The sequence below is a fragment of the Marmota monax genome, unplaced genomic scaffold (genome assembly GCF_021218885.2).
Source record: "Marmota monax isolate L192 unplaced genomic scaffold, Marmota_monax_Labrador192_F-V1.1 WCK01_AAM20220418_F8-fsc00038, whole genome shotgun sequence".
Lineage (NCBI taxonomy): Eukaryota > Metazoa > Chordata > Mammalia > Rodentia > Sciuridae > Marmota > Marmota monax.
This window is the reverse complement of record NW_026692498.1, coordinates 15,019,014-15,091,102: the sequence shown is the minus strand read 5'-3', so window position 1 is coordinate 15,091,102 and position 72,089 is coordinate 15,019,014. Positions and strand designations below refer to the sequence as shown.

The window sequence follows — 72,089 nt, the reverse complement described above, 5'->3', positions numbered from 1 at the left end:
AGGCCTATCTTTTAGAAAGTCAGCCATTTCTTTAATTCTTAGCCCTAATGCTATCCATCTAAATCTTACTATGAAGATTAAGATTAAGCCAAAAAAATAGATGTATCCTTACAAACTAGCAACCTGGGTAACTAAAGTGATGAAATATGTCCAGTACAGCCTGACCTCTGATGTGTCATCCATGATAGCAACAGCTAATACTGACTGAGCCTCTTCCATGTATCTTGCACTGTGTACAAAGACCCATTCATTCATCCAAGAAGCATGTTTAGACATAGGATGTGCTTCCAGCTTCCAGGGACCCTATCACAGAAGCAGGCAATGCCCTTTCTCATGGTGTTTATAATAAGAATGCATAAAATGTCACAGTCAGTTTAAAAATGAAGAGAATTTCCACTAATGATAAAAGTTATTTAAAAAAAAAAACTAGGCCAGAGACTAATGGGTGGAGCAGGAATGTTATTATATAGAGTGGTCACAGCAGGCTTTTCTGAGCAGGAGACTGAATTGGAACTGAGTGTGAAATGATCAAATGCCAGAACTTCCCCCAAAACACCCAGGACAGCATGTCACACAGAAGGCACAGAATGTAATGGCCTGAATCAAGAATGAGTTTATCATGTGTGAATGATAAAAAGCCTTGAGTAAATGTCATATCCCCCATTTTATAGATGGGACAGTTGAAGCACATGAATTCCAAAATCCTTTCTCAAAGTTACTTTATAAATACATGTCACTGCTGGAAATGCTCTTTAACGTTATTTTGACTTCCTGGATAGACTCATTGTGTATATTATCCATATAAAAATGTATTCATTGGGAAGTTTTCTAACTTTCTTGTCTAAATCATTCCATCCTTCATTCCCACTCACTAATGCTAAAATGAGATAGCTTTGTATTCTTGGGCATTCGTTAAGTGTTTATGCAAATACAAGTAAATACAATTTTATATTCTTACCCTCCTTCCTTCTCCAAATGCAATAAACTATACTGCATTTTCCTTATTTCACTCTTTCTATGACAGTACCATAGAGCATCTCCTTTTGCCCTATAATACTCTCTTGGAGAGATGAACAGAAGTTTATGTACTTATTTCTTTATTGGTGGAAATATAGGTTATTCCTAGGTCTTTGCTTATACAAACAATGAATAACCTTGTATATACTCCATCATGCATATGTGAGATCACTGGGTCAGAGAAATTGATGAAAGTTGCTTTGCTGTCTTTCATTAAGGTAGCAAATTTTACTCTCACTAGTAGTTCATGGAGCATTTTCCCAAAAGCTCATCAGAAAAGGACTTTGTAAACTTCTGGATTTTTGCCCATCTGAGAGATAAAAAATGGCATCTCTGTGTGGATCTTAATTTTTGGCAACTCTCTTTATGTTAAGAAAATGATTCTTTTGTCTAGAATACAAGTTGCAATGTGTTTTTTTTTTCACTTTGACATTTGTCTTTTGATTTTACTTATGATGTGGCCGTCATTTTATTGTTTCTTGTTTCACTGTTTTGTGTTGCCATGTGGATGAATTTATTTTGCATTTTTGTTGTTGTTGATGTTCTTCAAGGTGATCAAATTTATCAACCCTTCTTTTATTGCATGTAGATGGTTCTGTCAGCCACAAAGGCTTTCCAAGATAATAAAAAAAATTCACCCTTGCATTCTTCAAGCCATGTTTGGGGTTTTGAGATATATATATATATATATATAGATATATATAGATATATATAGATATATAGAGAGAGAGAGAGAGAGAGAGAGAGAGAGAGATAATTCTACTATCTTTAGTTTATATTTGTGTATGCCAATGAGATGTACATATAATTTACAGGAACTTGGATTTGAATCCACATCTATGCTCTCTGACTATACCCTAATGTCAGATTGTAGTCTCAAGAGAAAATCTACCCAAATTCTAAAATATACATATCTAACCTGTTTGAAAGCAGTCTGGTGACACAAAGTGTCACAGGTTCTTGCTATTACAAGAACTTCACTCTTCTGACTCCTATTCCAAAACTCTTCCAATATGTTTTATCATGTCTGATCCTAATTTTCAATAAATTGTCTTTCACATATTAGATCATATTTTTCAAATCAGGATGGTTGGAAGATGATTTCCATCGATTTCTGTTTCCTCCCAGTCTTACAAAACAAAGAGATTAGATCTACAAAATTGCTCAGGGCAGTAAGTTCTCCATTGGTCTCAGTGTAGGCTGATAAAGAAAAGGTGACTCTTCTGTGACTATAACTAGAGCTTCCATGAGAATTATTACTTCTTGGGGTTTCACTGTAAGAATAAATAGATGGTTCCATAGTTGGAATGAAAAGACCAGAAGGTTTCAACAACCTCTCCTCTCCATTCCCACCACCCCCATCCTTTCAAGCCCTCATTACCTCTCACCTTGAACCATTGCACAAACCTCCTGATTGTTCTCTCTGCCCTCCACTATCTTGCCCCATTTGTCAGCTTTCAAGTAAACTCTTCTAGAAACATCCTCCTTAAAATAGTCTGATGCTCTCCTACCAAATAAAATTATAAAAACAGGAAAAAGAAAAAAATATCTAAGAATATTAAGATCCAATTACCTGAACATGACATGTACAGCCTCTTGCATGCCATGTCACTCTTATGATTCTCATTTTATTTCTAAATTCATGTTTTCATCCATGCAATTGTTATAGTTAAAGCTTCGTCCCAGGGTTTCATAAACTGACTTCCAGACCACTCACGTATAATCGAATCAAGCCTTTATTGAACCACACCAGTGGCGGCTGACCAGAACATAAAGCTGTTCCCCTGATCAGCCCTGAACAATTGCAAGGGCGCTCCTTATAAGCCTGAAAACCGCAAAAGGGATGTTCGGGGGGTCTAGCCAATGCAAGCAAGCCAGGTTACAGAAGCAGGAGAGTGCAGTCAAGCTGTGGGAAGCCAAACCAATCACAGTTAGCCCAGTCACCCCAGTTACAGAAACAGAGCTCCGTTACCCTAGTTACAGAAACAATGCCCTATTAGGTAGTTCAGTGTTCTTAAAGGTTTCTATAGCAAAAGGAAATGAACATGTTGCCCCAGTCATGACCCTTCTACTTGGCATGGTTGTTTTACAGGATGAAGTCATAAAACAAAATGGAGTCACGTTTGCTTCTACTATCACACTATCATCCAGAAAACTTGAGCATTCACCATTTCTACAAGATGGTCTGTATTTTTACAAATGAAGGTCTTTGCTCATCTTTTACCTCTGCCCACTGGTTCTTCCCCAACTTCTCTTGTTGGAAATCTCCCTCTTTCATGGTCTAATTCAATATCGTCTCCTTTAAAAGTCTTTCTTGATCATATCAAGCAAGTGAGAATCCTTCCAATGTTGACTCTGTACATACTTTATGACAAGTTTAAGATGCTGTCCTGTGGCATCATTTATGGAAATCATGTTGTTTCCATTGTTGATAGTAAGCTCTCTGAGGGCAGAACTAATCTACTCTATATAGCCTAAAGGACCTGATGACACTCCTGGACACAATGAGTGTTCAGTACATCTTTGATGTACAGCTGAGAGATCCTTAGTATTCAATTCCTGTTTAGAACTAGCCTATAAAGAATAGATCAGGAATTGAAGAGAGATCCTTTTATGCAATATTCAAAGGCTCTGCCCAAACAGAGGAGAGAAGACGGATGCTCATTAGGATGCAGTGTGATAATAAACATTCGATAAAACTAGTCATACCTGAATGACGCTGTGCCAAAATAGAAAGAGCTTCAGCTAGGAAGCCAATAGCAAATATGTCAGAATCCCAGTCACTTTCCAGTGTGCGACTGAGCAGGCTGCTGTCCGTTCTCAATCTCACCTGTAAAATAAGGCCATGTGTCAGCTGTGAAGACCACTGGAAAAATTGTCATTAACATTTTGGAACATTGTAGTTATGCAGTAAAAAGTAAAACAACCATAAAAATCAGAAAATCGACAGGAGAACCACCTATACATTACTGTGCATTACCCTTGCAGAGACACAAAACTACCTCTTACAGCAAACACCTCTTAGAAAAGGGGGATTGAGTCATTATCTTGTCAACTGAAGGATTCATTAGGGCCTTTCTGCCTGGGTGAGAATTTGTTTTGCAGGCTCTGCAATTATCATCAGATCTAAAGATGATGATGCAAATGACATGAGAGTGTAAACAGCACCTAAAAAAAAAAAAAAGCATGCACCTGGAATGAATGATCTTAGGACACTTCTAATTAGGAAAGGAGAGAATAATCAGCAACGACCCTGAAAGGAGACAGAAGCCCTGGCATTGCTAAGAGGAGACAGGATCTTGGGGTTTAACTTAACTGTGATTTTTTCCCATACACCTTCATTCCTGAGAACATGACAGAGCAGGATGTGAACATACTGGGTCTTGTTTAGCCATTGATCCATTCATTCACTCTGTAATCGAGTGCTGAGCACTAGTTAATGCCAGGCCTGAGACATGCAGAAATAAAGAGGACATGGTCCTGCCCTCACACCACTCATGTTCCAATAGAGGAAAGATACAACAGCACCAAAAATGTCAACAAGGTCTGCCCTGGTACTATCACACCGTGCCCCAGGAATAGATGGGAACACAAAGGACTCCCGTTCTATCAAGAATGAGCATGATTTTTCTCACTCATATGAGAAATCTAGCAAAGCTAGATTTGAGAGAAGAGTGGTTTTTACCAGAGACTGAGGGAATAGGAAGCGGGAAGGATGGAAAAAGGTTGATCAATGGTACTACACTACAGATAGGAGTAAGTTCTGGTGGGTGATTGCACAGTAGGGTAGCTATGGATGATAATAATGATGTAGGTTTTTTATTTTAAAAAGCTAGAAAAGAGGATTTTTGAATATTTTCACCATCAACGAATGATAAATACTTGGGGATATAAATATGTTTAACCTGGTTTAAACATTATACAATGTATACATGTGCCCCATTAATATGGACAATTTTTACTTTCATGTATCAATTAATTTAATTTAAATTTTAAAATAGATAAAAATGAGCAAGGGGTTCCCTGGGAAGGCAGATGATGTGGGGCACACCAGGCCAAAGAAGCCATACGAGTGAGGACACCACAGGCTCTTGCTGACTGCATGCACGGTTTAGTTCCTAGAAAATGTGGGAGCACAGAAAATGCCAGTGGTTGACAGATGGCAGACTACTGGTGGGCAGAGACTGACCACATGGTCAGTCTCCCTTTCTTGTGTTCTTTCCAGGAATTCCAGTAGGATGCTTAGCACTTAATATATTTTCAGGAGATAAGTGCTTATTATTCAACCCCTGTTATTTGTAGACAATCTCCACATCCGGCAAGGCAAATTCAGAAGCATACTTTGTCTAATGATAGGAAAAAACTGAAGATGATCCAATAGCAGTCAGACCTCCCACAAGGCTGGATATTATGTGACAGGTTGCTTCTTAACTTGGCACCTTTAACTACTCTATCAATATTTCCTTTCCATTCAAATTGTAAAAAAAAAAATAATATGTATGATATATAATCATCTTATTAAGTCCTTCCATGCAATTTTGACATTTGAGTTTTGTGTTTGCATTTTGATGGAGAAAATTTGATACAAATAAGCAACTAGGGAAAGCTTTTGACTTCGAATGCAGTATTCTTGGGGAACCCCCAATTCTTCAAATTTGAGTGCAAGTTTATCTGCTGAGAGGGCAATATGGAGATTCAGAAAGGAGAAGTAACTTTGTTTTGCACCCAGGTATTCAATAATGGGAACTAGAACCCCAGGTGTTGGATCAATGTGTAAGTTACCACAGTTCAGCCACCACCTCTCTGAATAGGCAGTACCATGGCTTTCCAGATCCCTCTGTACAGATCCAAGTTTGGAACTCACTTTATACCTTACAATGGTGCAATTTGACTTCATGTACAGAGTTTCAGTTTCTGGTTTATCTTGGATTCATTCTCTGCCCCACCCCTCTGAGAAACAGGCAGAACAGGTAAGAATAAATGATTCCAACCGAGGATAATAAAAATTGTGTTTATTTTCTCTGATCCTCTTATAGAATCATTTTTTTATTTCCTACATATGAAAGGAATTTTTATTTATATGGTGAGGAGATGTGTCCCGTCCTGTTGTGCTGGGGCAGTAGGATAGGTTGCCAAGAGATAGAAAAAAGTACCAGAAATGATGTGCAAGACAGGAGGTTTATTCAAACATGCTATGGGGAAGGTTTCCAGTGGCAAGGAGCTGAACAAGTAGCATCTGCATCCCTCATGGTGCTTTGCCGGGAAGTCCAGTGGATGGCTGGTTGGATGAGCACTTACCCTCTCCACAGTGCTCTGTGCCAGTTATCCTGTGAGGGTACACAAGCAATGACAGCATTGTCTTACTGCATTCTACCGTATGACTTGCATTCCAAGGAACAGCTGCTCTGGCGTACGTGCAAGAAAGCAGCTTCTACAGATAACACTGGTGTGCCCTAGTTCCCAGTGCACATGCAATGGAGTCAGTGTCCTGTAGCTAATCCTTCTCATGATATTCTGGTCTGGACTCACTTTCATGGTCCCCTGGACTTGGCTAGAGTCCTGGGAATGGAAAGGTGGGTCTCAGGAACATAGTGTTTGATATCTCTTCCTATTTATTTTTCAAGGATCATATAAGATGGTAGTAAAAAACTTCTGACCTTAAAGAATATATTGCATTTTGTTTTGTTATTCTTAATTGAATAGAGGTAGTAATTGCTTTCTTGCTGGGAAATTTTAAAAGCAGAGCAAGCAAGCATTTTGTCTCATATTTTAACATATATTTGATAGTAAAAATTCACTGGATGAATAACAAATTGTTAACTTAATATCCACTTAATGCAATAAATAATTTAGAACCAGGTGATGAGTGAGCTACAGGGTGTGGGTATTTGTGGAACTATGAGAACCTGGCTGCTCAGCAGAATCAATTGAGGAACTTTTCAAAAAATGCAGACTCTGGAACCCCACCCTAAACTAATTGAATCAGAATTTCCACAGCCTAAAACCCAGAACTTGACATTCACAGAAGCTTTCCAGGTAACTCTTATGATAACATAGTTCACACAAGTGAGCGCTTGACACAAATTTCAGAGCAAAAGTACCTATATTAAAATAATAAAATCAACTGTGGCAGTCAATTATAATCTCACATGAGATATAAAGCTTTCCAAGGTCAAGGTAATAAGAACCATCTATCCCTTTCCTTCATCCAGCTATTTCCTCTGCTGGAGACACTACTTACTCATTCTCGAGCAAAAATATTCTTAAATGCTTACCATGCTACAGCTGGAGATATAACAGTGAATACAACATAAATGGTCTCTTTCTCATGGAGTCTGTAAATTTCAGCAACTAGAGTACTAAGCAGCTCTACCCAAGAAGTTTACCAGAATTTGTAAACTTTACTTTTTTCCTCCAGTATCTGTTCACTTTATTCACTTGCTATAAGCAAGACTTTGTGGTTGCCTAGTCCAAATAGTGGAATATAACTACTGCCAACCGTTCTTGAGATGACATCTCAAGATAGTAACCGCTTTCAAGATAGTGACCACTTTCAACAGAAACTGACAGGTTCAGCTTGGGTTGGGTGGTTCTCCTGGACCAGAGTCTGTGGCTCAGAGGAAAGAGGTTATGGGATCTGCTCCAGTGGAACCATATTCTTGGAGAATGTTTGAGATAATTCCACTAGAAATAAATGATACAGAGACAGTTTTGTACATTCAAACAGCATTTCTCTAGGACAGAGGTGCACTTTTAAGCATGAATATTATGCCATGCCATTCCGTTGGACTGCTCAAAGTTTTGTTCTGCTGAGTTTTGATTCTTATAAGACAATTGAGTTGTTTCATTCATTCTTTCATAGTTCACTCACAAAAAGAATTTCTTTAGGCATTGGCCTCATCTAGAACTCAGAGAGAAGAAGAAGGAGAAGGAGAAGAAAAGAAAGAGGAGGAGAAGGAGGAGGAGGAGGAGGAGGAAGAGAAGAATCAGAAGGAGGAGAAGAAGAAAGAAGAATAGCGTTGTTCCTCTTAGAAAGAGGCAATCATACACCGAATGTCATTTAATTCGACAGACCCATGTACCAAGTGCAAAGGATACGCACAGCAAATAGGGGAACTCACAGATTTCCCTACCAGTGTCCTCATGGCTTCAAAGCAGCTTTTAGGTTGGGTAGAATAAGGAGGCTTTCAGAAACGGTGAATCATAAAAAATAAAGTTAAGGGATGTATGGTAGAAGGAAGTTTCATGGTTCATGGTTGGAAGGCAAAATAATGACAGTGTATGGAAGATTGAGGGGTGGGGGGGAGATCACTCCAGTAGTCACTCCCAGCCCTACCTTTTATGAGCTATGCATACTTGGGCAAGTTACTGAAACTTTCTGTACTTGGCTCATAGGATTGTTGTGAGGATTAGCTTTTATAATTCATGTGAAGGGTTTAGGATAGTGTTGGCACATCATGGATGCTTGATACATGTTTTACTATTGCTATTATGGTCAACACCATTGTCATCATTATTTCAAAGAAATGTGCTACTCCTGAGTGTGTTCATAAAATTTTGCTTGTGAGAGGAGAGCACATGCTGTTTATCATTATACTATAGAGATCATCATTTGGATTTGACCCAGAGTACATGGTAATAGGTTCAGAAAAATCAGATGCTCTAGATTGCTTGCAAGGTGATGGTGGATCTCATAGGATTAGCAGCAGAAATTCTGGTGTAACCTTCTGTCCCAGGAAACCCTACCCCACAGAGCTGCAGGCCCAGGTGAGACACATGCCACTTCTGCATAATTCATACTCGGATCACCAGGTGCCAGTTTCCCTTTGGCAAAAGACTCATTAGATCCCAGGCCATTCACCTGGTCCCCACCATAGAGACTGCAAACCAGAATCCAGCCATTTACTTCCAGAAGAATGTTCCAAAGCATAAGCCAACACCACACCACAGAAGCAGCTCAATTTAGAACTATTTCCTAAATATTTTGAGAACTTTGTCTCAATGGATGAGATTTTGGTAGGAGTCACAGGATCCTTCCTATTCCTTCCTCTCCTTTCATATCTTTTTAACCAATTATCAAAAATAAGAATAATAGCAGCATGTTAGGAATGTGGATATGAAAGTCAGGAATCTGCTTTGAATGGGGATGAGGACATTCCTGCATGGTGGCAAAGCCAGATGAACAGAGACACATACAAAATGATAGGAACCAGCACATGCCCAAGGCTGGCACATAACCAGCATATGTTCCACTGATGTCAGTTTATTTATTACACTGAACCAAATGGTTACATTTGGTACCAAGATGCCACCTATATCCAACTAAACTTTATATTTTCCTGGGTAAAAAGAGCAGGATATCAGAACAGAATCTTGAACGAGGAACTCAATGGTATTGTCTCGCCTCTTACCACCACCTTTGGCTTAAACTACCTCATGGGCTTCCTAGCTGGTCTCTCCATTTACATTCTTCTCAAACTTCTTTCTCCATGGCACCCAGGATAAATAATTTTTGAACACTGGAATTGGTTCTTGTGCCTCAGCTATGTACAACCTCTCAAAGATGACCAGTTGTATCGCAAATAAAATCTCAACCCCATCAGGTTACCAGCATGGTTCTGCATCCATGGCCAGCATACTCTTTGCAGGACACCACCCCACTCTCCCCCAAAGCACCAGGCACAGAGGTCTTCATTTTCAGTTCTTCCTCAAGCCTTGTGTACCTCTGTGGCTCAGGCTTCTGAGGCAGGTCTCTTCCTTTAAGAATAATGAAAAAGGTATATAAATTTAAACTCCCTATTAAAACCTTATTAAATAGGAGTTATTTTTATTACTTGTGCTATGCCAAGAAAAAGCAAAGAAGCTATCATTTTTATTAATCATATGGTAAAAGTACATTTGCCTTCAAGCATTTTGAATTATTGAAGATAGCAGCAATACCTTTTCAATGAGTTCTCCTCTTTGGCTCACTGTTTTGTGTTGTTTTGTTTGTGTGATCAGATCTATGTGACAAAGAGCATTTAATGAGCTCTGGCCTGGTGATCTCTTCCTGCCCTAGTTTGCCTGCCTGACCTCTGCTCCCACGTGGGCCTCTGTCTCTGATTTTTGCAAAATACTCCCTAGGCAGTGAGCTTCCTGGACATCAGAGCTCATATCACATCTCCCTTGGCCACTACAACTTTACCAGCATCAATAAGTATTTATGGAACCACAGCTCCAAACTACAGGTGACCTATTAAGTACTTGAGATAAGATCTGCCCTCTAAGAATATTTTAGTTTAAATGTGTTGATGGGGGAGGAGATAAATACATAAGAAACAAGAGAAAAACTGTCCCTAGAAAATATTTACTCGATATCTACTACATGCAAAGCCCTGGAATAACTCAAGGTCAAAATCTTAACTGGGAGATACAAAATGTCACAGAAGCATGAGTCTTGGTGTCAGAAGACCTGTGCTTGTGTTTTCATGCTGACAGGATGTGAGGATTTAGACAATCCTCTTCACAGTCTGAATCTGTTTCTTCATCTAAAATGTCACTAGCACCTGCTTTCATGTGGGTTGTTAGGATTAAATGTATGTGAAAGAGTTTTACAAACTCCAAACAACTTGATGTGATCATGGCAACGAGAATGAGAATTCTGGAATGTTTGCTATGGGGCAAGAGTACCCTAAACATTTTAAATACATTATTTCAATGAATCTTCACTAATAGATCTATTAATTGCATCTATCGTAACCTCCACTTTATGGATGAGGATCAGAGAGAGGACAAATATTTCCCTATGTCACACAGCTGGTTCAATAATGAGATGAATTTGAATTTAGATCTATCTGGCTTCATAGTTAGCAATTTTACCTATCATGTTACATGACCAAACACCTTTATATTCAGGAAGCACTTTTTATTAAGAGCTCACTGACCCTGGGTTATAGACCCTATGTATAGCATGGCTCTAGAACTTACTATATGTGGGATATGTGGTAAGTTCCAGCCTCTGTGTGCCTTACCTGTCAGATGAAGGACTTCAATTCTAAGGTCTCTCACGTTCTTTCTTTAAGTTCATCTGACAGTCTATGGCTATGGTTCTTGTTATAACAGAAATTGTTCCTTGGGTAATCAATGGTCAAAGTCACCTTGGCTACATAACAGGGAAAGAAATACATAGAAGCAGTTCATAGATTTGGTGGGGGTTGAAGAAAAAGATGTTCAAGGGCTGTGGCAGTTGGAGAAGGTTTTGGAGAGAATAGACCTGAACAATCTCACCATGAAAGTTGTCCTTTATTATTTTTTTCCATAGTCCCCATATTTACAAAGATTTTATATTTATTTGATCTAACATGGCTACATGACCTAGCAAAAGACAGCAACTGCAATTCCTTCAAGAGAAAAGAAGACTCCTGTCAGCCCCAGTGAGATCAGGCAGATAGACAAAACCAGCTGCTGCCTGCTTACCACAGACCAGCACAGTCAGGGACATCATTTTGACCTCAGCTATGAATCAGCTAAAGTTACAGCCAAAAGTCCACGGGCTGCTCAGAGTTGAGACTTCTATCCTCAGTGGGAGAGTCACCCTCGACAGTCCTTGTCCCCACATTCTTGCCATCAAGGGAATGACCACAAGCCAAAAGACAAAATGACAAGAAATGCAATTAAAATATTGGTTAGAAAAAATAAAGTGAAATAAAATATAGGTTAGTTTTTATTGGGCAGCAAGAATGAGTGTTACAATGAGCCAAGCCCAGATGTGGTTTTATAGACAGAAATGGACTTGGGAAAGCAGAAACAGAGACAAGTGCAGATTGCTTGTTACAACTTGGTTTTCTCATAAAGGTTAAAGCAGAGATCTCCTTGTAAGCCTGGGTAGAGCTGGCTCATCTGAGGATTTGGCTTCTTACCTCTCATTCTCCTAATTTCTCAGAAGGTCAGGTAACAATTCCAGGTTTTGTCTTGGTGACATGGAACTTCAGCATGCATGACTCCATTTTGGTTTGGTCTCTTGGGCCAGGTGTAGAAGCTCAGTCTAAACCCAAGGCCTCCTATACATTTTATTTAACATGTAGAAGGCAGTGATTCTCAACTGGTGTAGGAGGGGGTTGTCCCCCAGTGAACGATTGGAAACATCTGGAGACAGACTGAATGTCACAGCTTTCCTGTGAGGGAGGAAGAAGATTGTCACTGACATCCAGTGAAGGAGCAGGAACTCAGTAAAAATCCTACCTGCTCAGGACAGCTTCTCCATGCTCCATCCCCAGCAGCTGCTAAGTGAAGAGGCCAGGCTAAGAAAGCAAGGGTTGAATGTTTTCTCTCTTATGCAGAAGCTAGAACTAAATAAGAGGGTAAAAATATGTGTGCATGGGTTGGGGGAGGTCTCCTGAAAATAGAAGAGAGATCAATGGGAGAGAGGAAGGGGATTAAAGGGAGGGAGAGAGATAGGAAAAAGGAGGAATAGTTGGAATAAAATGACCAAATTCTGCTAGGTACATATATATGAAGATACCACAGTGAATTTCCCCTTCATGTGTATCTATAAAAAATACATGAATCAATACAAGGAAGACCAGAAGATTAGAGGAAGGAGAATGGGGGAGGGTGGAGGGGAGGGAAAGGGTAAGCACTGGGAACTGAAGTGAAGCAAATTACATTCCATGCCTATATGAGTATGTCAAAATAAACCCTAATATTATGTTCTTACTATAATGCACTAATAAAAACATTACAGAGAAAGGTCATTTTTAAAAGGTCAACAGTACTGAGGTTGAGAAACCTTGATAGAAGGGAACAGCAATTATGACAAAGAGAAAAAGACAGCCAACTCACCCAGGACAGCTACAACAGAACCCGGGCATCTCTTCTTTCCTCCCTGCTCCAAACTAGAGGAGGCACAAAGAAGGAGTCCCTGGGCCAACTCTTGCAAGCCTTTGGGGTAGTATAGGGAAAGCTTGAAACTGAATAGAAGGTTGATGTTTTTAAAATAACCTTTTTATTTTTAAATAATTTCGGTTGTATACAGTATATGTGCCTTTAAGATTTTTTTTTCTATTTTTCACTGAGCATAATGCACTTAAGTGTTATACAAATTGCTACTTGTATGAATAATTCATTCCTTCTAACTGATGAGTAGTATTCCATTTTGTAAATATATAAATGTTCCACCATGTATTTAACCATTTACTTGTTGAAGGATGCTTGTTTTTGTTTTTGTTTTTCTAATTCTTGGCAATTATAAATAAAGTTGCCATGAGCTTTTGTGTACAGTTTTTGTGTGAAAAAAAGTTTTTTAAAATATTTGTTTAGTTGTAGTTGGACACAATTCCTCTATTTCATTTATTATTTTTATGTGATGCTGAGGATCGAACCCAGGACCCCTAACATGCAAGGCGAGTGCTCTACCTGTTAGCCACAACCCCAGCCCCATAAGTTTTAATTTCTCTCGGACAAATAACCAATTGCCAGGTCATTCATATGTTAAGGGTATAATTACCTTAATAAGAAAATGCCCAGCTATTTTTCCAGTGGATCTGTACCCTCTTTCATTCCCATCAACAATGCATGGAGAGATCCATTTATGAGGCTGGTGCTTCAAAATGGAAATTAATGTCTCTAAATAATCAAATGAGGCTTTTTAAAAGCAGGTAACCAACAAGTTCTTTTCAAATATTCTTTTAGATATTAATGGACCTTTATTTTATTGATTTACTTATATGTGGTGCTGAGAATTGAACCCAGTGCCTCACACATGCTAGGCAAATGCTCTACCACTGAGCCACAACTCCAGCCCCCAAATGAGGCTATTTTAACATCTAAAGTGACTTCATAGCTATAACACCTGACTTGACTGCAATTGTATAAATGGATTCCTCTGCCAACCAGGAAAAGAAGATTCTAAAGGTCATAAAAAGTAACAGTTATTAAAGAAAATAAAAACAAGTATTGCTGTACCTCAACAACAAGAAATTCCTCAATCAAACATATTACATAATTAAAATATCACTTTGTTTGAAAGGCAAATTTCTCTTTCTAGTTTTTATTTCTTAAGGACATAGGTCACTACCATTGAAGCTGCTGATCACTGCACAATAACTCAAGGCATCACCCCAAGATGTGCTAATTACAGCCAAGTGCAAAGACCCTGACATACTTAAGACCTACAAACAGCCTCTTAGGTATCCTTTTAAAATTATTATGTACTTTTTGAGTCATCTTTATTAATGCACCATTAGAAATATTACTCAGGAGGGCTGAAGATGTAGCTCAGTAGTAGAGCCCTTGCCTAGAAGTCCCAAGTTCAAACCCCACCACTAGAAAAAAAAAAGAAAGAAATGTTGCGCAGCAGATATATATCTCCCTATAAAACAAACATATGATCCCTCTTTATTTAAGATCTTCCCTGGTTCAGGCAATTTAACAGGATCAGCAGAAATAAATACACTAGTATCTGATAAACACCTACTAAAAGCTCAGCTTCAGGGAAGGGGTGTGGTAAATTCTAGAAAATAACCTAGTAGCAGATTATGACAATATGAATTAAGAGCCTTAGAAAGGTGCACTCTTTTGACTTTATAATCATTACGATTTTAATAAGAAAGAAAATGTAAACACCAAAAATAATTTACAATAGGTGTCAATAACTTCAAAAACAAACTATCTGGCCTAACACTTCCTATTCAAGCATTTGTTCTACAGAAGTAATGCAAATAAATATTTATCTAAAATAATTATATTATTGCATTATTAATAATGGAAACAATTTGAGCATCACCTAGCTAATAAGGGGAGTATTTCTTTCTTTACTTTTTTTTTCTTGGTACTAGGGAGTGAACCCAGGGATGCTTAACCACTGAGCCACATCCCTAGCCCTTCTTTATTTTTTATATAAAGACAAGGTCTTGCTGAATTGCTTAGGGGCTTGCTAAGTTGCTGAAGCTGACTTTGAACTTGTGATCCTCCTGCCTCAGCCTCCTGAGCCACTGGGATTATAGCAGGCTAATTGAGGTCTTTCTAAATAAAAGATAATTCATCCTTAGTGTGGAAAATTATGTAGTCCTTTAACATTTTGTTTTTTTTCAAAGAATATTTTACCTAGATTGTGGAGAGTAGTGATTTGAATCAATCATGGCCTCTGATTCTCTCAAGGTTACATTTGCATTGGGAGCTGCCTGTGTGAAGGTACACAGCCAAATGCTCCAGTTTCTATGGTGACATTAGCCTGAGAAGGCTCCGTATCAAAGTGCAGACCTGTTATCAGTGAAGGCCTTGAGTTCAGAACCTTCTCCCAGGGATAGTGAATTCTGAACAGAATAAGATGACCACTGTCTTGCCGGTCCTTTGTCCATCAGATTGCCTGCTTTGCTGAAAAATTCCCACAAATAACCTTTAGATGATGAAACCTATATAATAAACATACTGAGCTAGCTTGGAGTCAATAAAGCTTCACCAGGGCCCCAGCTTTTTCTCCCTATGTGTGTTTGTCTTTTCTTTATCCCCCATTACCCTTTGTCCAGTATCTCCAGAATTAATGACCACGGTAGAGAGAGATGAGAAGATCACAACAATAGAGAAAATGTTAGGAAAAAAAAAGGTGCTAGGTGGTTAAAAACAGGGTATGGAATAGCACATATGATGTAATTTGTGCAGTGTTATTTGAAAGACCAATATATGTACGTGAATGTTTGTGTGTGTGTGTGTGTATGTGCATGTATGTATAATGATCCTCCTCAAGGGAAGGGTCTATTGATGCGTGGTAGTCTTACAGGTCATTTTAAAACGTTCATTTTCTTTCAAATATTTTCTATAGAATCAGAGGAAAATGTATAACAGCAACTAACAGATTCCTTTCTCAAAAAGAGTGAGCCCAGAAGAGAAGATACAATTTACTCACAACAAAGACAGTATTAACATCGATGTTCATAGCAGCACAATTCACAATAGCAAGACTGTGGAACCAACCTAGATGCCCTTCAATAGATGAATGGATAAAAAAAATGTGGCATTTATACACAATGGAGTATTACTCTGCATTAAAAAAATGACAAAATCATAGAATTTACAGGGAAATGGATGGCATTAGAGCAGATTATGCTAAGTGAAGCTAGCCAATCCCTAAAAAACAAATGCCAAATGTCTTCTTTGATATAAGGAGAGTAACTAAGAACAGAGTAGGGTCGAAGAGCATGAGAAGAAGATTAACATTAAACAGGCATGAGAGGTGGGAGGGAAAGGGAGAGAGAAGGGAAATTGCATGGAAATGGAAGGAGACCCTCAGAGTTATACAAAAGTACATACAAGAGGAAGTGAGGGGAAAGGGAAAAATAATACAAGGGGGACAAATGAATGTCAGTAGAGGGGGCAGAGAGAGAAGAGGAGAGGGGAGGGGACGGGAGGGGAGGGGGGATAGTAGAGGATAGGAAAGGCAGCAGAACACAACAGACACTAGTATGGCAATATGTAAATCAATGGATGTGTAACTGATGTGATTCTGCAATCTGTATATGGGGTAAAAATGGGAGCTCATAACCCACTTGAATCAAAGTGTGAAATATGATATATCAAGAACTATGTAATGTTTTGAACAGCCAACAATAAAAAATTTTTTTAAAAAGACAGTATTAAACAGAATATGGGAATAAGGCATCTTCTGTCTCATTCTCTGTTCTTCCACATGCTTTCTTTTGGGAAATCACTTCTCCAGATCAACACAAATGTGATTCCAGGGAGCTGACCTCATGAGAGGGACTTGCAACTTTTGGGGGTCAGTTCACTAGTCAGGTCCATAAACCAGGCTGGTTAATCCAACATCTTTCTCTGAGCCACAGAATGAGAACCAATCTGGGTCCCTCTTTGGCATTGGTGCAAAAGAGAGGCTCTTATAAGAATTTAAATTTCAAGTTTGTAGCATATACTGGCTGCATCCAGCAGGGCTGTTAATTCAGAAATTGGCAAGGGACAATGTGGGATTGAGAAAAGAGGAAAAAAAACACAGAGAAAGCTGTGGTGCCAGAGGCCAGGTGGGACACTATGCTCTGATGCAGGAACAGTGACCCAGAGCTAGCTCAGCACATTTATTATATAGGTTTTATCATCAAAAACTTTTGTGGGAAAGTTTCTTCAAAGCAGGAGGAATAAAGGACTATATTAGGGTGATCTTGCTATGCTCAGAATTCTCAGATTCTCTAACCCCTGGAGCTAGTGCCTGAGCTCAAGATCCAGACTGATATAACTCCATGCCTTTGCATAGTGTTTCCTCAGGCTCAGTGTCACCATAGCAACTGGGCAATCTTGATCCTCACTTTTGCACAGGAAGTTCCCAGCACAAATACAGCCACAAGGCAGTCAGAGTTCATGATCCAAGTTGCTGCTCTCGACATATACCAAGGAAGTAATACGACTGAGAATCAAGCCAACATGGAAAAAACTGAGATGAATGTTGAGAGAGACAAGGACAAAATCTTGAAAAGTTATTTTTACCCCCTAGATCTAGCCATGCTAGAAGACATGTGTAGTCCTAGACTTTTCTATTTTATAGCTAATAAGTTCTTTTTTAATCCTAATTTTGAGACAAATAATTTCATGTTTTCTTTTATCATTCTGATTTGCGTTTTTTCTTTCAACTCTTAGTTACTGCTAATATACATTACATCTTTCAAGGGTGTAGGTCAAGTTTTTGAATCAGGAGAGAAAGAGGTCATTTTCTGCCCCTCAGAGAAGCAGTATTGTGAGCTGGGTCTTGGAGGAAGACAGAGAGTGAGCATCAGAACCGGAAGTAAGCCAGGGTTCATAGAGGTATACATGTGAGGTGCTTGGAAAAGACTGAAATAGAGAATTTGTGTTAGGAAACAGGAAATGAGGGAGTGAGTAAAATTTTTACCAGGTTAATGGGTTTAGAAACTTCATAAACAATGAAAGATCCACTAACTGCTTTTTTTATTTTAAATATCTTTTGGTAGTTACATATGGACAGAATACCTTTATTTTATTTGCTTACTTTTATGCAATGCTAAAGATCAAACCCAGTGCCTCACACATGCTAGGCAAGTGCTCTACCACTAAGCTAAAGCACCAGCCCTATACTAATGGCTTTTAATAAGGGCATGATCTGTTGAAGATCATCCTTCCAGGAGAATGACTTAGTAGAAGAGTCATATCTAATAAAAGAGTAAAACGAGGATTTCCCCTTCCCATCCTCCTTCACCCTTCTCTTGCACTGTGGTGCCTTCCACTGGTGAATCTCCTGGTCTTCAGTCTTGACTATATTGATTCATTCCACACATATAGTTTTTCATTAAAGCATTATAATTACACATAGTATTTGGGTTCATTTTGACAAAATCATACATGTAAGGAATTTGATTTCAGTCCACATCCTCCCCCTTTATCTCCTCCTCTTCCCCCTATTCTTCCTCCTCATATCTACTGATCTTCCTTTTACTCCTTTATTTAATGATTTTTTCCCATTGGTACTTTGTACATATAAATAAAGGTGAAATTACCTTTGGTACCTTTATGTATTGATAGAACATGATTTTGTTAACTTCATTCCATATTTCTTCCTCTTTCTTTTCCTTCCTTCCTTCCTCTCACTCTTCTTCTAGTTCACTGATCTTCCCTATATCTTTATAATATCTGATCCCCTCTCCACCTTCTTTCCCTTATTTTTCTCTAGCTTCCATATATGAGAAGAAAACATTTGACCCTTGATTTTCTGAGTCTGGCTTATTTCACGGAGCATGATTTTTTTAAAAGAGAGAGAGAGAGAGAGAGAGAGAGAGATGAGAGAGAGAATTTTAATATTTATTTTTTAGTTTTCGGCCGACACAACATCTTTGTTTGTATGTGGTGCTGAGGATCGAACCCGGGCCGCACACACGCCAGGCGAGCGTGCTACCTCTTGAACCACATCCCCAGCCCCTGAGCATGATTTTTTTCTGCATTTCATCTATTAATTAGCAAATGCCATTATCACATTCTTCTTTATGGCTAAGGAAAACTACATTTTCTTGATTGCTTCATCTGTTGACACGCATATGAGTTAATTCTGTAATTTGGCCATTGTGAATTGTGTGGTTATAAGCATTGAAATGGCTGTATTGTTATATAAGCTGATTTTAGATCTTTCGGATAAATACCCAGGAGTGGGATAGTTAGATCACCTGGTGGTTTAATTCCTAGTTTTTTGAGGAATCTCCATACTGCTTTCCAGACTGGTTGTACTAATTTCCAGCCCCACCAACCATGTATGAGTGTACCTTTTTCCACACATCCTTAACAGCATTTATTATTATTCACCTACACACATATTTTTTAAAAATATGTCTAATTGTAGCCCTGAGAAAACCAGGGTGTTTCTTGAGGTCTGCAACATGGATGCATCTCAGAATAAATATGTTGATTGAAAGAAACCAGACACCCCTCCTCCCAAAAACACATGATTTCACATACATGACATCTAGAAAATTGACAGAAAGCTATTCAGCGGTTGCCTGGGGATGAAGACAGGCCAAGAAGAAGGGTAAAAGAGTGAATTATTTTTTTAGCTCGATACCAATAGTTCTCTAAAACACACTTAATCTTTCTTGATCCAACCTCTTCCAAGTCTCTCAGCTGCTCTCTCACACATCTTTATTCTAAATTTCCTTAAAAAAAAAAAAAGAAAGAAAGGAAAAGCCGGACATGGTGGCACACATCTATAATCTCAGCAACTTGGGAGGCTGAGGCAGGTGGATTGTAAATTCAAAGCCAGCCTCAGCAGATTAGCAAGGCACTTAGCAACTCAGTGAGATCCTGTCTCTAAACAAAAAATATAAAAAATAGGGTTGGGGATGTGGTTCAATGGTTAAGCATCCTTGGGTTCAATCCCCTGTATATGAAAAAAAAAAGGAAAATGGAAAATTCCATACCATAATTGGAGCTCATTATAATGCACTGTCCTTATGTGAACATTTAATTTTAAATCCCCTGAAAATTTGACCTTCTTCTACCAGCCTAAGTGGGTACATTCTCCATTTTTCTAAATCATATTCAATCTAGCTCAGACCCCAAATGTTGACATGAATGTCTCAGACAGGTGCTTTTGATGCTCTGCCTTTCCTTGTGAGCTTCAGAACCTTGGAGAACCAGGAAAATTAAATGATGGAACGTGCCTCAGCCTCATTCTGTCATTCTGTGTTTGATCGTTCGACTGCACAGAACTCTTTTTAGCGGATAACATTGATTTATTCTTCCACTGTGTCAGGTATTACGTTAAACACACCTTTCTGCTTGTCACAGTAAACTCTGTAAGAAAGGTGCTCAATAATCCCATTTCCTACTCACTAACTGTGTGACATAAGGCTTGTCATTTGCTTCTCTGATCACCAGTTTTCTCTTATAAAGCAAGATGGTAAAACTAAGTGGCTTTTACTACTCTTCCATACCCCCCCCCCAAATTCATATTTGGGAGAATTAGGATTTTGGATTTTTAGGTCAGGAATGTTTTATTCATTTGTTTGTTTGTTTGTTCTGTGTTAATTTCTCTAGTCTTGCAACTTTCTTATAGGTTTGAATTTTTTAAAAATAGGGAAGTGATAAAAGTAAATCTAATCACTTGGTTCTTAAATGACTGTAACACATGGATTCTTAAAACTCTCTAGAAATACAAAAGTTCATCTCTCTTTAAAATGAAGAGGTGCAATGATCGTTGATTAATAAAGATCTCACCCTGGTCATCCACAGTGTTTTTTTAAAATTTAATGAACTCTTATATGCTCCCATTTTATCATAATTCTATTATCCATCATTTCTACAAAAGGTAAATTGTTTTGTAATAATTATAGGATGTATAATATGTATATTAACTCTGCTAAAAATAAGGTTAAATATACTCATATTCAAGATAGAAAATAAATATACTCCAATGTTTACTTTAAAACAGATTCCACAACCTCACTACTCTCAAACCATATGAATCAACAAAGTGGATTCCTACCTTCACACACAAACATCTGCCTCGATTTTGCCTGAAGATCAGATTACCCAGGCCAGGGCAACGGTCCCTTGTACACCAAGAAGTGTGTGTGGGTGTGTGTATGCACTCAAGGGTGCCTGTACACATCTGTACACATGGGCTCAAGGGAAATAACATCAAGACCTAATGGGCTGGTGTTGTAGTTTAGTGGTACAGCGCTCACCTAGCACTTGTGAGGTACTGGGTTCAATCCTCAACACCACATAAAAAATAAATAAAATAAAGGTATGGGGTCCAACTACAACTAGAAAAATTTTTAAAAAATCTTAAGACGTGTAGTGTTTATTTTCCATTCTTTTAAGAGACATAGAGAAAAGAGAGATATCATTATCCTATCAAAGTTTCCCAGAAAGGACAAAGAAGGAGGACAAGTGTGAGATGGCAAAAGGAAAAGTTTAGGAGAGGTGAAGAAGGAGGGAAGGGGAGGGGAGAAGGAGGAGCCAGCATCTGCTGTGGGGCCTGTTGCAGTGAGTCAGGTCACACTCTTATTTTCCCACAAGCTCCACCTTATGCATCTACATAGGTGGGTAGGAAAGGTAGGTAAATATCTCTAACATAACCATGACCCCTGAATTCTGGAGGATAAATGATATTATATAAATTTTATCAAATCAAGACTGCAAGCCAAAGGCCTCATAAAACCACAGGATAAACCTACAGCACCTCCCAAAATCAAGGTGAGCCGGAAGTAAAACCGCCACAAAGTTTGCAAGTAAAATCTCGCTAACCAATCACTTGAAGCCATCTGAAGCATAGCCCTTAGGACATGCATTTATTTTTCTTTCTTTTTGTAAATATTTAATTTTTAGTTGTAGTTGTCAATACCTTTATTTTAATTATTTATTGTTATGTGGTGCTGAGGATTGAACCCAGGGCCTCGCACATGCTAGGCGAGCGCTCTACCACTGAGCCACAACCCCAGCCCTGCATTTACTTTTCTTAAATATAAGACAGTCTTTAAATATTAAGTATGAGAGAATCATCCCTCCTGCTTTTAACCTATCTAGCCTCTAGCATATTTAATCTCTTTGGGCTTGATTTTTTTCTTTCCTTTAGGAGAAATAGTGCTAACACTTCTCACACACCACTATTTTGAGAATTGAGTAAAATAAAATAAGTAAATATGAGGAATGCCAGCAAATGCTTGTCAAGTACATCCTCTTTCTCACTGAGAGACCAGCTACAGGTCACTGTCAAACCTGAAATTAGGTATGAACCCCTACTCATTTGTTGGTGTATTATTTTCTAACTTAACTAATACTTGGTGAGGACCTAATCCTATTCTAGTTTCTACAAACTGAGTAATGAATGAAAAAAAAAACTGAAAAAAAAAAACCTTCCCTTTCTTCTAGCGTTTAATCCCTCCCTGTCTTCTGGCTTTCTTCATCTCGTCTTTGATCGGTTAAGCAGTCTCGGGTGTCCCAGGAAATAGACCTCCATTTGTATTTTCTCCGCATGAGATAAAGTCGCAGCTGAGACCAGGACAGGAAAGGGTACTATTGAGTCTCTGAGAAAACCAAGCAGAGCTGCCCCATTTGAATCTTGCCCATGGCAGTGCCCAGGCCAGCCAGTCACAGGCTGATAGGGGACCAGCTGAAGCAGTCCTTCCAGAATGTCTGCCTCAAAACAATGAGACTCTTTTGGCCCAAGGCACCAACAGCTAATTGCAGTGTTTTACAAACAAATTTTGTTGAAATGATAAAGCAGTGCTTCAGAACAATTGCCCTGAGAAAAATGGGTGTGCAGTTTGCACAGTGGCTCATACACTCAAAGCCAGGGTGTGCCCAAGTTAAAAGAACCCGTTTAGAAAGCAGATTGGCCAGTTATCATGATGACTGTGCTCATACACGTACATAATGTCAGACCTCAGGGAGCTCTGAGCACTTTTTAAATAGACATGTGGGTAGGTAGGGAATCAACGGAAGAACCGAATTCCCTTTTTCTCAAGCCAATTTTCTACATGGTTCTCTGGTTAAGAAGAATGGTTATATTCTTCTGTCTGCAACATAGTACATCCAGTTGAAACCGTTCCCATGGAGAACATGGAATATCTTGCCTTCATTTTAAAATTACAATTATCATAATAACAGGTTTCTTACATTAAAACCATTTTTCCACCTCCATTATTTCTTCTAAGTCTCAACAGCTCTTTAGAGATAGGCAGAGTGGGTATTATACTCAATTTGATGAAAACTAAAACTGAGGTTCTCTGAATGTGATATATGATGATGTACAGCTTTTAAGAAGGAAGTATGGATGAGGCTTGAACAACTCTATTAGTGCTAAGACCAGCCTCAAAGATCTTCTTCTCCATTAGCTATAGTGTTTGAATCTTTAAGACCCAAAAGTGGCATAGACTAGTAACAGAGTCAGCCACAGATCATCCTTTTAAATGGTTTTCATTTTTACCTAAAGGAGGAATACTCTGGTTTTAAGGACATCGCTACAGGATTATGCATAAGTTTGACTTGTTTTATTTGGGTGTGACATTACACTGCTGGAGAATGATCACTTATTGATTCAGAAAACAATGAGCCTAGAAAACAGCTCCAAAGTGGTACTGTAAGGATGGCCTTAGCTTAAGTAACTCCATTTTAAATAAACCTACAGTCCCACCAGGCACCAGCCTACAAAGCCCTCCAATATGTCAATCAGGCATAGTCTGATAAAGACAAGTCACTTTCTATAGCCCTGATAAGAGTCAGGGTAAAGTCACATGTTATTTGCCTTTGGCCTGATAAGAGGTGTGAGATCAGGACAGAAATCACCAAACCATGTGTCCTGACTCTATAACGTAAGATGTCACTAAGAACCATGGTAACAGCTGATAGGGGCCTAAAGGGTGAGCAGAAGCCCTGAAAATTTAGTATAAATTGCTGGGATTTCCCCAGAATGTGATTGTAGACGGCTGGTGTGAGTTCGGGGATAAAGAGTTGCTGTTTGAATCTACAAGCTGTGTGGTGGCTCGTGATTGTGTGCCCAGCCAGACTGCGGCATTTGTGCCCAGCCAGACTGCGGCAATAAATTATGGTACAAATGAACTGACATTAGGATCAGCTGACACTGATGCACACGCCGGAGAGCCTGATGACATCCCAACTCTTCTCTTCATCTGCCTGATCCTCTGCATTGTCCTCACCACTCTCAAACTCTATAGCAGCCTCCTGACGCTGGTGAGAAGAGCAACTTCTCCTTACGACCGTCTCCTCAACTCCACACCAGGAGAAGCCTCTGTGGCTTCCTGACCTGATCACTGTGGTCTGAGTGAGTGTGCGTCTGCACTCAAGGCCCTTGAGCTCAGCATGCGGGGAATGTCTATAATAAGTCTGTCATGATTAAGTGTGTTTGCAGGGCTTAGAGTTAACTTAGAATTGTGTCCTTTGAATTGATTATGTCTATTGCAGTGCCCAGCATTAAAGATTGTCATTTTCTTGATTAAGAGCCTATTGAGTGAACTGTATTAATCTGAGTGAATAAAACATTGAAAAAGGCAGACATTCTTTATGGACTTTCTTTATTTCTCTCCCTTGACTGCATAAGTTGCACCTTTTGCCCATCGCAACAGGTATGTGTGAAGTTCAGAAAGTCAGGCCCTGGTGAATGGGAGGATAAAAATCAGCCTGCTTCTACAATCTGTGATTTGTGCCTGATAATTTTTTCTCTGATGTATGTCTGTCACTTTTCCTACCACCTAAATGCTGATCTTCTCATTTCCTCTAGGAAAAGAGAAATATTGTAAGGATTCAGTACCCATCGTCACCAATTGCTCATGAAATGTTACTGTCTTTGAATGCTATGTTGACTCAGAGATAACACATGCTGGTAAGGACAAGGTAGCAAGGGGAACTCTCATGCTGCTGGTGGGAGTGTAAAGTAGTACAGACATTATGGAAAACAGTATGGGGGTCCTCAAAGACTAGAAATACAGCTACCCTATGATCCAACAATCTTACTGATACTGCCAGTTAATGATGATGAGCTCTGCTCCCCCACAAGTTGAAATGTAACATTAGAGAAGCACTCCGAGGCAAGCATATAAAGCAGGGTTTATTTAAAAGGGGTAACATAGACTTCTCCCTGGAGAGAGAAGGGGGCCATAGCTGGTATCCTGGCATCCCAAGAAGTGAGGGTGTCCTACCTTTTTATATGTCTTAGGCTTCCTTTGTTCTCCTGCTCTCTTCCTTTATCTCTCTTTCTCCTATCTACCTGACGAGGACCAGGAGATGCTCGGTGGGATGGCCAAAATATGGGAAGCAGATGGGCCAAAGGGCCAAGGTGGTGTGACCCGGGCAGGAAGGGGGTGTAATTAACAACTCTCTGTAGGGAGGGACAATCCTGAGTGCAGGTTATCTTAGCAACAGGTTGGAGCAGGGGCAGGTTATCTTGATAAGGGTGTCAGAAGAGCTCTGAAGGCATTAGCATTTCAATCCCTCTCCAGATTTCTGGACTCACCCAAATTAGCTTCCTTGATCTGACCTGACTCCATTTACCTATCTAAACTGACTGCCTGCCTAATTCTGGCTTCACTACTACTGGTTAGTAGTGAAAAGGGAAATGAAAACAAGTATGTCAAAGAGACATTTGGCCATTCATGTTCATTGTAGCACCATTCCTGAAAACCCCAAAGTGGCATTAACCAAAGTACTCATCAACAGAAAAATGGACTTTACAATGTGCTATATGTACATAATGAAGGATTATTCAGCCTTAAAAAAAAGAATATAATCCTGTCACTTGTGGCTTCATGGATGAAACTGAAGGATATTGTGTTGTCAAATGTCTCAAGCACAGATGACAAATACCACACATCCTCACTTCTACGCAGAAACTAAAACACACATCTCATTAAAGTAAAGAGTAGCATCGTGGTTACCGGGGCTGGGCGAGTCACGGAGAGGAAGGGTACAGAGAAGATGGTTAATAGGCACAAGGGTACAGTTAGGTAAGAGGAATAACCTCTTAATGTTTCATTGCACGGTAGGATAACTATAGTTGACATCAATTAGTTGTGTATCTCAAAATAGCTACTTGAGAGAATTTTTAATGGTGGCACACACACACACAAAAAAAATAAGTTTAATGAATACACCTATCATCCTGATTTGATCATTCTATATTGTATGCATGTATTGAAATATCACACCATGCCCTATAAATAAGTACAATTACTATGTCAATTAAAATATTTTTTTAAAAAGAATAATACCAGCAGCTAACATTTATAGAGAACTTTCAGGTATTTTCTGAAGCACTATACATAAATCAACATATTTACTTGTCACAAAGAAAAATACATGAAGTACCATATTTACTTGTTACAAAGGAAAATCTATGAGGCACAAGTATTATTAGCTTTATCATGTTTTTAAAATGAGACCTCAGAAAAACATAGAGGTTGAGGTGCTTGTCCAAGTTCCTAACATGGGAAGCATTGGTCCTTGATTTTGAACTCTGGCTATGTAGCTTTCTACAAAAAAAACTGAATGCATAGAGATGGGGGTGCATTTTCTTTATTCATTTTGTTTCTTGCCTGCAGCTTTTCTTACAAAGAAAAGAAAGTTTTGTCCATCTTTCATCTCTAGGTTATCTAGCATAGAAAGTAGAAAATACTGTTATTGGTAAATAAGGTTTTCAATGACCTTCTTTTCCATTAATTTAGTCAAGATTTACCAATAATGTCTCCAACATTATGGAGACAGTATTCCATAATGTCTCCAACCACTGCCAGGCTGAGCAGTGGTCACACCAGTATTCTGAAGGTTGAACTGGTTTGACGCAGAGATTCTGCTTGGAGTCTCCTAAATAATTGGCATGATAGAGTCGGAGTAACTCCCGTTCTGATTTCCTGTTGAGTGACAGGTCAAAAAGATTCAATTGTTTTTAAGATAGTAAAAGGGCCTGGAGTCACAGTGCCAGCCCACAGAAGTTCCTGCCCTTAGAAGCTGCTCAATACAGGTTAAAAGAATGGATTTGTAAATAAATGACTGGATGGCTCACCTTGCACTGGAAAAAATATTCCACCTTTTCATAAAACTCTTTGTGGGATTAATATCTCAGAATCTTATCTTTAAAAGAAGTTTTAGGTTAAACATATCTTTTGTAATCTTAACAATCTTGAGCGTTACATCTAAAGAAAGGCATTAACTTTTAAACCTCCATATTGGAGCATCATGAGGAAGACTTAGCTCTCAGTGTCAGAGACAGACCCCTCCATGTTTTGGGAAGATCTGAACAGCCCACATATACCCAGACACATTCTGACAGACTCACATCCATTCTGAAAAGGAGATTTAACAGGGGCCAAGGATACTGAGGACTTTAGCTAGGAAAACCTCATTACCAGTACTTTCTGAGCATTCTGGACATTTTGCACATGAAGAGTGAGTCAAGGCTGCCCTCACTATACTCAAGAATGAGAGAAATAAAGGTCTCTAGCTACCCCACACATATACCCAGGCCTCTCCCGCCAGTGTGTCTGCATGGTATGACACAGTAAAACCACATTATTTCAAGTTTACAGGAAATTCTAGAAAACTGCCCCAGCCAAACTCCTGAGATGCCCTCATCAAAGTGCCAAACATGTTGTTGTTCTCAAACTTCTATGAATTTATACATATAACTTACCTATACTGAACGGATGCATATTGGATATAGATTATTCCAATTCAGAAATCATGAAAACTACTGAGATTTTCTGTAAATATTATGGAATTTATGTTAATTCATTGCAATCTTGAAAATTGTGCTTATTCTTTCACTTTACAGGTGGGACACAAAAAGTGCAAAGAAGTAATTTCATTCATGTTCTTTAGCTAATAATTGATAGAGCTAAAATATAATTCCAGGGTCTGGGGTTGTAGCTCAGTAGTAGAACGCTCGCCTACCACGTGCAAGGCGCTGGGTTCGAGCCTCAGCACCACATAAAAATAAATAAATAAAATAAAGTTTTAAAAAACAAAATATAATTCCATATCCATCTGGCTTCAAAATCTATAATTTATCTTTCTTTCTTTAGTCCCCTACCATGAAGAGATGAATGCATAAAGGAAATGTGATATATATATATGACTTTGTTCTTTGTTTTGATGGAATAAAACTCCATCATATATATATGGAGTTTTATTCCATCAAAGCAAAGAACAAAGTCATACCATTTGCAGAAAAATGGATGGAACTGGAGAGCATCACATTAAGCAAAATATGCCAGACTGAGAAAGTCAAGGGTCGTATGTTTTCTCTCATATGTGGAATCTAGAAAGAAAAGGAAAAAAGAGATCTCATGAAAATAGAAGGGAGGAGAATAGAGTAGAGAAAAGAGACCAGGGGAAGGAAAGGGGAAGTTCTGGAGAATTAAACTGATCAAATTTTGTTAAGTTCATGTATGAATATATCAAATTAATCCTACCCTTATGTATTATTACTATGCACCAATTAAAAAAACTATTTTCTACATTATAAACATAACATACTTATTTGAATAAAATTTTGTCAGTACCACAAGAAATACAAAAGAACAAAATCTTCAATAGCACTATAATCCAAAGAAAACTAATGACAATATTTGGGAACATTTTCTTCCAATCATATCCCATTCAGTAAACAGTTTATTGACTAATTTTTCCTTTGTTGTACTGCAAGCATGAATCTGTTCCATTAAAAATTCTGTACAAACTTATTTTTAATATGTATATAATATTCATTCTATATACATAACTAATATAGTTCTTCTTCCTCATTGATGAACATTAAGGCCACTTCTGATTATTCAGAATTATAAATAATACTGAAATAAGTCCCTCTGTCCCTTATTATTAGAATAAATCACTCTGTACCCTGGAATTGCGTCTGTCTTATTTCTAAACCACCAGGTCAAGTCAGTTTTACAAATACAAAAACCCTTAAGTTTGAGAACAAGATGAAACAGCTTGGAATGTGCAATCAGAATACCTGAATTCACTCACCAGTTTAGCTCTCATTCACAGGGTGATTCTGGCATGATACCTGAGACTTCCAGAACCTTGTTTTCTTGTTTGAAAATGGGACACTAACACCACCTCCCTCAAGAGATTGATGTGGGATTAAAAGAGCTAAAACATGTGACAGGGACTTTGTAAACCATCATGTGCTTTAGCAAACATCCCTTGCTATTACCTTCAAATGGGCTGAAAGATTTAGGTAATTTTCAAAGGGAAATGAAAAGGAAGGAAAAAAACTGGTTTATGCAAATTGGGGGTTTTAGTGGTTGGGTTTTTGTTGTTATTTTAAATATGTATATATTATAAAATAAAACCTTTTTTAAAAGTTTTACACTATTATTTAAAAGTCCTTAGTTGAAATGACAGCTGTCAAAAGAACATTTCCCAAGTCCACCAAACATTGTGTCACCCTGGAGATTTTGAAAGCTTTTGCCCACATGTCGAGTTAACAAACCTAAATAAATGTCTGCATCCACAGGCACCTCAGAGAGCAGGAAAATCCAACCCACCCGGATACAGTGCAGGAGAATCACTGCTTAGAGTTTAGCCCCACCCCCTGGGGCGGGACTCAACATTCTGCCCGTCTGCCATTGGCTAAGGCTCTTTGCCCAGGGACATTTAAGGATGAATGAGGATGCTGCTCAGAGGCCAGCCAGCAGGGAGAAATGTGAAGAGAGAAAGGTAGCCTAGCCTCCCTCAGAGCAGAAAAGATTCAAAACAGACAAGAGTAAGGACCGGCTGGGAAGGGGCGCACCATCAGATTTGTGAAGGGGCAACTAGGCTGTGAAGTTTTCCGAGTAGGCATCATACCTCAATGGAATGAAAGGGAAGAAAAGCAGTCATTTTGTGGTTCAAGCAGAGGATTGGAGGGTTTAGGAGTACACCCAGATAATCCCAAGGATCTAATGGCCATGAAGGTTGAAGAAAAGCTTGAAGACAAAGGGAGCCTGGCAGGAAGGAGTCGAGTGCACCTAGACGGGATGCACCAGGCCAATGGGAAACCAATAGCCAATGGGAAAACGGATGGCTGTGGAAAGCAGGAAGCGAACGGCAAGAGCAATGGGCTCAGGGAAAGTCTCAACAGGTACACCTGGCAAGAGATCCAGAGGCACAATCAGGAGAACGACCAGTGGCTGGTAATCCATCGAAAAGTTTATAATGTTACTGACTGGGCCAAAAGGCATCCTGGTGGGCACCGGGTCCTCAACCACTATGCTGGGGAAGACGCCACGGTAAGAAACTCCAAGACTCCAAAGCCTCTCTCCCTCTCTCCTTCTCTCCCTCTTTCACTCTCTCCCTCTCTCTGCCTCCAAGTTGCTGGGTGATTGAGATCTTGGCTCTCTTCCTAAAAGCATTCAATTACGTGTTCAGGCTCTGCCACCGATCATCTCCTCCCAAACCAATTTTTCAGGATTCCTCTCTGACAAGAAATTGGAAGCAAATTAGGAATCAAGGTCTACCTGTCATCTGCTTCCAGTTTGGGATGAACTCATATGTACATACTGGATACTGTACTTGTTTATTCTGGATTTCATTTTGTCCTTAGGGTTGTGTTTTATTTTGTTTTTTTTTTTTTTGTTGTTGTTGTTGTTGCTATTTGGTTGGTTTTTGTTGTTGTTGTTGTTTGTTTGTTGCTTTGTTTTGAAGTGGAATCACTATATTATAAGAAGTTACAAATAAATGAGTGAAATCTAGAAAAAAAATATCTTCACCCAAGTAAATACTTCTAAGACTCCTATAATTGGAGTGTCTAAAAGAAAGAAAGCAGTTAATTTAGTGAGCATCAAAACGTTACCTGGATTTCTAGGTTTTGCAAAGCTCTACTGCATCCAGGAACTCATTTACTATGACAAAAATGATACAAACTACTTTATGGATGCATTAAAATGCACCAACTCACTTAAACCTCCCCATAAGGAAGGTGAATATTATTCCCATGTTACAGATGGGAAAGTTGATGTTCAAAGAGGTAAAAATGTGTTGCACAGCCAGCAACTGATAGTGCCAAATTTTGGAATGAGATAAGCTTAACCACAAAGTCTCGTACACTTGGTTCTTTAAAAAACAAATTTCCCTTTATTGATAAGGAGGTCTTCCAAACTCTTAAGTGCATTTAAGAATCCTTTTAAAATATTCTATAAGGTTGTTTGTTTTCTCTCAACTGCGAATCTTATTTTCCACCATTGTACAGATGAAGAAACAGAAGATTAGAGGGGAAAACCACTAATTCCAGGTCAGAAAACTCATATGACAGAACAGAAATTTAAACCTGGGATTTTTTATTTTATTACACCTGTTGATGTCACTAATTAGCATATAACTTCTCCAACTGGTTTCAAAACACACAACTGGAGATATCATTTTGCTAAGCACTAATCTGTACATGATATGTGCTACCTGACAACTTTGTAAAATATAGAATATCTCCATTTTTATATTACCAACCTCTATTTTCTTCAAATCTCAATTTTTCTCCAATTTCTCATCTCTGCTCTGTTCAAGTCTTGTTCTAATAGTCAAATATCTACAGTCAGATGAATGTCTTTCTGAACTTATCTTGCCATTCTACTCTGGTCAGATCTGATGACTTTTTAAACAAGGTTCAAACTTCTCCTTAAGAAAATTAGTATAAGCTTGTGACAAAGAAAGGGAGTATCATGTCCACTGGGAAGATACACACTGTGTAGACATCTAGAGTAGAGAATTGAAAAAAGTGAGATGGGAAAAAAAAGTGAGAATAACAGGAGAAAGATAAACAAATAAGTATTGAAACAAAGGCCACATACCCTTTTATAGCCCATCCCCACTGCCCACAATTCAGAGAAAATATGGACGAAGGTTTGCTAACACAAGTCACAGAATTAACTCAAAGGATGTGTTGGTAAGGACATGGGTTTCCAACCATGTTTAAATAATGGATAGCTTCACTGAGTTTGACGAAGCCCATGATGCATTTATAATTTACTAATGATCTTTATTCCCTTGGAGTCAGCAAATCATGATGCCTCTGCATCCAACTCTAGCCAAAGAAGAATTGATTAACATAATAGTAACCACCAGAACCTTAGGGACAAATCCTATAGCCCATTAGGATTTAAATATGCCAAGGAAGAAAATCATATGGTCAGTCGGCCATGTACCTTAGTCTTTAGGAAAATAAATCTAAAAATGTTCAGAGAAAAGATTTTCCAAGGGAAAATGGCTCCAGAATAGTTAACGATGCCAGCAGAGTCCCGACAATTTCAGCACTCACTGGCTATTCGGAGGGAAACTGGAATTAGTTATGTGAACCTGGGAAAGTTACTGAGCCTCAGTTTCATGGTCTGCAAAGTAAGAATGGCGCTCTCTATGTGGTTATAGTAAATGAATGTGTGTTCAGTGTGTAGCATAATATAAGACATTAGGTAAAAGTTGAGTAAACCATAGCTATGGTTATATTGTTATAATACTCAGCATCTATATTCTAAAATGGAATTATTATGTTTGTTTGCTATCAACTTGGTCTGCTGATTATGTTGTGTTTGAATTGATTTGGGAACAGAAAGGTATATGATGGAGAAGCAGCAAGTCAGAGGTACCTGTGGTCAGAAGTTCACTCTGTTACATATAAGGTGTCTGTAGGTTGTGCCTTGGCTGACAAGTGAGGCCCAGTGTGTGCCAGTCTTGGACCTATGGCTGCACTTCCCCAGATGGGGTACCTTTCTCTTATTTATACAGGAGATTTCCTTGGATAATGATACCCAAGTGGTCTGTTCCATGGATCATTAATCCATTCATTCATGCAGTCAGTTGTTCTAAAGTCCTTGTTAGGGGTCCAGTCTAATAGTTGAAAGCACAGGTTTGGAAAGAAATCAGGACTTGTTTGCATCTAAACTCCACGATTACTTGGAAGATCCTAAGGAGGTTGCTTAAGACTTTGGAGATTTGGTTTCTTTAATTAGAAAATGGGAATGATAACACCTTTATCTTAGTTTGTCTGTTCATTTGTTTATTTATTTATTTATTTTCTGTGGTGCTGGGGATTGAACTCAGGGCCTTGTGCATGTGAAGCATGCACTCTTCCAACTGAGCTGTATCTGCAGCCCTGTCTTATTTATTTTAAAGTCAGTGGAGATAAAATAAAGTGCTTCTTAGGGTTCTCAGATTAAATACTCAATAAATGGAAATTCCTTTATTTAATAATTACTTCATTCTTCCAAGAGGGATTCTAATATTCTCCAAGGAATGTTGCCGAAAAAAAAAGTCTATGAAACAAAATTGGCCCATAAGCTCCAATTATTGCACATGAGTTATCTGATTCCAGTTATATGATTTTAAATTAATGCCACAGTGCTAGAGTTTAGGCCTAGTTCTTTTCACTTATATAAGCCTACCCAGGAATATCCAGAAACCTTCTCTAAGTCCAACAAGGAGAATTTATTATAAGTATTACATATAACTGCAACATGGTGAGATATTTTGCAATCCGTAAAATGAAGATTACAAAGCATTTTGATGACAGGACCTACATATGAATAATGGGACAGCCATAAATTTTATATAAGACAACAGTACACACCAACCTCCATGAAAAACGTAAAAGCAGTCTTGTAATGGGTGCGGAGGCAGCTGGTTTGGAACAAAGAGAGCAGGTTTATTATCCTGAATTCTGGTCATCCCACTCCTCATCTCTGGACATCACACTCTAGAAGGGACACTGAGAAACTCCAGTTCTTTCTTGTGGGAGTCAAAAGTGAACTCAACAAGGAAAGGATGACTAAAGCTTAAAAAATATAAGGAAAAAGTTTGTTTCAATAATCTGGGTGACTCTTAAGTTGAAAAACATAGAGTTGCATGCAATTCCAAGGGAGAGAATTCCATGGGGTTTGGTATGAGCGGAGCCCATGGAAACGAGGCTGAGGCATGAGGGAAGTAAAGGTGAGCCCAGGGGAGGCGTGCAGACATAACTCATGTCGTGAGCAAGCATCCAAACAGCAGGGGCATGCCACACTAGCCACTTCCTTTCCTTAGCACAATTTTAGCCAAAAGTATGTGCTCAGTTAATGTCAGTGAACTATCCTTATGTGATGATGAGAAGAGGAGAAGGTGGAGAGAAGATGAAGCTAGAGGAGAGGTAGGGAAGAAAGAGACAGAAGGAGGGAGACAAAGAACCTTGACCGCCAACCTAAGGCATTTGTCTATTCCCCTCACTGCTTAGCACCTCCTTCCACTACCAACAGTGGTGCTTGGGCACAGCTTCCCTGCTCACACTTGTCAGAACAATAAATCAGACATCACTTCTAAGCTGTTAGTAAATGGAAAGTGAGAATCTGTGATTTCAACTTTCCTGGGCAGTCCAAATGTTATAATCTGATTCTCATTTGAATCATCTTGTAGTTATACACAGAGGTAAGAGGAGAGAGAGAAAAGGAAGTCCAAATTCTAATGGATGGAAATGGGCCATGAGAAGATGCTGTCTCCATAAGATCAACCTGGCTATTAGAGGATGAAGTAAAAAGGGCCAGTCAAAAGGAAGGAAGACCAGAAGGAAGACCAGGAGGGAACATGTTGAAGGCCCAGACAAAGCATTGACAGCAGAAGTAGAGAGGAGGGGGTGGGTGGGAAGGATATTTAAGAGACCTGATTTATAATATTTGGTGAATAAGTGGATAAGTAACAGAGTTTAGATCCACCTATGGGTATGTGGTTTGGAAACCACATTCTGGTGGCCTCCAGAATAGGAATTCCAGGAGAATGCACAGATTGAAAGGTAGGGTTGAACTTCTCCTACTGTCCTCTTTGACAAGGGATGATACTGTTTTTCTAGTAAAGTACATCACTCCCTCCTCCGCCAAATAATAGCAAAAATTTAACATTCTTTCCAAGGCATTTGTAAAAGCAAATAATATATCACATCTTTCCCATGTTGGTACTATTTTAGAAATAATCACTTTCAAGATGATCTAAACTAAAAAATTTATGGGCAACATGAGTGAAAATGAATGACTGAGAAGGGAGTCAAAGGCAAACAGATGAAACCAAGACTTACAGAAGTGTCAGAAAATAGCAATACTGAGGTGACAGAGAGACCTGCAGCCTTGGAGTGCAATACTTGATTCATCCCGATTCCTCATTCTAGAACTGCTGTCTCTATCTATTCACTCACTCACCCTTTTCCCCTGTCCATCGGACATGCATTCATCACATGCCACATCCCAGGCACAGTGAGGCTGTTAGGTACATATTGATCAGTAACAGTACATATTCTCAGTTTCAAAAACTCACAAATCACTAAAGAAGAGGCAGGTGCACAGTTTCATTTCCAATGTAGTTGGAATACCTTCAGGAACAGCGTCATGACGCCCACAGTGATCATGAATAACTTTCCTGATTGACTTTATATGGGTCTTGAAGGATGCAGAGGAGACTTAACTGTAGGGAAAATGCAAAATGGAAGTCAAGGAAAAGGGAATTGTATGTGTAAATCTTCGATCCTATGGAAGAGCATAGAATGCTGTTGAATGAGAAGGCTCCAGTAGAGAAGATGGCACATGGAAGGTATAGAGGAAGGCAAGAAGAGGGAGGCAGCCTGGAGCCATAGGCAATGCACTTTATGGGACTGAAACCTGCAGTAGAGGAACACCATTACCATCTTCCCAGCAGATCTAATTTGATTTTAGTATCACCTCAAAACCATCTAGCATCGTGCCCTTCGGAGAAAGAATTATACATATCAAGACAGGCATGGATCTTTATGGCTTCATGGCTTCAGAGTCGCATAGCCCTGAATTCAAATCCTGACGCTGCTATTGGCTGGCTTTTGGGAGCAAGACGTTTCTCCCCTCTGAGATTTAGCCTCTCTGTGTAACAGAAGCAATGGGAGGAACCTCACAGAAGTAAGGCTACAGCAATGAGAAGCCTTCAGAGCCCCTTGTATACAGGATACACTCTGCAAACACTGGCACAATCCCCCTTTCTTTTCCTTTACTCCCCCTCGTTCCTTCAACAAGAACATACTTGCCCAAGAATGTTGGTAACTGAACCTGTTCTTGCGGACTTTCAAGAAGAGATTTCACAACTTACTCAGCATCTGGATTCTGTTAGAAAATTATTGAATATTCTAAGACTACCTAAACTCCTTTTTGCATTGTCTTATTTATGTACAAAAAGCTCCAAGGTAGCAGACTGTTGCTTTAATGTTCTGGAAAACTGTGACTCCTCAGTAACTGTTGTCGAAACATTGACCTATGAGCCTTAATGGGGATCAGAAAAAAATATTATCTGCACACTGGAAGATGAAATTGCAATAGATTTCACTCTTCTGTACTTTGACCTTAACCCATCAGGATGTTTTCTGTTCTAAACTTATTCTGAAGCAGCAAGAAGAACATGATTTTTTTTTCAGTATGGATCACCATGAGATACATCAATCACTTTCTTAACCACTGAATCACTCTTTTCCTGGTTAGGGGGAACTAAGCTTTAGGATCTAGAATGTGAAAATTTAAAACCATCTTTGAGATAAAGTAACCCATCATTTCCTAAGAGGGTAATAAGAAATGTGCAGAAGCTTAATTGGGCAGTGCAGAGCTTTGGGGAATTGAGGGACTATCATCACCCCCATTTAGGGAAAAGAATAAAAAACCAAGTCAGCAGAATTGTCCGTAGTTACACAGCTATTAAGTGTCAAGGCCATATTTTAGGTGCAGGAAGCCCACTTTCTAAGTCAGTGCTGTGCAAGGCCACACAGAGTACTTACATGGCTTCCACTCATTCAGGTTATAACTTTGATTATATTTCTTCATTTTTAGTCATTCCTATCCCAAAGCCATAAGAACAAAAGTTCAGCATCTCCCTTCTGTGGAATCCTTAAAAAAAAAAAAGACTGAACAAATCCTTGAGAGGAAAAAGTATCCCTTGCTTAAATAGGCTATAGAGATCCACTGCTTCTCAAAGTCATATGGTTGCTACTTAACAACAACATTTTAAATAGAGTGATTGGAGTCTTCCAGTGTCAAGCATAACCCAGAGTGTAGATAACCCAGAGCTCAAGGAATGTGCTCCCATGATTTTAAACTAAATTCAGCCCTTCTCTGAAAATAACTAATTCAAAGAGCCTAATTCTTCTGGGCCCCAGACAAGAACCACAAAGGAGCCCTCAACAGGAGATATGGTAGCATTAGCTGACCTTGGCAGCTATGCCACTACCTTGGCTGCTACATGCTTCAGATAGTGTAAACAACTATCACCAGAAACCTGATGCTGGACTTGAAAGTTCCATCATGGCCAATAAACCCAAAAAACTGCTTCTTCTGATGTTCAGTAAAATAAACAGTGTTGCCATCAGTGCTTCTAGAGAGCCTGGTTATACTGGTCATGCCTAGAAAAACGATGCATAGAATAGTGGGGTCTCCAGCATTATGCCTTTTCAGAAGGTTCTCAAGTGTAATTTGGATCCATCAATTTGCACCATCAACCTGGACTTAAAAGTAAGTGTTCTGTAATGGATTCTATGCTCATTTCTAGGTTGGGTGAGGAGGAGGGCTGATCTATGAATAAACATGTGTCTTTTGAGCTTCTAACTGGCCTCTCTGATTTACAGGATGCCTTCAGGGCCATGCACCTGGAGCTTGACATTGTGAAGTTGTACCTGAAGCCGTTGCTTATTGGAGAGCTTGCTCCAGGAGAGCCCAACCAGGAGAGAAACAAAAACGTGAGTCTCGGGATACAAGTACGTGGAAGGATGGAAACAAGCCATAGAGGCCAATTTACTGTTTTCTATGAGAAACCAATTGCTGTGCCTGGGTGAGCCCACAATAGAGTGCAGTAGTTCCCCCTATCTACAGGGGAAACATTCCAAGGCCTCTGGTGGATGCTTAAACTTTGGATAGATTTATTGAACCCTATGTACCAGTCATGAAAGGGCATGACAGTTGATGTGGTAGCCAAGATGGCGACTAAGTGACTAACAGGAGGCAAGTGTATAGAGCATTCCTGTTCTGAGCAGGATGCAGCAGGAAGGTGGAGATATCGTCATGCTTTTCAGAACAGTGCACAATTTAAAGCTGATGGATTGTTTATTTCTGGGATTTTTTTATTTAATATTTTTTTTGACCAAAGAAAATGAAACCATGGATAAGGGGGGAGTATTATGTATTAGTGGATTCTTCATATTTCAAAGAAGATTTATCCCCTTGAGAGCTCAGAGCTCTTAAACCTCTGTGAAGACAAGAAATGGAACTTTGGCCCTGCATTCCGTACTCATTCTGTCTCTAAGCGCCACCTCAGGCCAAGCAGCTTACACCTTTTTTCCAGTGACTGTTTGCAATTATGTGTTTGGTGTCCGTGACTATATCCCCTGCTAAACTAAGTTCCATGAGAGCAAAGAAAATGTCTGTATCACTTATCCCTGTGTCCTTCAGACTCATCTGCACAGGATCAGACATGTAGTAGAAACTCCATAAATAGCTGTTAAATGAAAGATATAAAAATATACTAAAACTATTGCCCTTTTGACATTCAGGGAAATTAGCATTCATGGAGAATAAATTTCTTCCTGAAAGTTCCTCAGCTATTTCACCAAAGAACTGGTACTCTAAATCACTATTCTCTGACCCCAAATATCTTCAGTATACCCAAGGATGGATGCCATGCTTTCCTCAATACTTAACTATACCAGTTGCACTATACTGTCTTCTAAGGGACAAGGTCTCTATAAGACTAAAACTTCATTTGTTTAATTCTTAATTTTTTTTATTTGCCCAGAGTCAAATACTACTGTGAAACAGAGGGAGTAAGGACTTTATTCCCTCCTTAGGAAACAAGGAGACAACCCCCCCGCCCCTACCAAGGAGCAGGACTGATCTCAGAATGCAGGACTGGTTATGAACAAATCTGAGACTAACACTTAGGCTCACTCTGTAAGGCCATGGCTCATTTTAGGAGATTGGTCTCTGAGAGTGGACAGCCTGAACTCATCTTCCACCCCTCTCTGTGGTTCAATGTCTCTCTCTCTCTCTGTAAAACAGCACCAATCATAACACCAATCACATAAGAGTTATTAGGAAAATGATTGAAAGATGTAATATCATTCAAAGAACTTAGAACCGTGTTTGGGACATAGTAAGTGCTCAATAAATTTTAGATATTTTCAGTGTCTCAAGCTCAATGATGGTGTTAATGATTTGCAAGCTTCCAGGTATGTGCCCATCATTTGGGGTGGGTGGCCCTAGGTTGAAAAGGAAAGATGATGCAAAATTAAATCATTATTCCAAACAAAAACATGTAAGGAAAATAAAACTCCACCAGTTTCTGAGAGCCAGAAGATAGCCATTATCTAAAGCAGTGTTAGTCTCCGTAGGCGAAGGGCCACCATAAATTTCCTTGAGTACATCAATGTGGCTCTCTACAGGAAGTTGGAGCCTGAGGGTGAAACTGGGTGTGGGCTAAAGTCCAGCATCTGTCATGGACTTGCTGGTGATTCCAAGCCAGTCACTCTTCTGGATTTTGACAACCCTCTATTCTGTACAATCAATGGGTGGAAAATATGACCAGGCTGAGAGTAATCCCAGAGATGATGACAGATTACCATTAGACAATTATTACAATTATCTACGGATGCCATAGATATCCCCGGGTTGGTGGAGGCCTGGGAGATGACCTTACCCGGACTTTTGGCAGACAGTATGCCCTTCAAATGTTGTAAACCAGTGCATTTTGAAATGAGAATTTTGACTTCTAGAATTACTTTCACAGCCCTTCTCATTTCTAATTTCTTTCTTTCTTTTTTTTTAACATCTGTACAGCTGTGCTATTTTTTCTCATACCCTCACTTTCTCAACTGTCCTAGTTTCAACCCCCCTGGAGTCAATAAACTAATGATAGTTCTTCCCAACCCTTGCATCCTCCTGTGTACCATGTGTCAAACTTGCAAACCAATGCTAGTATTGTACACCAGCACACACACGCACCTGCATGGTACACTTGTACAGGACCACATTAACCAGCAGACACACCGTGCCAAAGGTAACCCTGTGTTGGGTATCCAGTGAGAGGCTCTCAGGGAATTTACCCTTGGAGCTCATTTAAACTAACTAGACTGTTCTGTGCTTACCTCTTCTATGAAAGAGTCCTTTGAGCACATTAAATAATTAATGACAGGGAAAGCATTTTGGAAACTTAACTACAGTAATACAGATAGTTAGAGAAGTAGCTACAGTAATGCAGATTCACATAGACAGCCCAGATCCCCAAAACAACAAAAACAGATTTCAGTCCACACCTGAGATAATACTGTGTTTCACAAACAGCTACCAGGCATACACATCTCTCAATGCGCTCTCCTTCGCCATCCCTGTCCCCACATAATTACTTTGACTAAGCTCCTTAACTATTGGACAGTTCACATGTCACTCTTCATTCTTATCTCCAGAAAGAAATAGCAATCATCACCTTTTTTTCAGAGATTTCATTTGTCTGTTCTCTGGCTTTTGTTTAATTTCTGGGCATTTAATTTTATCCCTGTATATAAAATTCTATTCATAAAGTAATTTTATTACTAAATTAATAGAACCAATTATTACTTGTGCTCTGTGTTCCCTTTCCCCTGAAGGAATTAATTCCTCCCTTCAATATTTATTTCACAGTCCCAGCTGGTGGAAGATTTCCAAGAACTGCGCAGGACGTTGGAAGCTTCGAACATGTTCAGGGCCAACCTGTGGTTCTTCTCTCTCCACCTCATCCAGATCTTGATTTTGGAAGTCCTGGCATGGCTGATACTGTGTCATTTTGGCAATGGATGGACTGTCACATTGTTCATCTCCTTTCTTCTCACAGTGTCTCAGGTAAGCCGGTGTCCTGAGCCTAGATGGTGGCCTTGGAAAAGGTTGGATTTCTTCCTCCCTCTTTAGATTAGTGTCAGCAGCAGCCTACACTTCTAGGCAAGTTCCTCCTCAAGGTTAGACTTGTCTGCAAGTTACTAAATGACTTTGGGCCCCAGTTCCTACATATGTAAAATGAGGATAATAATAAATTTGGAATTATTCTAAGGTGGACTAAACAAGCTAATGTGTAAAACTACCCAGCACAGCATCCAGCATATAGTAAAGCTTTGGTTAAGGACGATTGCTACTGTTCATCTGTTCTTTTCCCCCAATTTTATCAACTAAAGTTCTGTCTATGGTCATATAACACTCATCACGTCTTTCATTTATTAATCTGCCACCTTTTATTACTGCATGAGACCATGAATTGTTCAAGAGCAGAAATCTTTTTAAGTAACAATAAAAACTTGAGTTCCTTTGTAAATAACAACTGATGCTCAGCAGGGCACATGTGTGTGTACCTATCCATGCATTATAGCTGTCCATAATGGTGGGATTTGTTATTATGTATTTGTACAAGCATACAATGTCACAGTATAATTTCTTCCATATCACTCCCCTGTACATCTCCACTCTCTCCCCTCCACTCACCCCCTGGTCCTCTATTCTGCTGATCTCCTTTGATTTTCATGAGATTCACCTCCCCTTTCCTTTCCTTTTTCTTCTCTAGCTTCGACATATGAGAGAAAAAAAAATTATCCTTGACCTTCTGAGTTTGGCTTATTAACATAATGCTCTCAAGCTGCATCATGTATAGCTGGGCATTTGTTAAATCCTTGTTGAATAAGGGATGAATTTTCTCCTATGGGCACAAGACTGTATGGATATGGAGAGAAATTCACAGGCTTCCTGTCCCCGAGAAAGGTGTCATCCAAAATGGGTAATAAATCATCTGCTGAACATAGTGCAGGGCAGAGAGGAATGAATGCCAGCAGGAGGAACAAGCATGCGCTGTTGGAACAGAAAGGGACATTTAGTTCTCATTGGAATAACAGGGAAGGTTTTGTAGAGAATCAACAGTAATGTATTTATAGATTTCAAATTTTTTCTGTCCATTTTTTCTGAAAGGACAATTTGCTTTATTATTTGGAAAGCAACTTTTGGAAACAAGAAAGGAAATAAATATCTGTTTTGCGCTTAGCCTAAATACTATGTAAATTATACAACAGCTCCCTGTGTTAGGTATTATTATCACCTTGTATCAGATAAGTAACTGAGGGTGAGAGCTTTGGAGTAACTTGCCCAGAGTCATACAACTGGTGAGTCATAAAGAACAAAAGTTTGTCTGATGCAAAGTCCATGGTCTTTCCACACCTCACTGGAAGACTTTGTGATAACAAGAGCCTTCCAAGCTGACAGAACCATTTGCATAAAAGGATGGGGGGTTGAATGTGAGATGTGTGAGACTCAGAAACTCACTTGAATGGAGGTCAGACAAAGCCCCCCCCCCCCCGCCCACCCATTCTCAGGCTCACAAAGGTACGAGTGGGCTCTTCAGATTCCTCTGGACTTCCCAACTTCTCTAACAACTCTGTCTCTCCTAGGCTCAGAGTTCATTTCTGCAGCATGACATAGGACACCTATCCATGTTTAAGAAGTCCAAGTGGAACCACCTGATGCACAAGTTTGTGATGTGTCATCTCAAGGTAAAGGGTGTCAGGAAGGATGCTGGGGGAGCCTTGAGCATCATTTCCTAAAGCAACGGTTTCCAGGCTTGACCGTGCTCATGTCAGCAAAGCCCCATAAATGAGTGTAAATGTAATAATAATGTATATTATACACATTGATTTGAAATATAATGTTATAAAATATGTGCTACACTTGATTTTTAAATGTCAGGAAGAAAATTCTGATTTTTATTTAAGAAGCTCTTACATTTTTCATTAGCCTAAAAGGCTATTCATCTAAAAACCCAGCACCCCATTGCCTTAAGGAATCACCACCCACAAGAAAGTCTGTGTCTTTAAAAATGAAGAGATGTGCTGTAAAATCATAAATGGGAATACTCTTAGAAAGGAAGTGAAATTTTGTTTTGCTGGGAACTAGGAGAATTCAGCAGGCCTGATTCACCCTGGAAGGCACTGAAGAAATAAAGGAAATAACACAGGAGACATATAAAAATGAAGAGAAAGAATAGTCAGGAAAGGTCAGACAGCTTGTTCCAGAGGAGGGATGCAGAACCCAGGCTTCTGGAAAAAGCAAGTAGTGGTGATGGCAACCAGTCCTATCCCCCCAACGTAAGCTCCAAGAAACAGGTTCCCTGAGTTCCTGGAACACTGTAAGCCTTCAATGAGCATTTTTGAATGAATGAACAAGTGAGTGCAGAAGAAAATATCAAAGCAAAAAGACTGGAAAGAGTGGCCTTCAGCCCCAGCCCTGATGCTGTTCATTATGTGACCTTGGTTAAATCTTGTTCCCTCTCTGGCCCTAGGTGTTTCCATCTGTGATAGTAAGAGTTAAGCTAGATCTCCTCTTTTCTATAACTTTCTAGGATTGGGTGACGATGTAATCTGGCCCCAAAGACAGGCAAAAGCCTCTGAATCTTTCACTAAATCAAATTTGTGATTTTAAGACAGTTCCTCTTAGGAAAATTCCAGAAGCACTGACTCTGAGCCTGTGTTCCTTCCTAACACAGGCTAATAAAAAACCTGGCTGTCTAGTTCTCCAGCCTGGAGCAGCCTGGAAGTGGCCAGCTAATAAGAGGGTGAAGAAGCTGCTGGATCCAGCTCACAGGGAGCAGGAATAGGAACTGGGAGAGTAAATCATAAGGGAGGGCAGATGGGAAGGCACATCATACGTGAGTCGGCCAGGTATCAGGTTCAGAAGCATCCCCTTCAGGCTGTTGTCTCACGTAATTCTCTCGAGGTGGGGCTTGTAGCACCCTTATTTTCAGTTGAGGTGGATCTTCAAAAAAATTAACTATTTAAGTGAACGTCCACAGCCTGGGATGTGAGAACATTTGTGGCACAATATTAAATAGTAGAGGTTCCACTGCTGTGCTTTTTAATCCTGGCTATTCAGAGGCACCCAGAAGAGGTCTTCTTTAAAAAAAAAAAAACAAAAAAAAAAACACCAATGCCTAGGAACCATCATAGATGTTCTGATTAAGTTTATCTGTGGTGGGGTCTGGACATCATTTATATTTTTGAAAGCTTCTTTGTTGAATCCAACTTGCAGCCAAGACTGACATCTTCTCTAACAACAGAACTGCCTTCCATGGGAAATCACCTAGTGAGTCTGTTGGTCATCTTGGAAAGATTATGTTCTGCATTTGAACTTCAGTTCTTCAACTGTGAAATGAGGATAGATGATAGATTTGATGGTTAGAGATGTTGTTAAGATCACATGCAATACTCTTGTGTCACGCCTATCATAGTGTCTGCAAATGCTTAGTAATATTTACTTGTTACTAATATTAGGAACAATCTTTTCATAATCCAAATGAGGACTCAGAATAATTAATAAAAATTTTAATGTAATGGTATTAAGAGGATAGGAAAGTAAACCATAAATCATAGCAATCTTGATCTGCAAGGTACTTGGAGTTACCTACTCTTTCTTATCTATTGACTTTCCCATTGAGCAGAGTGATGTGTAAATAAATTATTTGTATTTTTGATCCATATTACAGAGTTGGATTTTTAGATTCATGTTTTATATTTCTGTCCAGAAAAAAAAATTGTCATTTTATGTGATAAGTTTCACTTAATCAGAAGATTTCTGTAGGTATACTATTTTGCCACTGTCTACCAGTGTTAGATAGATATGTTTCTGAATTCACTTAGAAATACTTACAACAGAATAAAAGCAGAAGTTTTCTCTTATGTCTTCATAAGATTGAAGCCATGAGCCCTTTCATTTCCTCTCCCTTCCCTGGTGCTGAGTCAGAGACTCATCTGCCCCAGAGGTAATTGGCAGTTGATTTGGTGCTGGTACTTGGAATATTTCCCATCAGCCCCACCCTGGCTGGCACTATTAAAAAAATCAATGCTTTCCCATTGGTTCAAATTTGTACACAGATCTTTCTATATTGTTTCCTCAGAAATAATTTTGCACTAGTTGAAATGAATATAACCTTGATGGCTTGCAAGCAGAACTAGAAATAGGAAATGGCTCAGAAAGAGAATCAGGAGTACTCTGCCATTTTGCAGGTAAAGCCAGTGATTCACCAACAAAATGAATATAGGTTTCAACTATGTGCCAAAGAGAAAATTACCTGTAGGGAGGAAGGGTAGGCGGGAGGCAGAGGACAAAGAAAATTATAAGCAACAACATCCCTGCCTTTTACATGCATCACAGTTTCAAATATCAAAACTCCACTTAATGTCAGTTCTTCTGCCCTGGAAAAAGCACAGATATTGAGATTCTTAGGGATTTCTACTCATTGGCTGTGAAAACATATATTTTATGGATTTTGTAGTATATCACAATAAAAGAGCTCTTCTGAAAATAAACCATGAAATATATACACTTATTTTGGATTTTTGTGCAATGCAGATTGAGCACCCCTAACTGGAAAATCCAGAATTCTCCAAAATTCAAAAATTTTTGAGCACCAATTTGATGCCACAATGGAAATTTTCACACCATAAAAACTTGTTTCACGCAAAAAAATAATTATTTAAAATATTTTGTGCATGCTATGTGTATAGGTACATATGAAGCTTAAATGAATTAATGTTTAGATTTGGGTCTCACCTCTAAGATATCTTTTTATGAATATGAAAATATTGTAAAATATTTTAAAAATTGAAATTTAGAACACTGCTGGCCCTAAACACTTTGAAAAGAGGTACTCAAGCTGTAAACTCCAAATGGACTCCCCTTAGTATATTTTTCAAGCCCCTATAGGTACATGTTGAGAATAATAAGAATCAAATATTTTTATAGGAATAATGGGGCAGAATATTTGAAATTAGTCCTCCCTAGAATAGCTGGCTTACACTGTTTTCCATGACTACTTCCCAAACACTTGGTACCTGGGGAAAGGGAGTATCAAGCATGCTCTTTCTATAATCTTCCCAGTAACCTCCCCACTTGCCTATGAGGTGCTCTTCCTTGTCTCCAGAGAGCATTTTCCAGACAGAGGGGCCCAAGAGGAACCAGTTGTGTGGATCACACCCAACCTTATCCTGGCTTCTGTCCTAAGTTCTACATTCCTGTGCTGTTGAGATCCACTCTCGATCTTCTGCCAATCAAAACATGCCTCCCATATTACCAATTTCCACAGCCAGACATCAGCTAAAAGAGTACAGACAGCCAATGGAAGAGGCCAAAATGTTGGCTGTGGGAGGACTTAATTAAAAAGAGAGACGTTCTTATCACACTGCTCTTGTTGTTTACTGTTCCCATTAGGTGATGTTTTTCTTGGTCTGGGAACCCCATTTTATCCTGTTTATCTTGATATTGCAAATGTCTGGCTTAGTATTCGGCACAGGCATACTTCAAAGTAAATAGCAAGTGAGTTAATAAATGAGCAAATATACAATTAATTGCAAGAGCAATGGGTCATAGGCAATTTGATGACAGAAGTTCAGAAGGCAGTGGACCCCAAGAGGGGAAATAGAAGGTGGTGGGTCTAATTTGGGACACATAGGGTTTGAGACACTACAGGATATCTAAGAGGACATATTTGGTAAGTGATTTTTCATTTGGGCATGGGACAGAGCAGAAATATCTAGGCTAAAGGGAGATATCCTCTATAAGGATGTTAGGGAGTATTAGAGAAGACAAGAGAACTGCATTCCTATTGGTGAGGGTGGGTGGGGGGATTGCTAACTCTATGGCCTATGGAAAGACAGTGCTAATGTTTACAGGCTTCCAAACATGCCTGTTCCCTATACCACAGATGTATGGTACCTAGACCAGCATTCTCCAACAGAAATACAAATAAACCACATTAATAGGTGTCACTTTAAATTTTCTAATAATCACATTTAAAAGATGACATTATTGGGCTGGGGATGTGGCTCAAGTGGTAGCGCACTTGCCTGGCATGTGTGCGGCCCGGGTTCTATCCTCAGCACCACATACAAACAAAGATGTTGTGTCCGCCGAAAACTAAAAAATAACTATTAAAAAAATTCTTAAAAAAAAAGATGACATTATTAGTGTTCAGGTATTTACAATGTTATCATTTTAAAATACAACCAAAATAAAAATTAATGATGTATCCTATATTCCTCTTTTCTATACTGAATCTCTAAAATCCAGAATGTATTTTACATTTGCAACTCATCTTAATTCAACTGGCCACACATAGCTGATGACTAGTATCTTGGGCAGGACAGATCTAGAACATGTATCAACTAGTTATTAAGGAAAGGCAAATCTGCAGTAAGGAAACTGCTTCTTATTATTCTGCAAATGATTAGCATAAATGAAGGGAAATTGCCTGTGTCGGTGTGCGAACACTTGCAGGCAGCACTTCCTATCTCCCTGAGCCACCTGCTGAGGTAGACGTCATTATTCTGTATTTATTGGAGATGCATTTGGGCCTCAAACAGGAAGAGTGATTTGCCCAAACCACACAGCAGCGTTTTATACATCTAGCATATGAAACTAGCTTGATATGCTTCCAAATCTTTGCTATTAAAACTTCCTAACTTTCAGCGAGAGAGAGAGGAAATCATAAACAACTCAATCAGAGGTGATTCAGGCTTGGCACTAGCTAAAATATTTTTATTCTCATTTATTTTTATATAAGAGCATTGAAGCCGGGACATGCAATGATCTGAGCCAAGCTCCCCAAGGACATCACTTCAGATCCACGATTCTTTGAAATATTCATTGAAGTAGGATTCCTGGGGCCACTTTTTCCCCAGAAGTAATTAGTCTTGGAGCTGAGGTTTCTTTATATGCAAAACAGAAATAATACTCTCTGTTCCATCGTCTACCAAAATTTCTTTAAATGAAGATCAAATAAGAGAAAGATGGAAAATTATTATTATTATTATTATTATTGTCATTATTGGGAGTTATTTTAGCCTGAAGTTGTATTCCTGGATCAGAGGATGATTGCCTGATAAGCTATGAGAACTTTTATCCAATGATTCATCCTGTGACCCAGCAGTGGAGAAAGCTCAAGAAAATCAAACACCTTATTTTGACCTTGAAGATTCATGCAGAAAACTGTCATGGTGAAGGGTATTTCAGGAGATAATTATTTTAGCTAATGAGCCTTCTCTTCTCCTTAGGGCCTGTCAGCAAACTGGTGGAACTACCGACACTTCCAACATCATGTAAAACCAAACATCTACCCCAAAGATCCAGATATTGACATGGGCCCGCTTTTTCTGCTTGGAGATTCACAGCCCGTCAAGGTTTGTTTAACTAGTTTTCCGGGCACCAGAGAAATGTTCCTGGAAGTGGTTCCTAGAAAGGCTTTGGTGCTAGTCACAGAAAGATCGAGCTGAAAGTTTTGGCCTCACATGCCATCAAAGAGCATCTCCTTTTAGGTCCAGGACATAGATTTCAAATAACTAAATCTGGGTTTATGACTTTGTGACCCAAAAGGTCATCCAGTCTAACCTCCCACAGCAGGAAATATGATAACCTGCATCACCTAGCTTGAGCAATTCCAATGACACACGGGTCCCTACCCAGTGCTTATCACTCCCTCTGAGGCAACATAAATCATGTTACAAAGTAGATGACTGAGGCTGGCCTGACTCTTTGAAGTTTAGGGACAATACAGAGAGGTCAGAACATTCAATACGTACCAGACCATAAGCATCTAAACATCCAGTTATCTCAATGAATCTAGCCCAGTTAGAAGAAAATGTGCTGATATTCTTAGTTCATGTTCATTTTGGTGCATTTAGACATGAACCACATAGCTGAAATGCCTTGTAAGATACTGAGATTCCATCCCTGATTTGGACTCCTTAAGCAAAAACAAAGGAATAAGTTATCTCTAGAATTTCTCCATTATTGATATTTTCATAACCTCAACTTAAAACTGTCACACAAAAGGCTATTTAAATTACCAGATGTTGTTGGAGAGAGTCATCCCTAAACAATGGAGATAGAAGGACCATCACCGTGGGTATCTCTCCTCAAGGGGAACAATGGATACTGAGAGTTGGATACTGCTATAAAAAAAAAATAGGATTGTTAAAAAATAAGAATAGAGCTCTGTCAGTTGTTGCCTGGACCTATCTAGTACATAAATGAAACATTTTGTGCAACTTTTTGAAAATAGGTTTTCCCAGATTTGGTAGACTCACCCTTTGCCCCAGCTGAAATGGATATATTATGTTTGTATTTTAAAAACTTATTTGGCAGTTATCGCAAATCAGTTGTTTTGGACAATAGTTGCATAAACAAGTTAGCCTTTTCTGAGGTTTATGAGCTTGCACTAGAAAAATGATGTGTTGATTGACCTAACAGTCCCCACAGAGCAAGGAGGTTTGTCTCATTGATGTTCATGAAGCAGCATAAACCTCTCCAAAAGAACTTCTGTAGAGCCACATGCAGTGCACATAGGCCTTTTCATGGTGACCAAGATGATCCCTCCAACTTCTCCATCTGCCTTTGGAACTCATCCCTAGGCACTTAGAGTCAGTTCTATACACTATGATTTTAAAACCACTATGCAAAACATCACTTAAAATTATTCAAACTCTGCAGTTTAGTGGTTTCACATCAAAACCCTTCTAATGAGTCCTGAGCTTTTCCTCTCTACAACTCTCTTCAAACATCAATTTCTTAACAAGTATTGATTGAGTCTTCTATGCCTTGTGCTCATGTCCTGCAAGATGTGGGATGCTCCTTCAGGGTAGTGCCTACTCACCTAGGCTGCCAGCTCCCAAACATTTCCACCTAGTGCCTATTCCTTGTCTCTCACTACGTAGATATTCTAAGGTTTGAGAGTAACTTCAAATTGCCATTATTATATCTCATACTCCTTTGGATTTGTGAAAGTTTTAGGAGGTGGAAGGACCAAATACAGGAAGACGTCTACATAGCAAGGAAGATTCCCAGTGAGGAAACAAGAGTCCAACGCCCTTGTTGTAACTGAATGGACCTAGAAAAAAAATGTAGAATGGGTCTGAGTGATCATTCATTCATTTATTCACTCCTTTATTGAGTGTTCATAAGTACTAAAGGTTCAACCATTACTTCTATCCTTCTCTCAAAGTATTTCATTTTGTGTCCTGAGTACAGGCCAAACTAACCAAAGGGAATTCTAGAATATGAACCCAATTCTCAGCAGTGAGTGCATTTTAATATTATGTGATATATATATATATATATATAATGAATAATGATTTCTGTTTTAGTCAGCTTTTTTCACTGCTGTGACTTAAAGAACAACTTTAGAGGAAGAAAAGTCTATTTGGGGGCTCACAGTTTTGGAGGTCTTAGACCATAGAAGGCCAACTCCATTCCTTGGGGCTCAAGGTGAGGTAGAACATCATGGCGGACAAGTATGGTAGAAGGAAGCAGCTCAGATGACAAACAGGAAGCACAGAGAGACTCCACTCTCCAGATACAGCAAGCCATGCCTTAATTCCCACACTCTATCACTTTAGTTACCACTCAGTTCATCCCTATCAGGGGATTAGTTCATTGATTGGGTTAAGACTCTCACAACCCAATCATTTCTCCTCTGAACCTTCTTGCATTGTCTCACACATGAGATATTGGTGGACACCTGACATTCAAACCATAACAACATATGAAATGTCTAATAAATATTATGTGTATACACTACCATAATATCTTACAAATAGTAAATCACAGTGTGAGATCCACAATGAGAATACAAAAGAGGAAGAAGGGATACATAAGAAGAGCCATGTCTATATCTTTGACCACGTGATCATTTAATGAATGTCCATTTGATGAAATAATGGAGATGGAGCCTGAGCTTAAGCAGAATACTAAACATTGCAGTCAAAGAAGAGCTAGAAAAACTCATCAGAAATGTCCTTTTTCAGTAGAATGTTACTCTACCTAAGGAGAAAATTTTCCCAACTAATTTTCATGAGAATTTAAAAAAAATAGTGATCACAATCTCCATAGTAAAATAGAATAATCCATCTATGTAAGAATTTCCCAATTAAAGAAAAAAAGATGTCACAATATTGACTCCTGTGCCAATTCTGGTTCTTCTCAGGTTTGACAGAAAATGAACACTATGGCTCCTTCCACAGAAATTTCACACATACACACACACACACACATGCACACAAGTATCCTGGAGTGTGATAGCCAGAAATGTTGTCTCTTATTTTAGTTTTATTCTCTCTCCATTCAGTATGGCAAGAAGAAAATCAAGTACATCAACTATGAAAAGCAGCACCTGTACTTCTACTGGGGTGAGTCTCCACTTCCCTACAGTAACCAATTGTCAAGCCACAAGACAGGATGAGAATCCTGTGACAGAGACCAGCCCCTCTTATTGTTCCTGAGAAGAGCAACATTCTTATTTCAGACACATGGGCATGAATTTCTGAAAAGAAAAATCAAAAAGCAAACAAGCAGTTCTAAGTGACATCTGATCACTTGGGTATTGGGCAGGGAGGGAGGGAGATCCCACAAGAGTCAGGTTGGGGAGGCAGAATGCCAATCAAGGAGTCCTACATTCAGGACTCTCATCTTGAAAGAAAAGAATACTGGGATTTGTGTAGGGATGAAAGAGAGGTGGGGAAATAATATCCAAGCATTTACAGTGAAATGCCAGAAAAAGTAGAACTTGGGATAATAGTCACCAACAGAGCTCCTGTGTGGGAGAAAGCTCTCTATCCCCATGGTCTACGTGGAGCTGTAGAATATATGATGCTCACGTGCGCATGCCACACACACACACACACACACACATACACACACCAGCATGTGGGCATGTTGGCAAGGCCTAAAAGCAAACTCGTTTAACCGACCAATTACGAAAAGAACATCATGAGCAAAGACTTTGCTCCAAGCCAAATCAAACTCATGTCTGCTCACAAAGGATGTTTTCAAGGAGCCCCCAAATCTGATCATCACAACGTGATTGTACATTTTGGAAATAAACCCAAATCAGGGAGGAACCAAACATTGCCTGTAGACCAGTGATGTGAAACAGTGGCAGGTTTTTCTCCCCAGGGCATGTCTGACAATCTCTAGGGACACTTTCCTTATCCCGGTGGAGAGGAGGGATGGTCCTGGCAGGCAGTAGGTAGAGACAGGGATGCTGATAATGTTCTATGATGCAGAGGACTGCCTCACATAACAAATAATTATCCCACCCCAAATCAAACAGTGCTGAGGTTGAGAAACCCTACTGCATGTGACTTGCCCATATGCAGGTCACTAATAACCATCGGCAACATGCCCAAGGAGGGTGGCTGCTGTGTGAACTGTTTGAACCATGGGGCCACCCATCACTGCTGTCAGTTCCATAACTGGAATTCAGTGTCTCAACCTACACTCATCGTCTGACCTTCTCAACTGGATGTGAAGTTGTGCAATAAAAATTTATTTTTGGAACTTTTCTCACAAATGTGCCTTGAATTCCTCTCTAGGTAGTTTTGCAATTATGCCCTTATGTTTATCAGGAATGAGAGAATGGCGTGGATTAATTGTAGAATGTCCATCGCACAAACCACACTAACCCCTGACCCCACCCAGAGATGTTTTTACCATTTCCTTCCTTTCATATGCCAGCTTAGCATCTTGGGTACAAGTGAGTCGTACTCAAACTGTCACAGAAAAACAGAGCTGGACATTTGCCAAAGGCTGAAAGATGAATTTTATTCAGGCTGCTGCAATAGGGGAGAGAAACTTCAATATAAACTGAGGTTAACTCTGCAGAAACAGAAGGTGGAAGAGAGGCTTTTTAAATGTCTGGGCATGTAAGGGAGAGCTGAAAGATTTTAAGAGATGGAGTTGGAGTGGGGGAGTTGGTCAATGTGATTAGGCTAGACCATCTGTGTCCGCTAACTGGCTCTTACTGATGTTAGTTTCCAGCCCTCCCACAAAGACTAGGACAGAGGGGCCCTATGCTTTTTGATGATAACATTTCAAAGAAACGGCTCCCAGGTCTCTGGTTGTAGAAAATAAATCTCAAAGGAACAGAGAAAGGATTTATAATTGTAACTTTTCTAAATCCAATTCCTCTAAGAAAAAGGGAGGTCAAGAGCTGATCCATAGTCAAGTTTTGGCAGGAAAAAAGTAGTAAATTCTTTTGGCAGCATTGCCTTTGTCAGAGAGGAACTTTGAGAAGATTGAGATCATCCCAGTCCTGGACTCCTTCCTTATCTCCCCACCCCACACACACCAACACATTTTGACAGGACTCAATCCCATGGATCTGGAGGAACTAAAGAATTCCCAGGATATGGGAAACCCTTCAAAGCTCACAGCGGATTTTCAGAGACGCTGTCATCAAAAAATGATCCAAATCTTCAATGCTTTCCAAGCTGCTTTGAGGGCATTTGAACCTGGAGCTGATGACCAAATTCCTAGCTCAGCCTGGTAGACTTGGAAAGCACAGTGGAGCCCTGGCTGGGGTCATGGATCTCCACCTTGTATTCTTTCTCAGGGCCAATGTCCTGGGAGTGTCATGGTAAAGAGATGGACACCAACTTGCACTGGGGTCACATTCTGCTCATTTATTGGCCGTCTTTTCATTGTTGTTTTTCAGTTGGGCTCCCCCTCCTCATGCCTGTGTATTTCAATCTGCAATCCATGCAAGTGATGTACCTTCGAAGGTATTGGGTGGTGAGTAACTTGGCTCAGTGTCTAAAACTAGTCCAGGTAGAAGAGAGGAATGGAAAATGCTCAGGGCTCACCAGATGAAGTTTTCTTAAATAACGGGACATAAGATTAGACCGATACATGGGGTAGAGGGACTCAGCCTGATGAAGAAATGAAATTATGTTTGGTGCATCTAACTTTAAGTGCTTTTCTCTACAGGACATTGCCTGGGTCAGCAGCTTTTATATCCGCCATTTCATCACATTTGGCCCTTTCTATGGAATTTTTGGAACTGTGTTGCTCATTTATTTGGTCAAGTAAGAATATTCTCTTATATCTATAACCCAAATGATCCTCTGACTTTTCTTCCCACAGCTACATGTGATTGGCAGAAGACGGTGCCTACCTGCCCCGTTCCCTGGAGCAGAGGTGTTTTTAAGTAAATGTGAAAAGGAAATAGTTAAAATAGTTGAATGAGACAAGCTCCTTGCAGGAACAGTTTTCCCAATCTCCATTTTTTTTTCCAGTTTATTCCCAAGTAAAACATTTCAGTTTATCTATTTAGACATCATATTCCCAGACAAAATAAAGATAGGTCAGGAACTTTTTAAAGTTCTTTTGTGACTAGAGATTTTCTCAAAACTAAAAATGACTTCCAATCATCCTTCTGACTAAATAGCCCTCCCCAACTCCCCAATTTATTCCTTCTTCATTCTGTTGCATTACTATTCTAAATCCTAAATAATTATAAGGACAGTAACAGCTACTGTGTGTCAGACCCTTTGTCAAAGTCCTTCCATGTATTGTCTTACCTGATGTAATCCTTGTGCCGTCCTGCAATGTAGATGGTATCATCTTTGTTTTTCTGCTAAGGGAAGTGAAGCTTGGAGAGATTAAATCAACTTGCCTAAGGTCATAGAACAAGGAAGGGCCAAGGTCAATGACAAGACAAAACTCAAACGCAGCTCTGATGACAAAGCCTGGTATTTTTATCCTTTTACCAGAGCTACAGAAATCTTTGCACTGCTCCCAAAAATTAGGAGACAGGGTAGGTCTTGGGGCTAACTGGCTGAGTGTCAATTCTAGATATAGAGTATTCGAAGAGGAAAATGAATGACCACCATTTCATGGGAACTTTGGACTCCTTCATTTCTTCTAATGCTTGGCTAGATGCACCAGGGGTTACGTAAGCCCAGTGATTGCAACTGAAACACCCTAAAGAGTCATCACTCCCTCCTTTTATTCCCTGAAAGGTTTCTTGAAAGTCCCTGGATTGCATATGTTACCCAGATGAGCCACATACCAATGAAAATGAGCACAGAGGAGAATCGCGACTGGCTCAGTACTCAGGTAATGATGGAGTTTATGAGGAAGAATTCCTGCAGCCAGGCTCACTTAGAATCTGATTTTCTCAAAAGACAATAGCTCATCTTCATAAAATGCTTTCTAGGGCCCCTGGGAATTGTGAGATGCTTTGCTTATAAGTGCATAAGCTAGGCATAATGATTATTATCATTTTATAAGATGATAAACTCTTAGATCACACAACTAATAAGTGATAGAAGTGGTTTGATTATTGAGTCTTTCATCCAAACCCAAGGTCTATCTATTACAGCCCAGCAGCCATATCTAGCCTACTCCTAGTTTTATAAATAGAGTTTCATTAGAACACAGTCATGTTCATTTATTTACATTTTCATTTACATATTTCATGCTACCATTGCAGAATTGAGGAGTACCTTCGGGAGAAGTAAAATATTTACTACCTGGCACTTTATAGAAAATATTTGCTGGCCCCTGCTCTAATCTGCCATATGACACAGGATTTCCAGTGAGTCTGAAATTCATAAAATTACAGAATGAATTTTATATTTGGAAGACCTTTGGAAGTCTCCTCCATTACATACATAGGACATTCTGGGGAGGGGTCATGGCATATTCTCCAAATAACAGAATTATCATCGACACAGAACCTCCCTGCTTGGCACAGTCCCTTTCAACTGGCCGTGCTATGATAACAAGGGACCCCCTGTCATTATCTTACTTCTTCTACAAGCTCAGACACAAACTCAGGAGATCCTTTGCAAGGTAAAATGGAGTGATTCTCAAGCTTTCTGATCACAGAACCAATTTTTGCCTTTTGGTTTTGTGTGTAGTCTATTGATTTAATCATTAGTTAGATGACTAAATTTGAAAAACTTATTATATCTTCATATTTCCATTTAGTAAATTGTTTATCAATGCCCTTAACCTATTGTGTTTCGTTGGTGGTGTTGTATGTTTGTTTTAATACTGAGGATTGAACCCAGGGGTGCTTAATCACTGAGCCACATCCCTACCCCTTTTCTATTTTTATATTGAGACAGGGTCTCCCTATGTTACTTAGGGCCTCACTAAATTATAGAGGCTGGCCTCTAATGTGTGATCCTCCTGCCTCAACCTTCTGAGTTCTGAGATTATAGGCATGTGCCAAACTATTGTTGTATCTGGATATTTATATATTCCTTACTGTGTTCTATGATTCTTCATAGAGTAGGGATATTAATACATTGTCTGTAATATATGTTATAAACATTTTCCTTGTTGGTTCTTTGGTAACTTAATTTTATTATGAAGGGGATTTCTTAATATTTTTCTGTACCCACTTGCAATGAATGTACCAGAAACTATCTATGATGGTGAACCACTTAGTTTCCTCATTTGCCTTATCATAATTCCGGCATGAAACTATATTAATAAATTTAATTAAAATAATATATTACCATACCATGTTTATAACTAAGACATGAATTTAGCAAAACCTTCCCACCAAGTTTTTAAATTCCTGGTCTTTGAAATGCCCTCCATCCCAGTTACAATGAAGACAAACAAGAAAAACACTTCATACTTTTAAAAGTTGTTGTAAATCACAAAACAAAAGAGTTTTTGTGTATACAGATTGACGTCTAGTGTATCTAAAGTTAAAAGTGTGAAATTTTAAAATATTTATTTGTTACTAAATTTAAAATAATAACCGAACTAATGCATGTTAACATCAGAATGACAATGTCATCCTACATTTAGTAGCCTATGGAAAATTCCACAGTATAACTATGAAAGAACGAGAATTTAAAAAGACAACTAATGTCTTATAAGCATTATAGAAATAATTTCAACCTTGCAGACCCCATTAAAATGTCTTGGTTACCTGGAGATCCTCTGAGCCACATTTCGATTAACACAAAGCAACTACAGATTAACATTCAAAATGACAACAATCCCAGCTAAAATTAAACCTTAAATAGGCACCAAATAAAATGAATTTATATGGATTCCTAATCTCAGCATCCTGAAGTAACCTATCAGTTCTCTATCCGCATCATGTTTTTTAATGCATAAAATAAAATACAGGCAATTATGAAGAAAACTGCTAATATTACAAAGCACTTTTGTGCAGGGGCCTGGGTTAGGGCCCTTGAATGCCTTATTCCTCATTTAGAAGTGTTTTAAGTCTTCTCTGTGTAAATGGTGATCTACCCCAATAAATCTCCATCATAATCTCGCAGTCCCACCTCCATCTGCCAAAGTCTTTATTCACAACACCTTAACCTTCTGCATCTAAAGATCAATAGTGATTGCCTGCTCAAGTTCTACCTACTCTTTCATATCTATTGCCACATTTGTACTTCATGGTAAAATATTTCATTGTCTTTTAAAATGGTAAATTCCTTGAATTTTGGAACTATGTGTCTCTTATAGCCCTCGTATTTTCTTATGCAAAATATTCAATAGCGCTTTATGGTGGTTGACTGAATGACAGAATAAATAAACATTTTCTTAATTGGACACTTGGACTTATTTGTATCTAATGTAATCTTTTTCTTTACAGGTCTTGGCCACCTGTAATATTGAACAGTCTTTTTTCAATGACTGGTTCACAGGACATCTGAACTTCCAAATCGAACACCAGTGAGTAATAGAAATAATTCATGAATATGCAAGGATATTCACTTTTATAACACCCCAATATATAGTCCAGAGTCCTTCAACTGAAAGTCTCAGCAGGAAAAAAATAATCAGTATTTTCTGAAGGCTGCCATTTTCTGTTAGCTTCAATGGTAAGAGAGGGACAGAAGAAAGGAAGACAATATAACAATTATGAGAAAATGGAATGGAATCTCAGGTGTCAGTAATTTAGTTTTCACATACATTCATTCTTAGAAATTGGTGATTGTGTGTGTGTGTGTGTGTGTGTGTGTGTGTGTGTATACATTTCATTTGCTGGTAAAACCAAAAAATAAAATAAATCATACCACTTGAGTAAACATGTTGTATTGAAATGTAATCACAATTTAATTTAAATATCTATCTATGTTGAACCAAAGTTACAAAATAACCAACAATGAATTCTAGCCCCTTATGCAATTTCCAAATGGTATATGGCAATACTTTACCAAAGAGTTAGTTAGGTAGACAAACATTAAAGAAAGATAAAATGTTAATACCTGGAGGGTTGATCTCCCCAGAATAGTCAAGGAAGACATTTTCCATATCTTCTTTATATAAGCCATATCTGGGAGATGCAGAGAAGAAAAGATATCTTATACCTGTTCATGTGATTTTCTCATCCTTTCTTTTACAGTAGTCAGTCCTTAAAAATCTTAGCAAAACAAGAAAGGGTTATTGTTCATATTTTCTCAAAGATGAGGTTAAAATCCAAGAAAGTTACTGACTGAAGAGTGAAAACCTTAGATAAGACCCAGATCTCCTAACTTCTAATTTCTGTCTTAAAACCCTTCCCTATGTACTATGACTAGACCTTAGTGAATACTCACCTATTCATGGGGTAGAAATTAGATGGATAGAGAGGGACAGACATAGAGACAGGGGATGAGAGAGTTCTTCAGCTCTCCTCGGTAGTTCAAAATGATAGACAGCCCCCAAATAAACATATCTGATGGAGCTAGTATTCCTTCTGTTAGCATTTCCCAAACATTGCCACCCAAATGGGTCTGGCTCACAGAGGTGTTAAGAGATAAGATGAGAGCATCTTGGCAAGAGTGCCAGAACTTCCCAGAAGTATTGAGCAAGGTCAAGGTTGGGTCTACATTGCTAATAGAATTGTATTTGGTAATACAGGAAAGAAAATTCCTTTGGTTTCTCTACAGGCCTAAGCTTCATGTCTCCTATCTCTTTCCCTAGTCTGTTCCCCACAATGCCACGCCATAACTATCACAAAGTGGCACCCCTGGTGAGGTCACTGTGCACCAAGCACGGATTGCAGTATGTGAATAAGCCCATGTTGAAGGCATTTGGAGATATCATCAGGTAATAACGTCACTTCTCTTGGCTCAGACCTCTCATTTCCCCCTCACTGCCAGTCCCCAGACTGTTCACTAGCTCATGAATCACTATCTACCCAACATCCATTTACTAAGGAGCACCTGTGAGTCCAGCACTAATACCAGAGTCTGCATGGAACAAAAACTACAGCAATAATATGTCTCTCCGTCCTACTCTATTTCAGGCTTTTTGAAACCAAGGCTTCATATCATTTGTCTTTGCATCTTCCCTAGAGCTTTGTGCATGCTTTCGAATTTGGGTGGTAGGAGGGACTCTCAAATCTTCTGGTCCACTACTGCCAACTCAGATGCCTGCCAGCTCTACTGGGACACTATGTGCAAAACAGATGAGTGACATGCCCTGAGTAGTGAAACTAGAGGAACTAAACATCCATGCTAATCCTGAGCCCTTTACAGAGTTTCCTACAATGCTGGGCAAATCAACAGCCAATGGTCTGTGTTTAGTAACTTTTTCTTTTAAAATTGGGTGGTGGGGGGAAGTACTTTGAAGAAGGCCAACAATGCCAGGCCTGTTCCTCATTAAAAAACTGGGTCTCATCTGACCCCGATCTAATGCCCCAGCTCAGACTCTCCACAATTCCCTCTTCCCTCTCTGACCCCCACATATCTGGCAAATTCTTGCCAAATTCCCTGCCTCTGGATAATCTCGTCCCTTTGTCACTTAATTTCCACCTGGAATGTTCTTTCAAATAACCACCTCCTCTCATATGGCCCTGTCAATCCCCACTCACTCTCCAAGGCTCATCACTATTTCCTTTTCCTCATGTTGGTCTTCACAGATCTTCAAGACTAAATCCACCAGGTGCTTTTATAGCATCTAATTCTCCACATTGATGATCTTTATCCCAACCATGATCAAGAAACTTATTGGATGATAAATTATTTAATGCATGTCTCCTAAGCTGGACCAGGAACTCCCTGTAGACAGTACTCACTCCTCTCCATTGCTATAGACCCAGAGTCTAGAAAAGTATGTTCCTCATTAAAAACCAGGATAGATAGAAACATTGGTATATAAGTGTATGGGAACACAGAATAAAATGAAAACAAAATTCAAATCTTTCCCATAAAGGAAAAGTGGAGTCAGTAGTTTGTTGACCTCTTCCCTGGATAACAGAGAATGACATTTATCAGATATAGCTGCAAATGACATTACCCTGAACCACGCAGAGGAACTAAATGTTGCATGGAGAAGCTCCTTTTCATTACAGTCTTACCTCCTGATTTTTTTTTTCCCTCCTTCCACACAGGGCCTTGAAGAAATCTGCAGCCCTCTGGATGGATGCTTACTATGAATGATGCAGAACCCTTCTTTTTATTGTGTCTTTGAAGTGGGTTGGTGAATGTGCAAGAGTTCTTCCCTGCTTATCTGGGAATTAACTAGCACCATTGGGATACCTGGGTGTGCCAGGAACGTGAATCCCAAGGATATACCTTGACCCCTTCCCTGAAGGTCTTCTCTGCAAACAGGAAGCGGAAGAAACAAGATGACTTTGGCCACAGGAGCAAAAGGGAAATGGGAGCTCACTCTTTTTATTTTTTAAATTAGAATCTTGAAATTAGTCATACCAGTAGACCTTACTCAGATCATCTCAGTCAAGGGATGTAAGTACAGGAATAGGTAAAAGTTTCACAAATGAACTGGCCAAAGGAGAGACATCTGATGAAGTACTTTAAGAAAAGGTGCAATTGGTCTTAGAAGGAAACCACTTATTTAAGAAGTCTGTTGAAGCACAGATTTTTGCTTGTTTCTTTTCAAGTATGTGAACTCCTTTTTCTTTAAAAATTGATCAAAATCAACATTAAAATATCTTTCAGTATTCACTTCAGACTTTTAATCTTGCATCCACCTATGTGTATACATGCATCGTGTTTCCATATGGAGAAATTAGAATTTCCATAGGATCCCTTACAGGAACTTTCAACCTCCAGCCTAATAGCAACTGACCAAGCAGCTCTTTATTTAAAGGTGTCTTATAATTGACTGAAAAAATAGACTGTCCCTTAAGTGCAAAATGGGGTTGCATCCTCACTCATCACCAGAGCAGAACTACTGTGCACTCTTAGTGGGTCACCCAGATGAAAGAAAGAGCTATGTCAAAGCACTTTGGTTTGGCACCAAATTAAATGTGTCTTAAGAGAGTTTTCCCTGAGAGTTTCAGTGCTAGAGAAACGAGTGGACACGCTCAGTTCCCAACGGTGTCTGGAGTCTGTGCTTTTGTTCAGCTATCCACAAGGGTATGACCTTAGCTGCAGGGAGGGAAAGTATGATCACACAAGCTTCCTTCCCCAGCTCAAAAAATAAAAATCAGCATTATTGGTTTATCGGTTGTCTGAAATTCTACTGGTAAGCATTCACCCCTCCAAACCATGTAAATAAGGTTTTGGTTGTTTGTTTCTTAATTAAATCCCTAGTGACAGTAACATAAAAAAGTCCTGCACAGCTCCTAGGGAATGAAGAACATACATAGCTAAGAAAATAAGGAATGGTCACTTGGGAGCAACAAACATTGAAAGGTCATAATATCAAATAGGGAAGTTAGGCAGGGGATGAAAAGAATAAAAGGCTCTCGTGACCTCATGATTCTTCCTAATGGTCCTATCAGATCTACGGATAATTTCTCTTGCCTGAACTCAGGGTTGCAGGAGGAGGTGGGGTCCATGGCTGGCTTTTTCTCTCTTTCCTCGTCCAATTCCCAGAGATTCTCAAGCACTGCCTGTTCTCCTGGTACTGGAAACAGCAATCAGACCTCTCCTAGGAAAACTTGATTACCTCAGAGGAATTTTCCACTCAGTGTCAAAATTAGTCCACTTTCTTGTACTCAGAGTTAGTTACCATGCAATTCTAGAAAAATCTGGGAGATATAGATAGATTAGTTCAAAAACAAATAAAAAAAATCAGTTCAAAAAAAAAAAGGTGCTCAGTTAGCTAGTCCTTAGCTTTTCTTTGGAAGTGTTGATTACAATTTTTTTCACCTTACTCTTTGTTGGTTTGTTCAGATTTTCTATTTCTTCTTGATTCACACTTGGTAGATTGCATATTTCTAAGAAGTTATCCATTTCTTATAGGTTGTCCAATTTGTGGTACAAAATTGTCATGATCGCTTATGATCCTTTGTATTTCTATGGTTTAAAAAAGATACAAACTAAACAGTGTCCTAAGGATTCACAAACACAGAGCAAGCAATGCTTGAAAGGGAACCCAGAGAATTATAAACACAACATCGAGTGTTTATAATTAATAAGAAAAATAAGGTGGTAGGTAAGAAAGAAGGTAAGTGGCAGCTTGACTAGCTAAGATGGAGTGAAGGTAGTGGGGGTGATAGAGTGGTTCAGACACTGGACTCAGAAGCAGACTGTGACACAAGCGAATGAGAAGACTTGAAAGAAGCCAGTGGGACTTAAGCAGAGGGAGCAAGGGCTAGAATGGTAAAAAAAATCAAGGTTTGACAGGATGCATAGGGCCACTTAGAGTTTGTCTTCACTCCAAGAACCATGAGAATCCATTGAGTTTCACTTGGCAAGTTAAATATAATTCTCAGAAGTGATTTAGAGACTCTGGATCCTGGCTGATTAATTGAGCTTCATTAATCCCATTGAACAGAGAACCTTATGGTAAGAAAGGCAGACATAAAATGGTCTGAGAAAACATTCACCTAAATTCTACCTTAATGCTCAGTGGTCTGGGAAGTTTGAAAGCAACCAGCTTTGGTTCTCAACCTCTGTTGGGCATATTGAAAGAGCAATAAAAATACAGTCAGTACTTCACTAAGTGTACATGACTGTCATCACAAATGAAAGAGAAAAATTAGTAGAGATTGTGAATTCAGAAAAATGATGATTTTTATTGATTAGTCACCTACTATGCAAATTAAAATTTACTCCATAACTACACACCTTTTGGTGTTCTCTTAATGCAAGATTTTTCTGATTACAAAAATATGTTAATGTAATTCCTTCCAATTAGACACACATAAATTTTATCAAATATATGAGAAGTGCTTCCATATTCTTATTAAATTCAGCATCACGTCATCAAGGTTAATTCATGCTCTGCATATTGCAGGATTTCCTGCTTTCCTGAGATTGAATACTATTCTATGTACATACTATATTTTTATCCATTCATCTACTTATGACTTTAGTTTGTTTCCACATCTTGCTTATTATGAATATTGCTACAATGAAGATGGAAGTGCTTAATGTCTCCTTTAAGATGTTAATTTCAGTGACAAAACTGGATGACCACATGTACTAGATGGAATCTAGATCACTACCTCTCACCCTCTACAAAAACTCAGCTCAAAATGGATCAAAGACAATGTAAACCTGAAACTACGAAAGTACTAGAGGAAAATTCAGGAGAAACATTTCCACATATTAGCTCCACCCTTCATCGACATGGTTTCATCTAATCCTCATAACAGCCTCGAGGTGCAGGTGCTAAAATTAACTTCACTATGTGGATGGAAATCCTAAAGGAGGTTGAAAATTTTCCCAGATTTCACAAGTAGGAACTGGTGGAGGAGGGTTTCATTCCTAGGTATACCTGACTTCCTAGTCAATGCCCATTTCCCATGCCAGGAAATGCAAATTAAAGGGAAATCAAGTGGCATTTAAAGACACTGGCAATTGGCATTTTGGGGAATATGTCTTATAGTTTCTCAGGAGCTGATGGAATGGGCATGATGGCAGTGAACCCTCCACACCAGGGTGTTACACCTTAACAGGTGCCTGGGGAAAGGAACACAGGAGGAGCAATAGACATAAGAAAGCGTCCTTAGTGACCAACATCGACTCACTAATCCTTAAAGAGTACCCAGCTTGGGGCGATTTCATGTGGAGAGACTCAAACTTAGATTTAATCTTTCAGAAGAGCCAAACACTGCATTAAATATGGAAGGACAGGATGGAGAATTGATTTAAGATTGTGCAATTGCACAGCATGAATTCAAACTAGGGAAAATTCCTATTCCCCATGATTGTATTTGTATGACTTTCCCCAATACCCTGTTTCCTCTAAAGTTTCTTCCTTCTTGACAAAATTAAGCAATTATAATTAGGCAATGATAATTTGCCTATGTTTTCAGTTGGGCATGAAGTAAAGGAAATTGAATTAGAAGTCAGAAACCTAAATTCTAATTTCAACTCATTATCTCTGTACCCTTCAATGAACTTGGGTCAGGTCACTTGCATACTTCATATCTCAGTCTCCACAAATATAAAATAGGTGTAGTGCATAATGTTACTGGCCTATATGAAATCATAGAACAATCAAATGAAGTAAAGCAGAATGATTTTAATTAGTGGGGAACACCCATTCTTTTGATGATGATGATGATGATGATGATGATGGTGATAGTGATGATTATGATGAGTAGGATTTTTCCCATTCTAGACCCACTAAAATTTAAAAAACAAATCATGGAGTCACATCGATCCACAGGATGGAAATATACTGCATCATTTCAAGAATGACAAGGGCTGCTTTCCCTAGGTGAGAGGTTTATGAGTCACAAAAAAGCAAATAATTTCTCCTGTTGCAACAAGTAACACCCATGAGTCACCTTCCACTCCTGAATGCACTAAATAATCTGGCATCAGCAGCCAGATCCCAAGCTGGAGGGGTAGTAGGCAGCCAAGTTTAGGTAGTAGTTACCTAAGCTTCTGGTTAACCATGTGAGCCTTGTTGTAGGAATTCTTACCAAATATAATTATATGATTTGTTGCTTAATCAGTATATAACAAAGGACTTCCTTGACTATTTCCTTGCTAATCATCCACTCTCCTGGGACAATCCTAGAACAACATAAAGTATAGGAACTTGAACTTAAACTCTACTGAGAGAAAGAATGCACCCATATGTGTTTTCTTTTCCAACATTGTTTACAAAAATTTGCAAACAGATGGAAATTTTGAAAGAATTTTAGAGTGAACATCCATTAGCTGTCACTTGATTCCAAAATCAATATTTTAGTAAAGTTGCTTCATCCTGTATCTATTTACATACTCAACTTTATGGTTTGGATGTGATATGTCCCCCAAAAGCTCATGTATGAGACAATGCAAGAACATTCAGAAGTGATATGATTGGATTATGAGAGTCTTATGATTGGGTTATGATGGGGATTAACTGAGTGGTAACCGAAGGTGGGTAGGATGTGGTTGGAAGAGGTGGATCATTGGGGGCATGCCTTTGGGGTATATATTTGTTACCTGGGGAGTAGAGATGTCTCTCTTTGCTTCCTGATCATCATGTGAGCTTCTTCCCTCCTCTACACCATTCCACCATGATGTTCTGTCTCACCTCAAACCCCAAGGAACAGAGCCAGCTGTCTAAGGACTGAGATTTCTGAAACTGAGAGCCCCCAAATAAACTTTTCCTACTCTAAAATTGTTCCTGTCGGGTCTTTTAGTCACAGAAATGAAAAAGCTGACCAAAACACCATCTTTCAAGCTATCCATTAATCTATTAGATTTTGCTATCTACTAAAAGTAAATTTCTGGATGTTTGATTTTAAAAATAAACCTCAAATTATACAGATAATGAAGTACATTTCTCATCTTTAATAGACTTTGTGAAAATTGTGTAGCTGCTTTACCTCAAGGAAATATAATGTGGTTACCTTTTCTGAAAAATCAGTTACAAGAACAAACATATCTAACTATTCATCTCTCTATGAACATGTATACATATGCACACACACATACACACATATGTATGCCTTTTGTACTTTTTATTTATGCATGTCTTTCATTTTATTTATTTATTTTTAATTTTTTTGTAGTTGTAGATGGACAGAATGCCTTTATTTTATTTATTTTTTATGTGGTGCTAAGGATCAAACCCAGTGCCTCACAAATGCAAGACAAGTGCTCTGCCACTGAACTACAGCCCCAGCCCCATGTCTTTCATTTGATATTCATCATTCTCTTTCATTTGGAAATGTTTTTTGAGGACCTACCATGTGTAAGGCATTGGACCAGGTGATATTAACTAGAGAGGCAGAAAACTCTAGTAGCTTTTACTCTACTGGAGAAGGATGTCTGTTGACAAACAAATGGAAGAAAATCTAAGATTATTGTATATCAATGAATAAACAAGGTGATATGAAAATGATGATTAGCAGGGCAGTTTAGGAAGTCAGCAACAGGTAAATCTGAAGAAAACATTGAAGGAGCCTGTCATGAGATCCTGATGAAAAGAAGCATCAGAGACAAGTGCAAAGTCCCTGAGTTAGGAACCAGAGTGGGAGGCCTGTGTGACTGTGGGATGGTGTGCAAGGCCATTTCCTCCAATCACTGAAACTTCATGTATTCATGAGGGCAATGCATCTTGGCTACTCAACAGCATTCAAAATGATTTTCTGTTACTTTTACTTGCATAGTTTTCTCTGGGAAGAATTCCAGAGGAATTCCAATCAGGTGAATTCTCTCTTTTATAAGCTTTTGTGTTCTGTGTTCCTGACTGATGTAATTGATCTCTGCCTGCCCCACCCACTAGACTGAAAACTTCAGGAGAGTCGTGACAAGCACCTGCTACTTGACATTACCAGCCTCAGTCCATTGTGTAGCATACAGTGTTCCATCCGTGTTTTAATGGTTAGTTAGAGCAGTGGTAGATCAGCCAGAAAGTAAAATTGAGTTTATATTGAAAAAAATTCTAAAACGCTAGGCTGTGCTTGGCTTAGAAGAACACATGGTTCCACATGGAAGAACAGGAAGGGACCTCCCATGAGATCTCCGTGGGTGGTGTCATCAGAATCAAGTGAAAAAGGCCTTTGAACCGGGAAGTGTCATGATTGGAATCGGGCTCTAGAGAGACCCATCTTGAAACCACAAGATACTGATACAAAAATAAACTGAAAAGGAATAAACAGGGGCACTTTGTGGACCCTGGATCCATAGAAGATGGTAAGGAATTAAACACTAGGGGAAACGTAAAGATAATTGAAAGATTAGATTGTTCGTTTTGTATTAACCAAGGAAGCAAAAGTAGGAGATGGAAAAAAACCAAAGAGTTTCTTCTCAACACATTCAGTTTATTGTATGAAAAGAAAACCTAAGTGAAGATATCTAGGAAATAATTAGAGAAAGAAGTCCTCTGGAGCTTGGAAGGGGAATAAGGACAAAATCTACCAACTTGGATATATACCAACTTGGATGCAATGTCCAAAGAACTCGCCAAGAAAAAGAGGAGAGAAGAAGATTTGATTTGAAAAAGAATCTTAAGGATATTTTTCTGTGTCTAGGGCCATAACTTGGTGGTAGAACACCTTAACCAAGTAACCCAGAGCCCTTGGTTCAATGCCCAGCACTGAAAAGAGAAGAAGAAGGAGGAGGAGGAGGAGGGGAAGAAGAAGAAGAAAATAGGAGGAGGAAGAAGGAGGGGGAGGAAAAGAAGAAATTTTTGCTTCAGGGAGGAGGAAGATAGAAAAAGGGTCCACAAAGATAAAGAAAATGAACTGAGATCTAGCAGGAAATATAAGAATCGGATGCAGAAAATGAGAGAGGTGATAAATAAAGACAAATGCTGAGAGATAAACCATTGAATGTCATATTTGACTAACACAATTCATTTTGGGAAAGTTGAGTAGGGTTTCTATCAAGATATCTAGGCCGAGGAATGTGTACTGCACACGTTGCCATTATTCGGTAAAAAACCATTCATTTGTTCATGTTTGGAAGTTTGTTGTCATTTTTGAAAGCACAGATGAGAATACTATATTTGCAGAGCATCAAACCTTGTTCTAAAATGGCACAAACATAATATTGTAGAGTTTATATGAAACACCAGGGTAAATGGAAGAGGATACTCAGTATTCTGATAATCATTCTGGGGTCTGCACTGCCCAGTTGACCCAGCTCACCTCAAAGATGAGAGGAGTGGTATAGCAGCATATCAGATGTCCCTGCATACTGGCTGCAAACTGTGGTCTGCACACCACTGCAAGGGCAAACATGTCTGGATTTCACTGATATGTCTATGAATATTCAGGAGTTTACATATGTATCAGTAATTAAAATATCGAATCACTACTATGTTGGCTGGTAAATAGCCACTACCCAAAGTTCCACAATTCCTGATCCCTGACAATGTGACCTTCTGCCAGGACACCCTCCACCTCAATTTGCCCAAGAATTAGGGTGGGTGTAATTTTCCATACCTTTTAGGCCCTATTCAAAGTACTAAAAAGAGCTTGTTTACAGAAGACAAATAACCCATCTAAAATATAATTTAAGCTCCAGGTCTTGGATGATTAGAGCTTGACTGTTTCAACATAACCTACAAAACCTCTTAATTAAAGGCAAAAAACCAAAACTGCAGAATGTCAAAACACAGTGAGAAAAACAATAAATAATCTTTTTTTTCCCCTCTCTCATGATAAAGCACTCCAAAAATTCCTGGTAATTGCTTCATAGAATTCAACTCTGTGTTCAGTAAGACCAAAAATATGCCTGTGTATACAGAATTTTTAAAGCCTGCAATTTGGATCCTTTGCCCAGTCAATTGAGAAGTATTTACAAAAGAGATCTGGGTTCCCTTCTTTTTGTGACAAACCCAAACATTTGACTCAAGCCAAGGAAATCTTTGTTCTGACATCTTCTTTAATGGTGAAGAACCAAGCAGGGAGGAAGAGAGAAGAAGGCTGGGCTGCCATACACCACCTGGAAAGTTAGTAGCCATGGGGGTTCAGTGACCAGAACCCTGTAGGTGGCTTCTTCTCTTAGTAGTTACAGTTAGTTAATGCTTCTGAATCATTGTGTGGCCACAAATTTGCTGCTTCTTCTCCAGAGATCATCTCCTTTATCCATAGATGATGAAAGACATACAAAAGGATTATTTTAAACTTTAAAACATGGAAGTGTTAGTACGATGGCTGCATCTCCCTGGACAGTCCAGACATTTGTATGTGGAGATCCTTTTTATTATTTAGCTATATCCTATAAAAGGCAGTCCTCTAGTGTTCATTCCAATTTAGGCACAAACCCCTGTGCCCTCCCCCACTGCTATAGTCTGAAAGGTATTCCTCAAAATTTATGTATTGAAATTTTAACCCCAAATGCAACAATGTTTGGAGGTGTGGCCTCTGGGGAGGTGTTTAGGTCACAAGAGCTCCATCCTCATGAATGGATTAACACCATGATAAATAGGGTTTAAGGGAGTGAGTTTTCCTCTCTTCTGCTCCTACCAGTGTTCCTCCCCAGTGAAAGACACAGTGCTCAAGTACTACCTTAAAAAACAGACTGGGGCCTTGCCAGAGGCCAAACCTACTGGCACCTTGATCTTGAACTTTCCAGCCTCCCACATTGGGAGAAATAAACTCCCATTCTTCATAAATTACCCAATTTCATGTGTCCTGTTATTACAAACAAAACAGATAAAGGCGTCAACCATGATTACCTATCATTTCCTAACCATTAACTTATTTTATTCCCTTATAATATTTAACACTGTCTTAAATTATTTAATGGTCATCTTATCTCAGCAGAATATGAATTCCAACACGGAAACCTTGAAGAATGTTTGACAAATGAATTAAAATATCAGTATATGCTTGTCATTAAGAAGGGGAAATAAAAACAAAAACAAAATTAAGATGCATCAAAAATAATGGTGGCAAAAAATAAAGTCCTTAACAGCACTGAAAAAAAAAAATCAATGTCATTTTACAGAATGAGTAAGCACAGGAGGCAATGCTTTCTCATGCTCTAAATTAAATAAGGGGTTTATATAGGAAAACACCTAAGTTTTCATCTAGGTGTAATAGTCTAATAGGTCTCATAAACAGATGGGTTATCTTGTACCAGTAGGTCTTGGACGCCTTCAATAGGCCTTCAACTTTTTATTAATAGCTTTAATAGTATTTCACACGTCTTCCCTACCAGAATGTAAACTTCTTGAGACTCAAGCACTGTCTTATATATTTATTTGTTCATTTTTGTGTTATTGGCAATCAAACCCAAGGCCTCGCACATGCTAGCCAAGTGCTCTACCTACTGAGCCACACCTTCAACTCTCTCTTGCTCACTGCCAAATCCTCAGTGTGGTACAAGGCTGGGATTAAGTCAGGTGCTCCATAAACAGCTGCTGAATGACTAAATTATAGAGACTCTTCCACCTTTTGTAACAAAATTTGTTGGTCATGTAGAAATCATGAGGCATCCATCATTTTGGATAGCAGAAAACTCGCATCAAAGTGTATAAATGTCCCTGTGTCATCTTTCTCTGTGGAACTGCTTAAACATTCATGAAATTATTATTAGCTCAAGAAATCCCATAGAAAATGTTTCAGGAATTGAGAGCCAAATCCTAATGGCAGATGACACAAAGAAGGGAAGCAAATGTGTCAGAGCCTGGTCCCTGGGAAAGTCTCCCTTGCTATATATAATAGGATGAAATGGTAATGAACAAGTGGATATTTCAGGGAAAAGGATGGATTTGTATCACTTGCATTGACTCAATGAAAAATATAGATTATGTGAAATGAAGGCTCCTAGAGACCAGCTACCCCTGCTCTCTCAAAGCCATTGGACTTACTGCAGAGCCGCACCCACTCACACCTGTGGGAGGCTGACAAGAGCTGAGCCACTCAACCTGATGATTCCATTTGTCTTCCCCAGGTTGTTTAAGCAGAGGGTTTAAGGGGATAAAGCTTTGCCTTTGCAACAGGCTACCTGAGTCACCATGCGGCAGAGGTGTGTTCCGTGGGAATGTTCACTCCACTGAGGAATTTTTTAAAGGGCCAGCAGAACCCAGGCTTTGACTCCATCAGCAGCTTTTCACCATTTTCATATTTTGAGGAAGTCCCTTTCAAAGTTTTCTGTAAAATATTTCATGTTTCTACTATAGTGACACTTGGGTTTCTTGGTGGTGGTGGTAGTTGTGTGTTGGAGGGTGGGGGTTGTTATGTCTTATCTGATTTTCCTGAACTTTATTTCAACCTACTCCTTCCTTCTCCATCACAATTAAATAGCACCACTTGCCACACAATTGGTTGGAACAAGAATCTAAGAGTCCATTTTTATTTTTTTTTTCACTTCCTAAATTCAATCCAAAGCAATTAGTATGAATTCTTCTTTTTCAAAGTAGTTAAGTTAAATTCCATTCTATTTCATGTATTACACACTAGCTGAAGCTGCTATTAAATCTCATCAAGGGTTTCCCTTGTTTACATTCTGTTTGCTATAGCCACTAAAACATGAATTCCATGAAAGTTGTATCCATATATTCCTGTTTGCCTGTCTCTTCACAATGCCTAAAGTGGTTCCTGGTACACAGTTGGCATATCTGCTGCACTAATATTGGACACTGTTGAAACAACAGAACATCTAACATCAAATCACTGAATTTATGTTTTTCTCAAGGACACTGCATATAAAAACTTTTAGTGCAGTGCCTTGAAATAGAAAGCTCTTATAAACATTCTTATTGATGTGTGATTGTAGCAGTTATCACCTGAAATTCTTAAAAATAGAGTTAAAATATTTCATAACAAAGAAAAATAAGTATCTGAGATGATGGATATGTTAAATACACTGATTTAATTTTTCTAGATGTATACATGTATCATAACATTTCTTTTTTATCAATTTTGTTTTTTATTGATTCTTTTTAGTTATACATGACAGTAGAATCCATTTTGATAAAATTATACAAGCATGAAATATATGTTATTCTAATTAAGACTCCATTCTTGTGAGTGTACATGATGGTGGGATTCATTAGGTATTTTCATATATATACATAAGTCAATATTTTAGATTCATTCTACTGTCATTTACCATTCTTATCCCCTCTTCCTTCCCTTCATTCCCCTTTGTCTAATCCACTGAATTCCCTTTTTCCCCCCTTTCCTTTTTTGTGGTTTAGCTTCCATATGAAAACTAAACATTTGACCTTTGATTTGGGGGATTGGCTTATTTTACTCAGTAGGATAGTCTCCAGAACTATTCATTTACTGGCAAATGTCATAAAGTCATTCTTCTTTATGGTTCAGTCATATTCCATAGTGTGTATACCAATTTTCTTTATTTATTCATCTATTGAAGAGTACCTATATTGGCTCCATAGCTTAGAAATTGTGAATTAAGCACAATAAACATTGATGTGGCTATATCACTATAGTGTGCTGATTTTAAATCCTTTGGATATATGTCGAGGATTGGGATAACTGGATCAAATGGTGGTTTGATTCCTGTTTTG

At 38.9% G+C, this 72,089-nt stretch overlaps 1 protein-coding gene across 1 annotated transcript; it reads left to right on the top strand.

Moving 5' to 3' along the window:
- The first annotated feature begins 29,621 nt into the window (after positions 1 to 29,621).
- Positions 29,622 to 60,842, top strand: LOC124093318 (fatty acid desaturase 2-like protein FADS2B). The gene is made up of 12 exons (XM_046445754.2): positions 29,622 to 30,227; positions 37,577 to 37,687; positions 40,620 to 40,817; positions 42,401 to 42,502; positions 48,053 to 48,178; positions 51,121 to 51,181; positions 53,488 to 53,564; positions 53,760 to 53,857; positions 54,794 to 54,890; positions 57,409 to 57,488; positions 58,722 to 58,847; positions 60,133 to 60,842. The coding sequence occupies exons 1-12, from the start codon at positions 29,901 to 29,903 to the stop codon at positions 60,179 to 60,181; spliced, it is 1,452 nt and encodes a 483-aa protein (XP_046301710.1). The 5' UTR covers positions 29,622 to 29,900; the 3' UTR covers positions 60,182 to 60,842.
- Positions 60,843 to 72,089: the final 11,247 nt, after the last annotated feature.

Excerpts from the sequence above, each read along its gene's own strand:
- LOC124093318 (XM_046445754.2), top strand. The coding sequence starts at position 29,901 with ATGGCCATGAAGGTTGAAGAAAAGCTTGAAGACAAAGGGAGCCTGGCA. Across the intron at positions 30,228-37,576 it reads ATGCTGGGGAAGACGCCACG|GATGCCTTCAGGGCCATGCA; the intron begins GTAAGAAACTCC and ends TCTGATTTACAG. Across the intron at positions 54,891-57,408 it reads GCGACTGGCTCAGTACTCAG|GTCTTGGCCACCTGTAATAT; the intron begins GTAATGATGGAG and ends TTTTCTTTACAG.